At 38.0% G+C, this 72089-nt stretch overlaps 5 protein-coding genes and 3 pseudogenes across 5 annotated transcripts; 7 read left to right on the top strand and 1 right to left on the bottom strand.

The window, feature by feature from the left end:
• The first annotated feature begins 455 nt into the window (after positions 1-455).
• Positions 456-2294, top strand: LOC102415618 (annotated as a pseudogene).
• Positions 2295-12053: 9759 nt separating this feature from the next.
• Positions 12054-13004, top strand: LOC102394004 (olfactory receptor 5D18-like). The gene has a single exon (XM_025265880.3). It carries the CDS (start codon positions 12054-12056, stop codon positions 13002-13004), a length of 951 nt encoding a protein of 316 aa, XP_025121665.3.
• A 10673-nt stretch (positions 13005-23677) lies between these two features.
• On the top strand, positions 23678-24622 carry LOC102392449 (olfactory receptor 5D18-like). Its single transcript, XM_044928954.1, has one exon. It carries the CDS (start codon positions 23678-23680, stop codon positions 24620-24622), a length of 945 nt encoding a protein of 314 aa, XP_044784889.1.
• Positions 24623-42225: 17603 nt separating this feature from the next.
• Positions 42226-43182, top strand: LOC102394330 (olfactory receptor 5D13-like). Its single transcript, XM_006072808.3, has one exon. The coding sequence runs from the start codon at positions 42226-42228 to the stop codon at positions 43180-43182; it is 957 nt and encodes a 318-aa protein (XP_006072870.3).
• Positions 43183-45362: 2180 nt separating this feature from the next.
• Positions 45363-49773, top strand: LOC102394637 (olfactory receptor 5D13-like). The gene is made up of 3 exons (XM_006072809.4): positions 45363-45990; positions 49007-49037; positions 49762-49773. Exons 1-3 carry the CDS (start codon positions 45365-45367, stop codon positions 49771-49773), a joined length of 669 nt encoding a protein of 222 aa, XP_006072871.3. The 5' UTR covers positions 45363-45364.
• A 574-nt stretch (positions 49774-50347) lies between these two features.
• On the top strand, positions 50348-53963 carry LOC102394961 (annotated as a pseudogene).
• Positions 53964-54175: 212 nt separating this feature from the next.
• LOC102395268 lies at positions 54176-56996 on the top strand (annotated as a pseudogene).
• Positions 56997-65945: 8949 nt separating this feature from the next.
• Positions 65946-66890, bottom strand: LOC102395608 (olfactory receptor 5W2-like). The gene has a single exon (XM_006072811.2). It carries the CDS (start codon positions 66888-66890, stop codon positions 65946-65948), a length of 945 nt encoding a protein of 314 aa, XP_006072873.2.
• Between the last annotated feature and the right edge of the window lie 5199 nt (positions 66891-72089).

Below are 72089 nucleotides of genomic sequence, written 5' to 3'. Positions count from 1 at the left end.
CCACTCGAGAAGGTGCCTAAGTGGGGCACCTTCTGCTATTCGAGAGGGTGCCTGTGGCCTCTGTGGTCAGAGCTAACCTGATGTCACAGGTTATATTGATTTTCCGTGTAAACCAAGCTACTCAGCCTCTTTTCTCCACTGAATTTTCCTACTGAGCTATCCTCATTCTATTACTCTTTATATCTTTGATGAATATTTAAATAAAGCCAGTGAACTTGCCGAAGCCATCTCCCCTTCGAATTCCCTGGATCAGCCGGGGCTGGACCTCGGCAGATTATATCCTGGAATAATGCTCTAAGACACAAATTGAGGCTGAGATTTTATAATTTTATAGTTTCTCAAAGCCTGTTACAGGACTGAATACATAATGGGTCTGCAATGGGAAAATTATTCCAGGGTAATTGCACAGAAAATAAGATAGATACTATGCATAGCACCCGTGCTCACAGCTGAGCATGGCTGACACTTCCTGGGCTGCATGGGTGATTGGAAACATTGGCCCCAAGCCTGTTGACAAGTACAGAGTGTGGGAGGTGGAGTGAAAAGCTACATGTGTGGAGAAGGAGTGTGGGGAAGAAGGAACAAGTGTGCATCAGAAATTGTATTCATCTTTAGTGAAGATTTCCCTTTCAACCCTGGACTATTCAAACTTTGTTACCATAGACATAGGGAACACGTCCTGACTTTTGGAAAAAGTGTTTTTAGTTAGAGAATATGCACTCTATGATTTGTATGTTAAATTGAAACTTACTCTCAGGGAATCAGGAATTAATCACATATTTAGGAATGTAAAGGAATACCTGAAGAAAAAGAGTGGGGGAATATGTGAATGACATAGTTATACATGTACAGGAAATCTTGAAGTGTTATATGTGTTCTTGGAGTATAAATTATAAAACCTGAGTGAAAATAACAGAGTGTTTAATTTCAACTCCTAATGAGATATAGAATTTTTAGAGAATTCTATGTGGCATGAACTTCCCTTTATACTGAGTGCCATTTCAGGTTTAGGTAAGAAGTAGCTTTGAAAAGAATGAATTTTAATGTCAGAAAAAGACAGTAGAAGCATTTTGGAAGAAAAGAGGCTAATTAAAAAAAAAAAAAAAAATTCAATGCACTCGGTTTTCCCCGTAAGTACTCATTCTATACCTGGGTCAGGAAGATCCCCTGGAGGAGGGCATGACAACCCATCCAGTGTTCTTGCCCAGAGAATCTCATGAACGGAGGAACCTGGCAGGCTACAGTCCATGGAGTCACAAAAATGTCTGGCAAGACTGAGTGAATAACACTACATTTCGTTCAAATTTTGCTTCAGATTTCTCTGAATCAACTTTTATATTTTGTCCACAGGAATCAAGAAAACCAGAGTGCTGAAGTCACTTTCATTCTCTTGGGCTTCTCAGAATATCCTGAACTCCAGATACCCCTCTTCCTGTTACTCTTAACCATCTACTCTGTCACTGTGCTGAGGAACCTGGGCATGATCCTAATTATCACGATAAATCCCAAACTCCACACCCCTATGTATTACTTCCTCAGACATTTGTCCTTCCTTGATCTCTGTTACTCAACAGTAGTTACACCCCAACTACTAGAAAACTTGATTGTGTAAGACAGAACCATCTCCTTCACAGGATGCATCATGCAATTCTTTGCCTGCATACTTGTGGTGACAGAGACGTTCCGGTTGGCAGTGATGGCATATGACCGATTTGTGGCCGTTTGCAACCCTCTTCTCTACACCGCTGTGATGTCTCTGAAGCTTTGTTCCTTATTGGTGGGTGCATAATACACTTGGGGTACAGTCTGTTCCCTGACTCGTACCAACTTTTTATCCGAATTGTCCTTTAGAGGAAATAATATCATAAATAACTTTGTCTGTGAGCATACAGCCATAGTTGCTGTTTCCTGCTCTGACCCCTACATTAGCCAGGAGATCATTTTCATCTCTGCCGTGTTTAATGAAGCAAGCAGCCTGATGATTATTCTCACCTCCTATGTTTGCATTTTTATCACTGTCCTGAAGATGCCTTCAACTGGGGGGCACCACAAAGCCTTCTCCGCCTGTGCCTCCCACCTGACCACCATTACCATCTTCCATGGGACCATCCTTTTCCTTCACTGTGTTCTTGACTCCAGAAGTTCATGGCTCATGGTCAAGGTGGCCTCCATCTTTTACACAGTGGTCATCCCCATGCTGAACCCACTGATCTACAGCCTCAGGAACAAAGATGAGAGAGTCAGTGAAGAAATTAATGAATATTGAATTGTTCTGTGATAAAATGCAAAGCTAGAAAGATTTTTTGAGAGTAAGTTTCTCAATAGCAAATCAAATCATGAACCTATTTTAACCTTGCAATTGACAGGCCAATTTCTGTTCACTCTTTTATTTTATTAAAGTAACTTTAAAATTACAAATAAAAATAGGAATAAAAGACTACTTAAACTAAAATTTTTATACAAATATTTAATTTATATTGTTTCTGTGTATAATATATGACTTTGTATTTATTCTGGTTAAATTTTGGTTTAATTCAAGTCATGTGAACTTTAGGACTTTTAAAAGGATCTGAAGAGTTATAGCCTACAATAAGGAAGTTTATGTCTTAATATAAAAGTAGTACATTAAGAGCTGCTCAGTATAAAACTCTAAGTATATTAAAGCTTTATTAATTCCATAAGAAACACTTTGGCTTTGGAAGATTCCCAGGCAAATAAAGACAAATTTGAAATATATCTAACTTAAATAGTTCATAATATGGTATAGTTTAAATATAATTGATAATATAGCCAGATATAAAATATTTTCTATGTGTTAGTGCAAGAAAATAATACAAATGTTGGAGATATAATATATACCTATCACTTAAGTTTTTCCACTTACATCATTGTGGCTGTGCATTTTAAAATTTATTTATCTATTTTACTGGGAATTTTACTTAGGTAATTTTTGACTCATTTTAAGTTACAGTATCTTTAAACCAGTTCTCCCATGATAGTATAACAACCAACAAATTGATTAAGATTTAGTGTACAGATTTCAGTAAAGCATTAGCTATTTATTGATGAAAAAGAAACATTTATGAACTCCAGTAGGTTGCAACAACAGCTATCTTCGAAATAGTGAGTTTACTGAGGCAGCTCTGCTGATACGAGGCAGGTCACTTGAGCTTCAAGGCTGAGCTAATGGGACCAACTAACCTCCAGTCTACAGACCTGTATGTATGTCATGCTCCTTGGACCATTCTTATGTTGAAAGCAATCAAGTCCCTGTTTGGGTCTCATCTATTAACTTTTTACAGGTCAAAGTAAAAAAAAAAAAAAAATTGGCTAAACTCAAAGGCAAGGTCTGAAAATTTTTGCTTCTTGTAGAGCTGTTATGTTTTAGGTCAGGGGTAGAGGGTGGCATGAAGGAGTTGGCTCAATATTTGGGCATGTGTGATGCGTGCCTTCTCAGTCAGGTCTGACATTGTGATGCCATGGACTGTAACCCCCTGAGCTCCTCTATGCATGGAATTTTCCAGGCAAGAATACTGGAGTGGGTCACCATTTCCTCCTCCAGGGGAAATTCCCAGTGCAGGAATCAAATCCAGGCCTCTCAGGGATTGAACCAGAGTCTCTGGCATCTCCTTCATTGGCAGGCAGATTCTTTACCACTAGGGCCACCTGGAAAGCCCTGGCTCAATATTCACCAAAGATTAGTTAAAACATTTACCTATTCAACCTTGATAATTCCAGGTAATTCTATATAAAATAACAGATAATCCATGACTATGACTGGTTTTACCAAAGGTTTTATAATTGATAGGTCATTAGATTGTTTTAAGCAAAAGCAATTGAGACTAAGTATAAGAACTTGCCTTTCCTATTTGTGTCTTACTAATCATTATTAAGGTTTATAAGCAGAGAGCAGGGAGGGACCATGTGTTGTAGTTATAATTCAAAATATTAAATATTGTTTATTTTCTCCCAAGATTTAGAGTTTTCCATGAAAATTAAATATTTACCATAATGCTTTACACTAAATCATATATCTTTTATTGTTTAGGGATATACAGCAAAATTCCCAACCCTCTTTATGTATGGCGATAGTGATAAGAATTTAGCTTTTGCTTGTCATCCAAGGGTCATAACCAAATGTTCCTATCCAGTATAGGGAGCCCCGTCTGGTGTTCTGTGATGACCTGAAGAATGCAAGGACGAGAGGGGAGGAAGCCTAGGATGGGAGTGGGTAACTATTCTCGTCTCCAGGTGATCTTTTCCCATCCAGGAATCAAACCCACATCTCTGGAATTGTAGGTAGATTCTTTACCATCTGAGCCACCAAGGAAGCCCTTACATAAGGGAAATTCAGAATCAAAAATTGTAAAAAGTTTAAAATATAAAATCTACTAGATTTAGTAGGAAATTAGTAAAAGAGCTCTTGATTCAAGTTTATAAAAACAGTTTCCTGATCTGCGATACCTATCTACATTCTTCCATATTCTACTAACCATAGCATCCTCCACTCCTAAAGATGGTACATTTCCAATGTGATCATTACTGTGCAATATCATGATTTTTTCAATACTTAAAAAAAACTAATTTCCTAGTATAACCTTCTAGTGAGGTTTATGTTTTACCAAAGAAATTCAAGTGGTAATTTTGGGGAAGACTTTCAAAGATGAGTAATTGGACAATATCTTTAGCTTTAAACACAGAACAAGCATCATGTGAATAAAAAAAATGGATTCCAATAATCAATGGTCTGTAGATATATTATGGTTTAGAAATTACCCTTTGAGGATACTGTAATGTAATGTTCACTGAACAAAATGTCTTGAAAAATTGGGTGTCTGGTGAAGAATACTGTCATGAAAGTTGTGACCACAGGAAATGGGAAAAAATGAGGTATGGGTTCTTTTGATTGTCCCAGGGAACTTACAGTAGGAAACTACAAAATTCTGGGCATCAACACTTTGACAAAATTTACTTTGAAATAAGTTGAAATATCTTATGGTCAGCAATAGAGGAACCCTGAACTTCCAGATGTTCAAGCTGGTTTTAGAAAAGGCAGAGGAACCAGAGATCAAATTGCCAACATCTGCTGGATCATGGAAAAAGCAAGAGAGTTCCAGAAAAATATCTATTTTTGCTTTATTAACTATGCCAAAGCCTTTGACTGTGTGGATCACAAAAAACTGTGGAAAATTCTGAAAGAAATGGGAATACCAGACCACCTGACTTGCCTCTTGAGAAACCTATATACAGGTCAGGAAGCAACAGTTAGAACTTGACAAGAAACAACAGACTGGTTCCAAATAGGAAAAGAAGTACTTCAAGGCTGGTATTGTCACCCTGCTTATTGAACTTCTATGCAGAGTACATCATGAGAAACGCTGGGCTGGAATAAGCACAAGCTGGAATCAAGATTGCCGGCTGCTGCTGCTAAGTCGCTTCAGTCATGTCTGACTCTGTGCGGCCCCATGGACTGCAGCCTACCAGGCTCCTCCATCCATGGGTTTTGCCAGGCAAGAGTACTGGAGTGGGGTGCCATTGCCTTCTCTAATAAGATTGCCAGGAGAAATATCAATAACCTCAGATATGCAGATGACACCACCCTTATGGCAGAAAGTGAAGAGGAACTAAAGAGCCGCTTGATGAAAATGAAAGAGGAGAATGAAAAATTTGGCTTAAAGCCCAACATTCAGAAAACTAAGATCATAACATCTGGTCCCATCACTTCATGGGAAATAGATGGGGAAATAGTGGAAACAGTGTCAGACTTTTTTAGGGGGTGCTCCAAAATCACTGCAGATGGTGACTGCAGCCATGAAATTAAAAGACGTTTACTCCTTGGAAGGAAAGTTATGACCAACCTAGATAGTATATTCAAAAGCAGACATTACTTTGCCAACAAAGATCCGTCTAGTCAAGGCTATGGTTTTTCCAGTAGTCATGTATGGATGTGAGTTGGATTGTGAAGAAGGCTGAGTGCCAAAGAATTGATGCTTTTGAAGTATGGTGCTGGAGAAGACTCTTGACAGTCCCTTAGACTGCAAGGAGATCCAACCAGTCCATTCTAAAGGAGATCAGTCCTGGGTGTTCTTTGGCAGGAATGATGCTAAAGCTGAAACTCCACTTCTTTGGCCACTTCATGCAAAGAGTTGACTCATTGGAAATGACTCTGATGCTGGGAGGGATTGGGGGCAGGAGGAGAAGGGGACGACAGAGGATGAGATGGCTGTATGGCATCACTGACTTGATGGACGTGAGTTTAAGTGAACTCCAGGAGTTGGTGATGGACAGGGAGGCCTGGTGTGCAGCGGTTCATGCAGTCGCAAAGAGTTGGACGTGATTGAGCGACTGAACTGACTGAACTGAACTGAGCCCTAAAAGAATCTTCTTTTTTATTAAACTACTAGGAAAGTTCCCTAAAGTTCTAAGTGGGAAAACTCTGTGTTAGAGACTATATAGTCCTTCACATTATAACATAATTTTCTGTCTCACATGATCTGTGGCATTTTGCAATGTTGATGGCATTCCAGTATACTATGATATTTTCCCCCAGTTGCCTGTTTGTGTCTGTTAGGATACAGTCTGATTTTGTATTAGGCAGAAAAAAACAAACAAACAAAAAAACTTCTCCCTTTGAAAAATTTTCTTCAAAAATCTGTCTGGTTTCATTCACAATTTACTTTAATGTCTCTCTAGCCTAGACTCTCAGAGAAGGCAATGACAACCCACTCCAGTACTCTGGCCTGGAAAATCCCGTGGATGGAGGAGCCTGGTAGGTTGCAGTCCATGGGGTCGCTAGTAGTCGGACACGACTAAGTGACTTCACTTTCACTTTTCACTTTCATGCATTGGAGAAGGAAATGACAACCCAGTCCAGTGTTCTTGCCTGGAGAATTCCAGGGATGGGGGAGCCCAGTGGGCTGCTGTCTATGGGGTCACACAGAGTTGGACAGACTGAAGGGACTTAGCAGCAGCAGCAGCAGCAGCCTAGATGCTAGAAACTCAATATTTCTCCTGACAAATATTTTCCTGTAGTTTAACTTGCTTTTCTTTTAATTTTTCTTTTTCCCCCCTCACTGTACTTGTTGTAAAAAATAAGTTCTAAAACAAAACAAAACAAAACAAGTTCTGTAAGGAAAACCATTTAGTCATTTATTATTTAAATGAGCATTTGGCACTTCAGTTCAGTTCAGTTCAATCACTCAGTCATGTCCGACTCTTTGCGACCCCATGAACTGCAGCACGCCAGGCCTCCCTGTTCATCTCCAGCTCCCGGAGTCCACCCAAAGCCATGTCCATCGAGTCAATGATGTCATCCAACCATCTCATCCTCTGTCCTCTCCTTCTCCTCTTGCCCTCAATCTTTCCCAGCATCAGGGTCTTTTCAAATGAGTCAGCTCTTCGCATTAGGTGGCCAAAGTATTGGAGAGCTTCAACATCAGTCCTTCCAATGAACACCCAAGACTGATCTCCTTTAGGATGGGCTGGTTGGATCTTCTTGCAGTCCAAGGGACTCTCAAGAGTCTTCTCCAACACCACACTTCAAAAACATCAATTATTCTGCACTCAGGTTTATTTATAGGCCAACTCTCACATCCATACTTGACCAATGGAAAAACCATAGCCTTGACTAGACAGACCTTTGTTGGCAAAGTAATGTCTCTGCTTTTTAATATGCTGTCTAGGTTGGTCATAACTTTCCTTTCAAGGAGTAAATGTCTTTTAATTTCATGGCTGCAATCACCATCTGCAGTGATTTTGGAGGCCCCCAAAATAAAGTCTGACACTGTTTCCCCATCTATTGCCCATGAAGTGATGGGACCAGATGCCATGATCTTCGTTTTCTGAATGTTGAGCTTTAAGCCAAATTTTTCATTCTCCTCTTTCATTTTCATCAAGCGGCTCTTTAGTTCCTCTTCACTTTCTGCCATAAGGGTGGTGTCATCTGCATATCTGAGGTTATTGATATTTCTCCTAGCTATCTTGATTCCAGCTTGTGCTTCTTCCAGTGTTTCTTGTGATGTACTCTGCATATAAGTTAAATAAGCAGGGTGACAATATACAGCCTTGATGTACTCCTTTTCCTATTTGGAACCAGTCTTGTGTTCCATGTTCAGTTCTAACTGTCGCTTTACCTCTCCTACAAATCTTTTTATCTCAATTTGAAATAATTCTGTTTTTTAACACAAAAGATCCATATCACAAATAATTAAGATATTCATTTTTAGAAACATATTAATAATGCAATCCCCAACCTCTCTGTGGGAACATTCACAATTTGGGTTACTCTGTTTAGAAGCACAGTCAAAATATGGAATTAAGGCCTTAAAGCTTTAATTAAACCCCATATTGGAGGATAAAAGCACTGTTTCAATCCTTGGTCTGGGAAGATTTCAAATGTCATGGGCAACTAAGCCTGTGCACCATGAATACTGAGCCTGTGTTCTGGAGCCCATGAACCAAAAATAAATAAATAAATATTTTTTAAAGAAACAAGTTAGTGTCATATACACAGTGCTGGCTTTAACTACAACTAGCATTCAATTCTCGGAGAAGGCGACGGCACCCACTCCAGTACTCTTGCCTGGAAAATCCCATGGATGGAGGAGCCTGGTAGGCTGCAGTCCATGGGTTCGCTAAGAGTCGGACACAACTGAGCGACTTCACTTTCACTTTTCACTTTCATGCATTGGAGGAGGAAATGGCAACCCACTCCAGTGTTCTTGCCTGGAGAATCCCAGGGACAGGAGAGCCTGGTGGGCTGCCGTCTATGGGGTCGCACAGACTCGGACACAACTGAAGTGACTTAGCAGCAGCAGCAGAATTCAATTCTGAACAAAATTTGGAAGAAAGGAATTTAGAATCAGAGTAATACTTTATAGAACTAATAAAATTATAAGTAGAACTTGTTGCACTAATTATCTTTGGTCTACGTGGAATTCAGCTATTTTTATCATTTACATTTGACTTACTAATACAACAGAGAAAGTAATGGCACCCCACTCCAGTACTCTTGCCTGGAAAATTCCATAGATGGAGGAGCCTGGTGGGCTGCAGTCCATGGGGTCGCTAAGAGTTGGACACGACTGAGCGACTTCACTTTCAGTTTTCACAATCCTGCATTGGAGAAGGAAATGGCAACCCACTCCACTATTCTTGCCTGGAGAATCCCAGGGATGGTGGAGTCTGGTGGGCTGCTGTCTATGGGGTCGCACAGAGTTGGACACGACTGAAGTGGCTTAGCAGTACTAATACAAAGCATACCAAGAAATCTATAAAATAGCAAAAAAGTAAAAAACCAAAAACCTTCTATTTCAAGAGATTCTCTTTTAAAAGGCTCCTTTGCTTGGAATTACAAGTATATTTGGTGATTCAATCCCTGCCCTGACAAACCTTCAGTTGAAATATCAGGACAACTCCTTTGATGTGGCTGACAATAGATGCTCAAACAAGTAAGCAGACATTTTCTTTATTTCTTAGCCATCACATATTAAAAATAGCTTACACTTGTAAATGTGAACTTCAATTAGCTACTGAATTGTAGGTTACCTGCTTGGCTAAATCTTCCAAAATTAGCTGCACTAGAATTGTCAATCACTTTGAATAACTTGTGTAATCTTTTTTTCCAATGCCCCTACATATGTGTATATCAAGATTTCCTACACGGGAAACTGTGTGTGTATGTACGTGTGAAAGTGTGTGTATGTTCGGTTATGTCTGACATTTTGAGACCCTCTGGACTGTAGCCTGCCAGCCTCCACTGTCCATGGAATTTTCCAGGCAAGAATAATGGAGTGATTGCAATTTCCTCTTTCAAAGAAGCTATGTAGTAACATCTTATTGGGTCAATTACATGGCCTTCTTTCTTCTTGGTATGTGACATAAAGGAGTAGGTACAGGGATCACATGGATGAGTTTAAAATATTAGTGCTCTGACCTCTATGACTGTAGCACAAAAATATCGCTGAATCTATCACCAGGAACATCAGTCAGTCAGTTCAGTCACTCAGTCCTGTCCAACTCTCTGCGACCCCATGGACTGCAGCACACCAGGCCTCCCTGTCCATCACCAACTCCCGGAGTTTATCAAACTCATGACCATTGAGTCGGTGATGCTGCCCAACCATCTCACTCTCTGTGGTCACCTTCTCCTCCTGCCTTCAATCTTTCCCAGTACCAGGGTCTTTTCCAATGAGTCAGGTCTTTGCATCAGGTGGCCAAAATATTGGAGTTTCAGCTTCAGCATCAGTCCTTCCCATGAAAATTCAGGATTGATTTTCTTTAGGATTGACTGGTTGGGCCTCCTTGCAGTCTAAGCCAGTATCATGACACCTAATAAATCTCCACTCTACCAACCCTTAGCTGATGGCACTCATATTCAGGGCATGACAAATAATAAGCCCACCTGGCTAAATGCAAAAATATGTATAGTATAATGTTGTGCATTTTGTATAGCGTATTGTTAACTGTGTTTTCATATCAATATATGTAGAGAGATATAAGTCTAAAAAGCATATCTTACAAGCCATAATTTAGGTTAAGGTCATTGGAAAATATGTTAATATAATTTTTCATGATTTTAATAAGTATAGGCTCTGTATGGTCTTCCCAAGTGGCGCTAGTGGCAAAGAACTCTCCTGTCAATGCAGGTGACATAAGAGACATAAGTGAAGTGAAGTGAAAGTCACTCAGTTGTGTCTGACTTTTTGTGACCCCATGAATTATACAGTCCATGGAATTCTCCAGGCCAGAATACTGGAGTGGGTAGCCTTGAAGAGGGGTTTAATTCCTAGATCAGGAAGATCCCCTGGAAGAGGGCATGGCAACCCATTCCAGTATTATTGCCTGGAGAATCCCATGGCCAGAGGAGCTTGGCAGGCTACAGTCCATGGGGTTGCAAAGAGTCCAACACAACTGAAGCAATTTAGCATGCATGAACACAGCCTCTGTATAGAGGTGAATCATTTTAAGAACATCAGCAATAGGTCAATGACAAAAGCAATCATACTGTAAATTACAGAAGAGGAAGTTTCCTTTAGTTATTCTGTTTGTAGCTCATGACAATAAGCTCCGTAAGAATTCTTCAGGGCTTGAGTCCCCAGGGTTAGGTGGTTAGATATAAAACAAATTAAAATACCATCATGAAGTATAATTTCTAGGTCTATCTATTACTCAAGGGTGTGTTCATTCTCCTTCTGCAATTTCATGACTGTTGCAAAAAGGACAGATGATATTTCTTGCTATCTTTATTAACTATATTTAGCAGGAATCATCAGCTTTCTGATGAAAGGACTGGAAACATTTAAACCAAAATTTCAATTTTGATACTCAACGTGTATGCAGCATATTAGTGTTAGCAAGGAATCCATCATAAATATACACCAAGGATATTTGGCGTTGGTGAGTTGATTCAACCTAGGATCATCCTTTCACCCTGATCTGAGGGATATGGAATCCAGACGGTTTATGTCAGAGGAAATATATGTGAGCTGAAAACAGCAATATACAGGCTAAATTCTACTTTTATTAGTCCCAGGACTATCGTGCAAGTGCAGAAATTTACTATTATATATTTCTTTATGTATTAAAAGTGTTTAATCTTTCCCAGATTAATTCTGCTGTTATCAGGTGACTGCCGTTATCCAACCAATGATTTGTTTAGTTCTTTTTATTTCTTTTTCTTTTTTTCTTATTTCCTTCTATGTAGCCTGTGTTTTCATAGAATAATATTCTATCTTGGGAATATTTAATGCTCTAAGCATCACATTCATTTAAGAATCATTTATGTATAATACTACTATTGATAAATACTATTCTTTCTTATTTTCCAGGTAAAGAAACTAAAGTTCTAAAGGATAAAGCTAATTTCCCATAATCAGATTCACTTAAGTTGTAAAGACTTCAACCTGACACTTCTAAACATTTCTGGGTATACACTGATCACACTGCCCTCACTAGCTTAGGTTGAGCTATCTTCAGTTTCTTTCACTCCACCTTCTCATGTTCCACTGCTCAATTTTAATTCTTCTTTATTTTTATTTTTTAAATCAAGAGCCATGGTACTGAATGAAGGAAATCAGAGCTCTGTGAACATGTTCATCCTCTTGGGCTTCTCAGAATACCCCCGACTCCAGGCATCCCTTTTCTTGGTGTTCTTGACCATTTACACAATCACTCTGGTGGGGAACCTTGGCATAATTGTCGTCATAAGGACCAGTCCCAAACTCCACACACCCATGTATTTTTTTCTCAGCCATCTATCCGTTTTGGATATTTGCTATTCCAGTGTATTTACGCCCAAACTCCTAGGTATCTTGGTTGTGGAAGATAGAGTTATCTCTTTCAGAGGGTGCATGGCACAGTTTTTCTTTGGCTGTGCATTTGTGATTACGGAGATGTCCATGCTAGCAGTGATGGCCTATGACCGGTTTGTGGCTGTTTGTAACCCCCTGCTCTACACAGTTGCTGTGTCTCCTAAGCTCTGCAGCCTCCTGGTCGCTGGGACTTACACGTGGGGTGGAATGTGTTCCTTGACAATCACATGTTCTCTTTTGGAGCTGTCCTTCTGTGAATCTAATGTCATACATCACTTTGGCTGTGAGTATTCTGCCATCATCTCTGCTTCCTGTTCTGACACCCATTTCAGTCAACTGACGTGTTTCATCATTTCTACACTCAATGAGGTGTGTAGCCTCCTGATTATCCTCACCTCCTATGCTTCCATAGTTGTCACAATCATCAAGATCCCTTCAGCTGGTGGACTCCGAAAAGCCTTCTCCACCTGTGCCTCCCACCTGACCGCCATCACCATTTTCCATGGGACTGTCCTGTTCCTTTACTGTGTACCCAACTCCAAAAGCTCGTGGCTCCTCGTCAAAGTAGCCACTGTGTTTTTTACCATCATGATTCCTATGCTGAACCCTCTTATCTATAGCCTTAGGAATAAAGATGTGAAAGAGACAGTCAGGAGATTGATAACTATGAAACTGCTTTGTCCCTCAATATAATTCAGAAGTCCAATGGGAGTGAAAAAACACTTGAATTAAAGACAAGCTGTTTATTAGCCAAATAAATATGCTTGTGTTCATATTATGCCTAATAATTTTCATATATATATTTCTGATGCTAGTTTATCTTTATTATAAGTAAATATGTGATTATGTTTCAAATAAATTGTATGTTGTATTTTACATTTTTTTTTTGATGGTCAGATGAACTACAATTACTTCTCAGTTAATAGAGAAATAATACATTATGGAAGTCAGAGTGATGAAAAGGGATATCTAGTTAGAGACTCATTTCTTATGATACAGTTTATGTTGTGATTTGTAACAATGCTGCAAACACAGATGATAACTGTGTTTAGTGTCAGGGTTAAGGTTAGTGTTAGTGTTAGGGTTAGGGTTAAATTTGCACTTAGGTTCTCATAACTAACTCTTCTGATTCAGTTTTATAAAATGCAACTTTTAGCTCTTCTCAAAACTTTATTTTACACCAAGTAAAATGAGTTTTGAGTTAGCCTTATAAAAATATAACCTGATTTTAAGCAAGAAGATCCTGAAAATAATAGCTAGTCTCTGTAGGCATTACTCATTTTTTGGATACTAGTATAATATGGTTCAATCAAAGGTGTTTAATTGAATACTGAGAAAAAGTTAAATGTATTTCTAGGGAGATATGATGATTACTCAGTGATAAAGCCCAAGTTAAGAACTGCTCTATTTTCTCTTCTTGTGACAAATACTCATTCATGTCTCAGGTTTGCACTCCTAATCCAAAGGAAAAGAAATGCTGTTCATCAATAATGAAGTAAGAAAAACTATAATGACATTAACAGAGATGCTTCTGAATAACTGGACCTAATCATGAATCTACCTCATTCAGTTTAATAAGTCTTTCTTATATTCCTTTGAAGGACCTGCCATTACCACATATTCTTAGTTATGGTAACTTTGAGGTGAATCTCACTATCCATTAGAGCAACTTCTGACATCTTTTCTTCTGTGTGAGTGGATCCTGTATATCCTTGACCATTTTATTTTCATACAAACTTCAGTATTTATTGTGTTCATTCTTTTAAAGCCTGAGACTCTTAGGGGCTCTAAAATTTACGTCACTCATTCTTTAGCTCTGCACGTTCAAGCACTCTTGGCTGTAGCCATGCCCTCTCTGCTTCATTCATCTATGCTCCTTCATAATCATTACACATTTCTGAAATTATGATGAGATCATATTAGCTGGGTTTTATTTTACCATTGTTTTAATTTATTCATTTTTATTTTTGGCTGTGCTGCGCAGCATGTGAGATCCTAGTTTCTCAACCAGGGATCAAGTCCATGCTCCCGGCAGTGGAAGCAAAGAATCTTAACCCCTGGACCCCAGGGAAATCCCACCGTTGTTTTTACTAATCTGGCTTTGCTATTTTATTTATTTCTCATTATCATTACTATGATTGATTTGGTTTCTGAGGGAAGAGAGAGACAATAAAGGCATTTTATATATTGAGTTTCACATATTGAGTTAAAAATAATTCAAATTCTATCTCTTTCTTTTCTGATTAGTGGAAAAATTGGCATTGATAAAATTCTACAGGAATGGCAAATAGTAAGATATTGTGAAGGATCTATATTAAGAAATTACAAATCTTAGTGAAATAAACACATTCCTTGAAAAAACAGCATTAAATCTTATACAATAAAATAGAAAATATAAGTAAAGTCTTATCTATTGTAATGGATGTCTGTGTGTGCTCAGTCGTGTCTGACTCTCTGTGACCCCATGGACCTTAGCCTGCCAGGCTTCTCTTTCCATGGGATTTTCCTGGCAAGAATACTGGATTGGGTGGCCATGCCCTTCTCTGGGAAATCTCCCCGATCCGTGATCAAACTCCCGTGTCCTGCATCTTCTGTATTGCAGGTGGATTCTTTACCACTGAGTCACTGGGGAAGCCTAAAGTAATGGAATTTGTTTTCAAAAACTTCCTCACAAAGAAATCCTATGCCCTGTTTATTATGTTGGTGAATTTCTCCAAACATTTAAGAAATATGTCGATCATGCACAAATCTTTCTAGTGAATAGATTAAGAGAGGATACTTAATAGTGCATTATACTCAGTCAGATTTTAGCAATCAGTTCAAAGAAAGCTATTATGAGAAATAAATTTATAGATCAGTCTTTTTTTTTTTTGCTATTTACATGAGATGCTTTTTATTTTATTTTATTTATTTATTTATTTATTTTTTGCTGATCTATATAGCAATTTTATTCACTACAAGCTCTGGGTAATTTTTTTTTTTTCCTAGTCTTTCTTTTTTTTTTAAATTTTATTTTATTTTTAAACTTTACATAATTGTATTAGTTTTGCCAAATATCAAAATGAATCTGCCACAGGTATACATGTGTTCTCCATCCTGAACCCTCCTCCCTCCTCCCTCCCCATTCCATCCCTCTGGGTCATCCCAGTGCACCAGCCCCAAGCATCCAGTATCATGCATCGAACCTGGACTGGCAACTCGTTTCATACATGATATTTTACATGTTTCAATGCCATTCTCCCAAATCTTCCCACCCTCTCCCTCTCTCACAGAGTCCATAAGACTGTTCTATACATCAGTGTCTCTTTTGCTGTCTCGTACACAGGGTTATTGTTACCATCTTTCTAAATTCCATATATATGTGTAAGTATACTGTATTGGTGTTTTTCTTTCTGGCTTACTTCACTCTGTATAATAGGCTCCAGTTTCATCCACCTCATTAGAACTGATTCAAATGTATTCTTTTTAATGGCTGAGTTCTCATGAGGTTAGTGAATGAATATTCAAGACATAATATTAGCACATAGGATATTATTCCAGAAACTGAAAAGTGGTTGAATAGTCATGAATTAATAACCATAAATCAACATATTAAAATAAAAGGGAACATACGTAATTCATGCAAATTACAGTTCTAGAAAAATAAGTTGGTTAAATACAAAACTTATTCTACTCTGAATGGTTGATTTTTCTCAACTCACATATAATAAAATTGTTATTAGCTACAGGCAACTGTAATCCTCATATTAGCTATTGAAACTACTGTGATTAATTTTAAAATTTTTTGGCTGTAATACTATGTATATATCTAAATTAATATATCTCAAGAATGTACAAATCCAAAGGCGGTTCCCTAGAGTTTTAATTGAAAAGTTAATACTTCTTAGATGGCTGTGACAAATATTTCTTGCATCCATGTCTTGAACAGAAATTAACCTCTTCCTGATAGTATGGATTTCTCTGGTGACTCAGATGGTAAACAGTCTACCTGCAATGCAGGAAACCAGGGTTCTATCCATAGGTTGGAAAGATCCCCCGGAGAAGGGAATGGTCAGCTATTCCAGTAGTTTTGCATGGAGAATTCCATGGACAAAGGAGCCTGGTGGAATACAGTCCATGGGGTCTCAAAGAGTCAAACGACTGAGTGACTAACATTTTCACTTTCTTGTTAGAGTACAGAATGCCAAAAATAGGTTATCATTGTGAAAAATATGACCTGTTGACCAGGATGATGAATACCAGAAATGGCTTTCTTTTGGTGTAATGAAGGTATTCAGGGGTTACAACTTAACTATCAATAGTTTCTTGATAATCCTTATGCTTGCAGGAGACCTGTGTTCAGTCCCTGGGTCAGGAAGATCCCCTGGAGAAGGAAATGGTAACCCACTTCAGTATTCTTGCCTGGAAAACTGCATGGACAGAGGACCCTGGCAGGCTACAGCCATGGGGTTGCAAAGAGTCGGACACCACTGAGACACAGCACACACACACATATATGTTTGCATGAATAAGTCTTGAAAATTACACTTTTAAATAGTTATTTATATTTGGTCACCATTAGAATACAATGATGCAACTGACATTTTTATATATAGTCATTTATGCAGCACTACTTCATTCTGTTATTATTTTCTCATATTTTCATTGTAGATTCCTTAGGACTTTCTGTATACAGAATCTAGCTGGCAAATAAAGAGAGTTTTACTTTCTACTTTTCAATAATTATAATTTTCTTTCCTTATTCAACAAAAATCTAAAATAAGATGTTAATTAAAAGTGGTTAAGGACATAATTTTCTTGGCTGTTATACACAGAGTTAGGAGAAAATCAAGTTATTTTACTTTATGTAGGATTTTTTTCTATTTTCTGTTTCTACACTAGACATAATATTAGCTAGAGGTATTTTTGTAGATGATCTTATCAGGTTGAAGGAATTTTCTTATATATCTTGTTTACTGCTATGCAGATAATCACTTTTTTTCCCTTTCCTTCTGAGTCATTGTTTATTTTCCTATCATATACTGTGATATTTTATTTTCTAATATTTCATTCAGTATATCTATGATGAAGTACATTAGTTTTCTTGATCTATGTTTTCTGTTTGTTTGTTTACAACATCTTTGTCTGGTGTTGGTGTTGATGGTTGTTGACTAGTTACTAAGTCGTATCTGACTCTTTTGCAACCCCATGGACAGTAGCCTGCCAAGCTCCTCTTTCCATGGGATTCTCCAGGCAAGAATACTGGAATGGATTGCCATTTCCTTCTCTAGGGAATCTTCCTGATATAGGGATAGAACACATGTCCTCTGCCTGCAGATAGATTCTTTACCTCTGAACCACCAGGGAAACCCAGGAACACTAGAGATGTCCAAAAACTCAGAAAATGATCCAAAATATTGGAGGTGGCCCCTCCTCACTGTCAGAGATACCCACACGCTTTCTTTCCTGGCATGCCTCTCTGCCTTGCTTCCATCTTAACTAACAGATTCTCTGTGTGCTCTCCCACTTGTTGTACTATGTCTCTAAAAATAAACTTCCTACCTTCATTTACAATTTTGCCTCCTTGAGAAATGCATTTTTTACTGGGGGACAAATATATATATATATATATATATATATATATGTATGTATATGTATACTTATGTCTGCCAGTAACCCGCATCTCAGCTATCAGTTTTTAAACTATGGAGTTCACACATTCTAAACTAATTAATCATTTTCAGTTTTTGCACATTGCTGATTGAGTTGTCTTTGCCTCTTCAATCAAATCCTGAGCTCCTGAAGGTCAGGAAGCAGGCCTTAGAATTCTATCATTGTGCTTGCACAACGCTGGGTTCTAGATATTTGTAGCTGAAAATCAAATTCAGAAATCTGTGGTTTCTATCATAGAGGTTTCTTAGAACCTCTGTCAGAAGCACCTGGGAAATCAGTTGAACTCACGGATATTTGGCAGAGAAACCCAGGAATGTTCATTTTAAACAAACCTCTTGGAATATTCTTATGTACATGGATGTTTGGGAATTAGAGAGCTGTCACATACAAATAAACACAATCCTAAGTACATGTTTCACACAAGGTATAGGCAAGATAGTAACAGCATCAAGTTTAAATAACATTTCCAGTTTTATTTCTTCCTGTAGCCCCTCCTCCTCTTCCTGTCTGAATCATCCTTCTGGAGCAAAATTCTAATCAAGTCCTTCCTTCAACTGACACCTTCCCAGGTGTGAGAATATAAAACCCATGATCATAAACTTATCCTTTAAGAATCTTAATGACCCAGATGCAAAATGACATAACATTTTAACTAAGAGCACAAACTCTGGGGCCAGACTGACTGAATTCAAATCCCAATGCCTCCAGTTTGAGTATGAGATATATTAATGAGATGAAGAAAAAATGTTGCTTATATCTCTTATTGCTCTGTTTATTCAAATAAACATGCACATGATTTTGTGCTACTTATTAGTTAAATGCTTGACAGAGTTTATGATTAAATAGTATGGGCCTGTGGATAAGGCAATGGCACCCCACTCCATTACTCTTGCCTGGAAAATCCCGTGGATGGAGGAACATGGAAGGCTGCAGTCCATGGGGTCGCTGAGGGTTGGACACGACTGAGCGACTTCACTTTCACTTTTCACTTTCATTCATTGGAGAAGGAAATGGCAACCTACTCCAGTGTTCTTGCCTGGAGAATCCCAGGGATGGGGGAGCCTGGTGGGCTGCCGTCTATGTGGTTGCAAAGAGTCGGACACGACTGAGGTGACTTAGCAGTAGCAGCATCAGTATGGGACTGAGGTTCTTCTTGTATGAAGATTTTGAACTGAAAATGCAATTTCATAGGAAGATAGAGGCTATTCATATTTTGCTTTTCATCTTTGGTAAGTTTATTTGTATGGTTCAAATGATTTTTCTACATCAACTAAGTAGTCAAATATTTCAGAAGAAAATTATACATAATACTCCTTAATTATTTTTTTGTACATTGACTGCATCTGTAATGAAGCCCCATTTTTTTCTTGAGTAGCAATTGCATTATGATCTGTTATTTGTAATCAATTTATCTAACAGATGATTGATTTTATGTATCATTTTAAACATCAGAATTTTAGTTTTGCTCAATCCCTTATTTCAATTTCATTGTCCATTTTCTATTTTGTTGATCACCATTCTCATCTTTTCCTCCTTCTATTTATTGTGAGATTAAAAACTGTTTGCTTTTTTATCTTCTTAAAATGGAATCACAGATCATCAAATTTCTTCTCTTAAGTAAAACATTCAAGCAAGTAGGTGCTATTTTAAATAGAATGAGGTATTAATAGAGACAGTACAAAAATGTTGACCTCATGAGTGACAAATAGAAGTCTAAACTAGTCCTTAAGATTCCCCACCATTTGGTGTACACATATCTTCAACTAGCCATTCAATTACACATTAATCTGGGAGCTGCTGGGAAATAATTTTAAATTATAACTAGTTTTAAATCAGTTGATCATAAGAAAAGATGACTATCCTGATTGATGGGTCTCATATAATCTGATGACTTGTTAAAAATGCTTTAATCCCTCTTTAAGGAGATGTATGAATTATAAGAGGGTGTTGAAGGAGAGATTTGAAGTGTGAGAGTGACTTGAGCAGAGAAAACAAAGCAGATGCCTAGGAGTGGATTCTAGGAACTGTGAATAACCCCAAACAGATGTCAAGGAAACAATACCCTATTCTTACAACTTCAAGGAACTGAATTATTCCAACAACATGAATGAGCTTGCAAGAGAACCAATTTCTAGATGAGAAACTTGATGACACTTTGATTTCAGCCTTGCGATAACTTGAATACAGGGACCAGGTGTATTGTGCCTAACTTCAGGCATACAAAATTGTGAATTAATAAATGAGTGTTTTTCAAGCCACTAATTCTGCAGCAGTTTATTATGATGAAATAGATCATTCATATACCACATAATTGATAGGTTTTATCAATCGCATTATCGAAAAATGTATATTCAACAAGTTTTAATAAAACAGGGAAACACTGGGATACAATAATAACTCCAAATGGTATAATATCATATTTGTATTCAGTGTGATATTGAATGTGTTTTTTTACAAAAATGTAGATGTCCAAATAAGAAAACCTAGAGGAAAGACTGAAATAAACATAACACAGAAACAACACTATGCTTGGTCTATTGAACAGTAATTGTGATTTTCTCTTTCTGAATTTTGGAATTCACGTCTCCCATGATAAATATAAATGTAAACAGGTTGATTGATAGCGTTATTTTTCTAAGATGAGAAGATAAACATGCTCAGGCTTCCTATATGATTTAATGATTTAAAATAAATTATACTCTAAATGAGAAGTAAGGAATTTTCTTTAAATTGTCTTTTCTGTAGCTCATGGAAAACACCCCAATCAAAATTGTCTGGGGTGTGAATCCCCAAAGTCACTCAGGTAGACTTAAATATACAGAATGATCCCTAGGTTTAGACACAAGTGTGGGACACCCTCGGGAGTGCCTCTATTTTTTTAATGAGAACAAAGTATAATTTTCTTGATGATTTTACCAAAATATACTTTGGAAGAGGTTACAATACTCTTATTACAAGCTACAACACTTTTAATTAAATTTAAGTATTTTTGTTAAACACTTTTCAAGCTTCTTATTTAAAGAAGTCTTCAGGAAATCAATTTATAAAGACTACATGGCTTCTGGTGAGTTGTTTAAATTAAGTGATTTACTTTAATTCTGATGTGGGAAACTCTGAAATTAACAATATTTTTGGCAGAGTAAGAACTATGCAACACTAGTAGCAATGAAATGGTATTAATTTAATTCATTTCAGGGGAAGAATACAAGATATTGAAATTATTTCTTATATCTTTAAGATTCATGGGATGCATTTGGTTTTGAACTTTGCTTATATAGCTGAATGATGTCTTTGGTGGACATTCAAGTAGTAGTATTAGTTTTTAATTAAAAATAAAAAAAATTAGAGAAATGTTAAAAAGAAATCTATAAAATGTAGAGAAATAAGCTAGACTTTGCATTAAATTTTTTGAGTTTAAAATCATGCAGGTGAAAGCAAGTTGGAGCAGTACAGCAAACTTGAGTTCTGAATTAAACCCCAAAGTAGTTGAAACATGTAGCCTGGTATTTGATATTAAAAGGTAATAATGCTTTTATATACCAAGAAGTGTGTATTTTGTGCACAAAAATCAAAATTGCTGCAGTGAGTAAAACAAAAGAAGTAGCTATCAAGCAGTCTAGATAATGCAGTGATACTGTGCATGCTAAGTCGCTTCAGTCCTTTCTGAATCTTTATAAACAACCCTATGGACTGTAGCCCACCAGGCTCCTCTGTCCATGGGATTCTCCAAGCAAGAATACCAGAATGGGTTGCCATACACTCCTCCAGGGGATTTTCCCAATGCAGGGCTAGAACCCGTGTCTCTTATGTCTGCTTCATTGGTAGTTTAGTTCTTTTAGTGATCACAGAAATCCAGAGAGCAGAGTTCAGATTATAGGTAATTTGTATGGAGATGATTTTGAATATGGGTAAGCATTTGAGCATGATTTTAAACTAAGATTGAATGAAAATTAGTCCTGAAGAATGGCTGTAGGTAGGGTAAATAAAGACAGCTGCTGAATAGATGTGTGGTAGGTAGCAATAAAGATGGGAGTGTATTTTAAAGAATATGTTCATTTTTCCCTGATTACATTTTTCACAGCCTTAAACTTGGATGGAAAGGAAATCATAGAGTTACAGACCAGGACAGGGAAAAATGGACAAAACAAAGCTTATGCCTTGATGGCTTGAGACATTAATGGAAATGTGCAGCAAAGAAGGAAACATTAGAAAAGAATTAAGTAAGAAAACGATTTCCTCTGTGTATGCATTTTTTCTACTTCTTAGTTTTGCACCATTTCAGACTTCATAAAATTGTAGGTGGTGCTACATTGTAGAATATTTTGAGGTTATATATTTCAAATTCAAAGTAAACATGAAAAACAGAATTAGAAATACAAGAGAAGAAACTAAATTTGGTGTGGGCCATTTATTATATGTGAAATTAAAGTCTTAAATATTTTAGAAAATAATTAAAGTTGGACTTCCCTGATAGCTCAGCTGCTAAAGAATCTGCCTGCAATGCATGGGACCCCAGTTTGATTCCTGGGTTGGGAAGATCTGCTGGAAAAGGGACAGGCTACCATCGCCAGTATTTCTGGTCTTCCCTTGTGACTCAGCTGGTAAAGAATCTACCTGTAATGTGGGAGATTTGGGTTCAATCCCTGCGTTGGGAAGATCCCCTAGGGAAGGGAATTGCTACCTACTCCAGTATTCTAAACTAAATTTGGTGGGGGCGATTATTACATGTGAAATTAAAGTCTTAAATGTTTTAGAAAATAATTCACTAATTGAAGTTATATTTTATACATAATTGTGTAGTAAAAACAAATTCTTAGAATTATATTCTAAAGGTAAGGTTTCAGAGAGCTTAACTTGTCAGAGACATATTAATAAGTGACTGAGGTTAAATTTGAAGGCAAGTTGACCTGATTAAAGAGTCTAGATTGTTAACAAGACATCATTCATATTCTCTAGGAGATACAATATAGGACCTTTTACCAAGGGTTGGCCAGTTGTTGAAATCATTAGGGAAGATAAACCTGAGGCTTCTCTGAAGAGGTGGGTGCTGAATCTCTCAGTTGTGTAACTTGTGACTCCATGAACTGTAGCCCACCAGGCTCCTCCGTCCATCAGATTTCACCAGCAAGGATACTGGAGTGGGTTGCCAGTTCTTTCCGCTGCGGATATTCCTGACCCAGGGATTGAACTATTGTCCCTTGCATCTCCTGCACTATCAGCAGGATTCTTCACCACTGCACTACCTGGGAAGCCTCTCTCTGATCAGAGAGCACTAAGGAAAAGTGAGAGAATAACAGAGGACATCCTGAGCAGTTAGAATGGCCTGAGCAAACATAAGAATTTGCAAGTGCAATCAACAAGTTTAATTAAATGAAGCTAAAGAAAGGAATTATCCATGTGGAGAGAAGGGAGACAGAGCTGAGGTAGAGAAAATTCAAACAAGGACATTTTCTGAGTCAATGTGACACTCAGTTCTTCCCAGTCCATCCTCTCCTTGCCCCTCCATCAGAAGCTGACTTGCACGCTCCACACCTGTAGACACACGGTATACCGTTTGGGCTCCAAACATGTCTTATTCGCATTCCTGGGAAATCCCAGACTTCACCACTGCAGACCAGTCCCCTATCCAGGCTGGGAAAAAAATACCCTCTATTTCTGTCATGTCTCGTTGCTTAGGGTGAACTCTCTGGTTTTCCCTGGCAGGAACCATAATAATGGATATGAGAAATCAGAGTGCTGGAATCACCTTCATCCTCTCGGGTTTCTCAGAATACCCACAGCTCCAGGTGCCTCTCTTCTTGGTTTTCTTGGCTGTCTATACTGTCTCTGTGGTGGGGAATCTGGGTATGATTGTGATCATCAGAATCAATCCCAAATTTCACACCCCCATGTACTTCTTTCTCAGACATCTCTCCTTTGTGGATTTTTGTTACTCTTCTGTAACCACACCCAAACTCTTAGAGATCTTGGTTGTGGACACAAGGACTATCTCCTACCTGGGTTGCATGATGCAATTCTTCCTTGGTTGCACACTTGTGATTACGGAGACGTTCATGTTAGCAGTGATGGCCTATGACCGGTTTGTGGCTGTTTGTAACCCCCTGCTCTACACAGTTGCTATGTCTCCTAAGCTCTGCAGCCTCCTGGTCGCTGGAACCTACACATGCTGTGGTCTGTGTTCCTTGACAATCACACGTTCTCTTTTGGAGCTGTCCTTCTGCGGTTCTAACATCATACATCACTTTGGCTGTGAGTTTTCTGCCATTGTCTCTGCCTCTTGCTCTGACTCTTACTTCAGTCAGATGACATGTTTTATCATTTCTACTTTCAATGAGGTCTGTAGCCTCCTGATTATCCTCGCCTCCTATATTTTCATAATTGTCAGAATCATCAAGATGCCTTCAGCTGGTGGACTCCGAAAAGCCTTCTCCACCTGTGCCTCCCACCTGACCACCATCACCATTTTTTATGGGATAATCCTTCTTCTCTACTGTGTACCCAACTCCAGAAGCTCACGGCTCTTCATCAAAGTAGCAACTGTGCTTTACACAGTAGTGATCCCCATGCTAAACCCCCTTATCTACAGCCTCAGAAATAATGATGTGAAGGAGACCATCAGAAAATTAGTCAACACCAAAATGTTTTCTCACCCAATGTAACTTTGAGTGAGAAGAGAGATAGAGGAAAGTACTTTCTTAAATGTGCTTTATACAGTGTGTTGATGGTTATTACATTTTCCTTCAAATGTGTGCTTATCTGCTGATTAGTGTCCTACTCTTTGCAACCCCTTCTCTGTCCATGGGGAATCTGCAGGCAAGAATACTGGAGTGGGTTCCCGTGCCCTCCTCCAGGGGATCTTCCCAAGCCAGGGATGGAACTCATGTCTCCCAAAGTGCATTTTGATTTTTTGTGACTGAGACACAATGGGATACAATGTTTTGAGAAAATTATATATATATATATATATATATATAGCATATGAATATAATGTGATTTTTAAAGTGCACTGTGATTTTAAAATATCATGTTCAGTTTAAAAGAAAAGAAAAGAAATAAAATTATGTTTATGTTTCACTTTCAGAGTGTTTTAGGCAAAATAAATAATGATTGTCTAATGCTGTCCATGGGCTTCTCTGTGGCTTAGATGGTAAAGAATCTGCCTGTAATATGGGAGACCTGGGTTCTTTCCCTGGGTTGGGAAGATCCCCAAGAAAAGGGCATGACAACCCACTCCAGTATTCTTGCCTGGAAAATCCCCACGGGCAGAGAAGCCTGGTGGACTACAGTCCTTGGGGTCATAAAGAGTTGGATAAGACTGAACAACTAAGCACAGCACAGCAAAAGGCTGTCCACATCCTAAAATCCTCAGAATTTGCAAATGATTTCTGTTGCATGTCTTCTTTCTTTCTTTTTTTTCTCTTCCTTTCCTTTATCTTTTTATTACTCTCAAATGATGAAATGAGATAAAAAGGTAGACAAGTAATTTTGTATAATCTTCCTGTATGTTACTTTCTTCAAGAAATTAAAGACATTATCGGCTCTTCACAGCATTTCTGTAAGCATTTTTCTAGTCACTGTGCCTCTCTGATGCCTCTGGAAGCAAACTCCATTGAGGTGTTCAAAGATTTTTCTTCTAAACAGAGAATAGGCTATGAGAGTTAAAACTTAACTTTATCACTTTTGAAATTTGTATTATTAAAACTTTAGAGTATAGTCCCTTATGTCTGGCTTATTTGGCTCAGCATTTGTTTCAAAAGAATTTTTATGTGATTGACTGTAACAGTAGATCCATTTTTGGTGCTGAGGAATTTCCACTAAATAAATACATTGATATGATAATATGTTTATTCATACTACTACCAGAAATGGAATTTGGTTATTTCCTCTTATTTATTGAAGTATTATTTGTTTATAGTGTTATAATAATTTTAGATGGACAACATAGTGATTCATTATGTTTCTAGATTATACACTATTAAAACTTAGTGGCTCAGTGGGTAAGAAACTGCCTGCAATGCAGGCAATGCCAGAGATATGGGTTTGATTCCCAGGTGGGGAAGATCCCCTGGAGGAGGGCACGGCAACCCAATCCCATGGGCAGAGGAGCCTGGTGGGCTAGAGTCCATAGGGTTGCAAAGAGTTGGACACAACTGAAGTGACTGAGCACAGCACAGCACACAAAGGATAATAGCTAGAACTTATGGCGATAGGCAGAGGTATCCTTGTCGCTTATCTATTTTATACAGAGTATTTTGTAGACTTTATATTCCTAAATTACCCCTCCTCCTTTCCTTAAAAGTCTGCAAATAACAATTGTTGAAGAGAATTAGAGTAAAGGGAAACGTTTTGCATTGTAGGTGAGAATGTAAATTGGTATAGCCAATTGCATACTGTATGGAAAACAGTATGGAGTTTTGCACACACACGCACTCACACACACACAAGCTATAAATAGAACTACCATATAAGCCACCAATTTCACCCCTGGTTATTTCACTTTTTTGTCTCTAATGGAAATGCTGCATGAACATTCTTACACAAGTATGTGCTGCATTGCATGTGAGCACTCACTGTGGGAGGTATGCCCTGTCTCTGAATGTTCTGGATCAAAGGGCACTTGTTTCTGATCTTTGCTAGGTGCCATCAAACAATTTTCCAAAATGAATGGATTCGTTTAAATTCCAACTATATTGTATGTGGGTTCTAATTATTGTCCATTCTTTCCAACATTTAATACTGTCATAGAAGACATTTTAATATTTTCAGGTTGGTGGGTGCGTAGGGGTACTTCATTTTGGTGATGAATTTAGTTCCACTTTACTATTGTGGTTGAATTCCTGTAATTTAGTTATTAGTCATTTGACTTATCTTACTTCTTTGTGAAGGGTCTATTCAGGTTTTTTTTTAACCTATTTTTCTATTAGGTTATTAATATTTTATTATGAAGTATGTATTTCATTATGCATTGTAAATAAAAGTCCTTTGATGTGTGTATCATGAATATTTTCTCCTAGATTGTGGCTTGTCTATTTATTTGGTTGGTGATGTATTTAGGGGCACACATTTCCTTATGTTTAATGAATTAATGAATCAATGTTTAATAAACCATTTCTTTACACAGTGAAGTGTTTCTAATGTCTTATTTAGGATCCACTTCTTACCTCCAAAACAATAAAGATATCCATGTTTTATGTGCTAAATTATCACAAATTTCATACAGTATTATATTTTATATTCTACTTCCTCTATTTTCAATTTGGGGTTTTATTCTCTCTTTTTACCTTGATTTTTAAATTTATTTCAAACTGAGAGTAAATTTTGATGGGGTGTGACTATAAGGTAATTTTATATTTTGACTTATTGGTATATATTTACCCCAGAAATACTTATTGAAAAATTCACTCATTTTAACACTGCTTTGTGGTGTCAGAATATTCATAAAGTAAACGTCAGTATATCTATAGTTCTGCTTCTAGGCTTTCTGAATGCTTCTAGGTGTTTTATAATCAGAACTACCCTTAACTCATAGGCTTTGACATCATGCTGAGCAACTCTTAAAAAGTTACTCTTAATCTTGCAGAGTTTTTAAGATATTCTTTATCTTTACCTTTTAAAACAACCTTTAGAATTATTCTTGTTTAGATTTAGTGTAGAAATACAGTCAAATTGTAGATCAATTTGCAGAGAATGATGTTTGCATCCTCAAGTCTTCCAAATCATAATAATGCTATATTAACATGTTTATTTAGATCTACAATATAAGACATATCATATTTTTATAAAGTTCTTACATATTTTTAAAATTAATCTGGAATTGTGATTATTTTTCATACTATTGTAAATGTCATTTGTAAAATGTGTATTGTTTTTCAACTAGAATTCAATGCATTTTGGCAACTCTAAAAATATCTCTTAATAATTTTATAATTTATTTGTAGATTATTTTGAATTTTCAACATGCGTATCATACAATCTCTAATCAAACATTTTCTGGATATGTTGTTTCCAATGTTATTCTCTTTATTTTTTTCTTGTGTTTGGTTAACTAGCTGAAAACATTAGTACAATTTTGAATAAATAGTAAATGTGGGTATCCTTGACTTCCTCATCTAACAAGGAAAGTATCAATACTTAACATTTCATGCTTAAAATGTTAAGGAAAGTTATCTCATGTATTTTTTTGGTATGTGTCTGTTTGTTATATTTTGTTTTTTAGTGAGTGAATGTTGAATTTATCAACCTAATTTTCCTCATTTTAGCTCCTTTAATACACCAATACAGTATACTAATGCATATATATGGAATTTAGAAAGATGTTAACGATAACCCTGTATGCGAGACAGCGAAAGAGACACAGATGTATAGAACAGTCTTTTGGACTCTGTGGGAGAGGGAGGGATGGGGGATGATTTGGGAGAATGGCATTGAAACATGTATAATATCATATAAGAAGCGAATTGCCAGTCCAGGTTCGATGCAGGATACAGGATGCTTGGGGCTGGTGCACTGCGGTGACCCAGAGGGATGGTATGGGGAAGGAGGTGGGAGGGCGGTTCAGGATTAGGAACACGTGTACACCCATGGTGGATTCATGTTGATGTATGGCAAAGCCAATACAATATTGTAAAGTAATTAGCCTCTAATTAAAATAAATAAATTTCAATAAAAATTAAAAATATTTTGTTATGGCAAATTATATTTTTTAAAAATTTCCAATCCAAATATGTGTTTTTTCCTGAGAAAATTACTTTAAGTATTATAAATTTACCTTTTTCTTAGTTGATTGGTTTAATGTGTCAATATTTAATGTATAATTTAAAATTCTATTATCATTAGTAAGATAGTTCTGTAATTTTCTTTTATTGTCTTTTACTTGTTAGTTTTTGCCATCAAAATTATATTTGTCTCTCTTTTTTTTTTTCTTTAAATGCCATTCTGTTTGAGGTGGTTTATTTCAGGAATAATAGCTAAAAGAGTAATTATATACGTCATCTATGAATAGTGCTGTAGCAGGTGTTGGTGGGATTTAGAAATGTATAAAATTTTGCCCTTTGTTGCTGTTCTTGTTCAGTCACTAAGTCGAGTCCAGCTATTTGTGACCCCGTGGACTGCAGCACTCCAGACTTCCCTGTCCTTCACTATCTCCTGGAGTTTGCTCAGATTCATGTCCATTGAATCAGTGATGCTGTCCAACCATATCATCTTCTGTTGCCCTCTTCTGCCCTCAATCTTTCCAGCATCAGGGTCTTTTCCAGTGAGTAGGCTCTTCACATCAGGTGGCCAAAGTATTGGAGCTTCAACTTCAGCATCAGTCCTTCCAATGAATACTCAGCGTTGATTTCATTTAGGATTGATTGGTTTGATCTCCTTGCTGTCAAAGTGACTCTTTTTTTTTTTTAATATTTATTTGGAGGCTAATTACTTTGCAGTATTGTATTGGTTTTACTGTACATCAACATGAATCTGCCACGGGTGTACACGTGTTCCCAATCTTGAACCTCCTCCCAATCTTGAACCCCCCTCCCCATACCATCCCTCTGGGTCATCCCAGTGCACCAGCCCGAAGCATCCTGTATCCTGCATCGAACCTGGACTGGTGATTCATTTTTGATATGATATTACACATGTTTCAATGTCATTCTCCCAAATCATCCCACCCTCTCCCTCTCCCACAGAGTCCAAAAGACTGTTCTGTACATTGATGACTGTGGCTTTGTAGTAGAGCCTGAAGTCAGGCAGGTTGATTCCTCCAGTTCCATTCTTCTTTCTCTAGATTGCTTTGGCTATTCAAGGTTTTTTGTATTTCCATACAAATTGTGAAATTATTTGTTCTAGCTCTGTGACAAATACTGTTGGTAGCTTAATAGGGATTGCATTGAATCTATAGGTTGCTTTGGGTAGTATACTCATTTTCTCTATATTGATTCTTCCAATCCATGAACATGGTATATTTCACATCTATTACTGTCCTCTTTGATTTCTGTCACCAGTGTTTTATAGTTTTCTGTATATAGGTCTTTAGTTTCTTTAGGTAGATATATTCCTAAGTATTTTATTCTTTCCGTTGCAATGGTGAATGGAATTGTTTCCTTAATTTCTCTTTCTGTTTTCTCATTATTAGTGTATAGGAATGCAAGGGATTTCTGTGTGTTGATTTTATATCCTGCAACTTTATTATATTCATGGATTAGCTCTAGCCGTTTTCTGGTGGAGTCTTTAGGGTTTTCTATGTCGAGGATCATGTCATCTGCAAACAATGAGAGTTTTACTTCTTCTTTTCCAATTTGGAATCCTTTTATTTCTTTTTCTGCTCTGATTGCTGTGGCCAAAACTTTCAAAACTATGTTGAATAATAGTGGTGAGAGTGGGCACCCTTGTCTTGTTCCTGACTTTAGGGGAAATGCTTTCAATTTTTCACCATTGAGGATAATGTTTGCTGTGGGTTTGTCATATATAGCTTTTATTATGTTGAGGTATGTTCCTTCTATTCTTGCATTCTGGAGAGTTTTTTATCATAAACGGATGTTGAATTATGTCAAAGGCTTTATCTGCATCTATTGAGATAATCATATGACTTTTATTTTTCAATTTGTTAATGTGGTGTATTACATTGATTGATTTGTGGATATTGAAGAATCCTTGCATCCCTGGGATAAAGCCCTCTTGGTCATGGTGTATGATCTTTTTAATGTGTTGTTGGATTCTGATTGCTAGAATTTTGTTATGGATTTTTGCATCTATGTTCATCAGTGATATTGGCCTGTAGTTTTCTTTTTTTGTGGCATCTTTGTCAGGTTTTGGTATTAGAGTGATGGTGGCCTCATAGAATGAGTTTGGAAGTTTGCCTTCCTCTGCAATTTTCTGGAAGAGTTTGAGCAGGATAGGTGTTAGCTCTTCTCTACATTTTTGGTAGAATTCAGCTGTGAAGCCGTCTGGACCAGGGCTTTTGTTTGCTGGAAGATTTTTGATTACAGTTTCAATTTCCGTGCTTGTGATGGGTCTGTTAAGATTTTCTATTTCTTCCTGGTCCAGTTTTGTAAAGTTGTATTTTTCTATGAATTTGTCCATTTCTTCCACAATGTCCACTTTATTGGCATATAATTGCTGATAGTAGTCTCTTATGATCCTTTGTATTTCTGTGTTGTCTGTTGTAATCTCTCCATTTTCATTTCTAATTTTATTGATTTGGTTTCTCCCCCTTTGTTTCTTGATGAGTCTGGCTAATGGTTTGTCAATTTTATTTATCCTTTCAAAGAACCAGCTTTTGGCTTTGTTGAATTTTTTAATGGTCTCTTTTGTTTCATTTGCATTTATTTCTGCCCTAATTTTAAGATTTCTTTCCTTCTACTAACCCTGGAGTTCTTAATTTCTTCCTTTTCTAGTTGCTTTAGGTGTAGAGTTAGGTTATTTATTTGACTTTTTTCTTGTTTCTTGAGGTATGCCTGTATTGCTATGAACTTTTCCCTTAGCACTGCTTTTACAGTGTCCCACACGTTTTGGGTGGTTGTGTTTTCATTTTCATTCATTTCTATGCATATTTTTATTTCTTTTTTGATTTCTTCTGTGATTTGTTGGTTATTCAGAAGTGTGTTCAGCCTCCATATGTTGGAATTTTTAATAGCTTTTCTCCTGTAATTGAGATCTAATCTTACTTCATTATGGTCAGAAAAGATGCTTGGAATGATTTCAATTTTTTTGAATTTACCAAGGCTAGATTTATGGCGCAGGATGTGATCTATCCTGGAGAAGGTTCCGTGTGCACTTGAAAAAAAGGTGAAATTCATTGTTTTGGGGTGAAATGTCGTATAAATATCAATTAGGCCTAACTGGTCTATTGTATCACTTAAAGTTTGTGTTTCCTTGTTAATTTTCTGTTTAGCTGATCTATCCATAGGTGTGAGTGGCGTATTAAAGTCTCCCACTATTATTGTGTTATTGTTAATTTCTCCTTTCATACTTGTTAGCATTTGTCTTACATATTGCGGTGCTCCTATGTTGGGTGCATATATAATTGCTATATCTTCTTCTTGGATTGATCCTTTGATCATTATGTAGCGTCCTTCTTTGTCTCTTTTCACAGACTTTGTTTTAAAGTCTATTTTACCTGATATGAGTATTGTTACTCCTGCTTTCTTTTCGTCTCTATTTGCATGGAAAATCTTTTTCCAACCCTTCACTTTCAGTCTGTATGTGTCCCTTGTTTTGAGGTGGGTTTCTTGAAGACAACATATATAGGGGTCTTATTTTATATCCATTCAGCCAGTCTTTGTCTTTTGGTTGGGGCATTCAACCTATTTATGTTTAAGGTAATTATTGATAAGTATGATCCCATTGCATTTACTTTATTATTTTGAGTTCGAGTTTATGCACCCTTTTTGTGTTTCCTGTCTAGAGAATCACCTTTAGCATTTGTTGGAAAGCTGGTTTGGTGGTGCTGAATTCTCTCAGCTTTTGCTTGTCTGTAAAGCTTTTGATTTCTCCTTCATATTTGAATGAGATCCTTGCTGGGTACAGTAATCTTGGCTGTAGATTATTTTCTTTCATCACTTTAAGTATGTCTTGCCATTCCCTCTTGGCCTGTGGAGTTTCTATTGAAGGATCAGTTGTTATCCTTATGGGAATCCCCTTGCATGTTATTTGTTGTTTTTCCCTTGCTGCTTTTAATATTTGTTCTTTGTGTTTGACCTTTGTTACTTTGATTAATATGTGTCTTGGGGTGTTTCACCTTGGGTTTATCCTGTTTGGGACTCCTTGGGTTTCTTGGACTTGGGTGATTATTTCCTTCCCCATTTTAGGGAAGTTTTCAACTATTATCTCCTCAAGTATTTTGTCATGATCTTTCTTTTTGTCTTCTTCTTCTGGGACTCCTATGATTCAAATGTTGGAGCATTTAATATTGTTCTGGAGGTTTCTGAGATTGTCCTCATTTCTTTTTTCCTCTATGATTCATTTATTTCTACCATTCTATCTTCTACTTCATAATCCTATCTTCTGCCTCCGTTATTCCACTATTTCTTGCCTCCAGAGTGTTTTTGATCTCATATATTGCATTATTCATTATATATTGACTCTTATTTATTTCTTCTAGGTCCTTGTTAAACTTTTCTTGCATCTTCTCAATCCTTGTCTCCAGGCTATTTATCTGTGATTCCATTTTGATTTCAAGACACAGTCCTGGCCGTGTCTTAGGCTTTTCGCATGGTAGCTATCCTACAGTCTGGTTTGCTAGCCCAAGTTAGTTCTCTCAGATTGCCCTCGGGTCATTCAGGCCCTGTCCTTACTCTAAGCGATGCAGCCCACGCCTCCCTGCCCAGCCGCCGCTTGCTAGTGGCGGATGCAGGCATCTGCGCTGCTTCTCTGCTGGGGGAGTTACCATTGGTCTCGTAGTCTGTGGGTTTTAATTATTTATTTATTTTTCCTCCCTGTTATGTTTCCCTCTGTGCTTCCAAGGCTCACCACAGACTTGGCAGTGTGAGTGTTTCCTGCTGTTTGGAAACTTCTCTCTTTTTTAAAACTCCCTTCCAGGGACGGAGCTCGATCCCTACCTCTTTTGTCTCTATTTTTTTGTCTTTTATATTTTTTCCTACCTTTTTTCAAAGACAATGGCCTGCTTTTCTGGGTGCCTGACTGCAGCCATGAAATTAAAAGACGCTTACTCCTTGGAAGAAAAGTTATGACCAACCTAGATAGTATACTGAAAAGCAGAGACATTACTTTGCCAACAAAGGTTCTAGTCAAGGCTATGGTTTTTCCAGTGGTCATATATGGATGTGAGAGTTGGACTGTGAAGAAGGCTGAGCACTGAAGAATTGATGCTTTTGAACTGTGGTGTTGGAGAAGACTCTTGAGAGTCCCTTGGACTGCAAGGAGATCCAACCAGTCCATTCTGAAGGAGATCAGTCCTGGGTGTTCTTTGGAAGGAATGATGCTAAGGCTGAAACTCTAGTACTTTGGCCACCTCATGTGAGGAGTTGACTCCTTGGAAAAGACTCTGATGCTGGGAGGGATTGGGGGCAGGAGGAGAAGGGGACGACAGAGGATGAGATGGCTAGATGGCATCACGTACTCGATGGATGTGAATCTAGTGAACTCCGGGAGTTGGTAATGGACAGGGAGGTCTGGCGTGCTGCAATTCATGGGGTCGCAAAGAGTTGGACACAACTGAACGACTGAAGTGAACTGAACTGAACTGATATCCTCTGCCAGCATTCAGAAGTTGTTTTGAGGAATTTACTCAGCGTTTATATGTTCTTTTGATGAATGTGTGGGGGAGAAAGTGGTCTCCCCGTCCTATTCCCCCGCCATCCTAGGACCGCCTCTATATTTGTCTCTTAAAACAAAAATGGTAAGAGAGTCTTCTTATTCAATTCAGTGAATATTATGTAGAAGTGAAAAATAGGGTGTGATAGGGAGATGCAAAAGGACAGTATTCATATCAAAAACACCTATAAATTAATTGCTATTCAGTTCAGTTCAGTCCCTCAGTTGTGTTCGACGTTGTGACCTGATGGACTGCAGCACGCCAGGCCTCCCTGTCCATCACCAACTCCTCGAGCCTACTCAAACTCATGTCCATCGCATCAGTGATGCCATCCAACCATCCCATCCTCTGTCGTCCCCTTCTCCTCCCATCCTCAATCTCTCCCAGGATCAGGGTCTATTCCAATGAATCAGCTCGTCGCATCAGGTGGCCCAAGTATTGGAGTTTCAGCTTCAACACCAGTCCTTCCAAGGAGTATTCAGAACTGGTTTCCTTTAGGATGGACTGGTTGGGTCTCCTTGCACTCCAAGGGACTCACAAGAGACTTCTCCAGCTCCACAGTTCAAAAGCATCAATTCTTCAGCGCTCAGCTTTCTTTATAGTCCAACTCTCACATCTATACATGACTACTGGAAAAACTATAGCCTTTACTAAACGGAACTTTGTCTAGGTTGGTCATAACTTTCCTTCAAAGGAGTAAGCGTCTTTTAATCATGGTGGCAATCAACATCTGCAGTGATTTTGGAGCACAGAAAAATAAAGTCTGACACTGTTTTCACTGTTTCCCCATCTATTTTCCATGAAGTGATGGGACCGGATGCCATGATATTAGTTTTCTGAATGTTGAGCTTTAAGCCAACTTTTTATTTCTTCTTTCAATTTCATCAAGAGGCTCTTTAGTTCTTCTTTACTTTCTGGCATAAGGGTAGTGTCATCTGCATATCTGAGGTTATTGACATTTCTCCTGGCAACCTTGACTCCGGCTTGTGCTTCTTCCAGTCCAGCATTTCTCATGATGTACTTTGCATATAAGCCAAAAAAGCAGGGTGACAGTATACAGCCTTGACGTCAACCTTTTCCTATTTGGAACCAGTCTGTTATTCCATGTCCAGTTCTAACTGTTGCTTTCTGACCTGCATACAGATTTCTCAAAAGGCAGGTCAGGTGTACTGGTATTCCCATCTCTTCCAGAATTTTCCACAGTTCATTGTGATCCACAGAGTCAAAGGCTTTGGCATAATCAATAAAGCAGAAATAGATGTTGTACCATTACTTCTGTGGTGCTGGAGAAGACTCTTGAGAGTCCCTTGGACTGCAAGGAGATCCAACCAGTCCATCCTAAGGGAGATCAGTCCTGTGTATTCATTGGATGGACTGATGTTGAAGATGAAATTCCAATACTTTGGCCACCTGATGCGAAGAGCTGACTCATTGGAAAAGACCCTGATACTGGGAAAGATTGAGGGCATGAGGAGAAGGGAATAACAGAGGATGAGATGGTTGGATGGCATCACTGACTCAATGGACATGGGTTTGGGTGGACTCTTGGAGTTGTTGAAGGACAGGGAAGCCTGGAGTGCTGCAGTTCATGTGGTCGCAAAGAGTTGGACACAACTGAGCAACTGAACTTAATTGAACTGATGATGACTAAATTTTAAATTTTATTTGGATTCCATCCGGTTTGGGTTTTTTTCCCCACTAATACAGTCTTTTCTTTCTGAGATGTAGTCCGGGGTACCATATTGGATTAGTATTCACATCTCCTCAGCATTCTCTGGTCTGAAACAGTGTTTCACTCTTTTCTTGTGTTTTTTTTTTTTTTTTTTTTTTTTTTTTTTTTTTCCTTGACCTTGATAATTCTAAGGAATATTGGTGAGGTACCCTGAGGAATATTCTGGATATGGGTTTACTTAATGATTCTTTCACATTAAACTGGGATTGTAGATTTTTGGTATAGTTTTATCACAGAGGTGAAGCTTTTCTCATGACATCATCAGATCAGATCAGATCAGTCACTCAGTCGTGTCCGACTCTTTGCGATCCCATGAATCGCAGCATGCCAGGCCTCCCTGTCCATCACCAACTCCCGGAGTTCACTCAGACTCACAGTGCATCGAGTCAGTGATGCCATCCAGCCATCTCTTGCTCTGTCGTCCCCTTCTCCTCCTGCGCCCAATCCCTCCCAGCATCAGAGTCTTTTCCAATGAGTCAACTCTTCGCATGAGGTGGCCAAAGTACTGGAGTTTCAGCAAAGAAATTCCAGGGCTGATCTCCTTCAGAATGGACTGGTTGGATCTCCTTGCAGTCCAAGGGACTCTCTAGAGTCTTCTCCAACACCACACTTCAAAAGCATGAATTCTTCGGCACTCAGTCTTCTTCACAGTCCAACTCTCACATCCATACATGACCACAGGAAAAACCATAGCCTTGACTAGATGAACCTTTGTTGGCAAAGTAATGTCTCTGCTTTTGAATATGCTATCTAGGTTGGTCATAACTTTCCTTCCAAGGAGTAAGCGTCTTTTAATTTCATGGCTGCAGTCACCATCTGTAGTGATTTTGGAGCCCAGAAAAATAAAGTCTGACAGTGTTTCCACTGTTTCCCCATCTATTTCCCATGAAGTGGTGGGACTGGATGCCATGATCTTCGTTTTCTGAACATTGTGCTTTAAGCCAACTTTTTCACTCTCCACTTTCACTTTCATTAAGAGGCTTTTGAGTTCCTCTTCACTTTTGCCAAAAGGGTGGTGTCATCTGCATATCTGAGATTATTGATATTTCTCCCGGCAATCTTGATTCCAGTTTGTGTTTCTTCCAGTCCAGCGTTTCTCATGATGTACTCTTCATATAAGTTAAAGAAACAGGGTGGCAATATACAGCCTTGAGGAACTCCTTTTCCTATTTGGCACCAGTCTGTTGTTCCACAGCCTTGTCTAACTCAATAAAACTAAGCCATGCCTGTGGGGCAACCCAAGAAGGGCGGGTCATGGTGGAGAGATTTGACAGAATGTGGTCCACTGGAAAAGGGAATGGCAAGTCACTTCAGTACTCTTGCCTTGAGAACCCCATGAACAGTATGAAAAGGCAAAATGATAAGATACTGAAAGAGAAACTCCCCAGGTCAGTAGGTGCCCAATATGCTACTGGAGATCAGTGGAGAAATAACTCCAGAAAGAATGAAGGGATGGAGCCAAAGCAAAAACAATACCCAGCTGTCGATGTGACTGGTGATAGCAGCAAGGTCTGATGCTGTAAAGAGCAATATTGCATAGGAACCTGGAATGTCAGGTCCATGAATCAAGGCAAATTGGAAGTGGTCAAACAAGAGATGGCAAGAGTGAATGTCGACATTCTAGGAATCAGCGAACTGAAATGGACTGGAATGGGTGAATTTAATTCAGATGACCATTATATCTACTACTGTGGGCAGGAATCCCTCAGAAGAAATGGAGTGGCCATCATGGTCAACAAAAGAGTCTGAAATGCAGTACTTGGATGCAATCTCAAAAATGACAGAATGATCTCTGTTCATTTCCAAGGCAAACCATTCAATATCACAGTAATCCAAGTCTATGCCCCAACCAGTAACGCTGAAGAAGCTGAAGTTGAACAGTTCTATGAAGACCTACAAGACCTTTAAAACTAACACCCAAAAAAGATGTCCTTTTCATTATAGGGGATAGGAATGCAAAAGTAGGAAGTCAAGAAACACCTGAAGTAACAGGCAAATTTGGCCTTGGAATACAGAATGAAGCAGGGCAAAGACTAATAGCGTTTTGCAAAGAAAATGCACTGGTCATCACAAACACCCTCTTTCAACAAAACAAGAGAAGACTCGACACATGGACATCACCAGATGGTCAACACCAAAATCAGATTGATTATATTCTTTGCAGCCAAAGATGGAGAAGCTCTATACAGTCAGCAAAACAAGACCAGGAGCTGACTGTGGCTCAGACCATGAACTCCTTATTGCCAAATTCAGACTGAAATTGAAGAAAGTAGGGAAAACTACTAAACCATTCAGGTATGACCTAAACCAAATCCCTTATGATTATACACTGGAAGTGAGAAATAGATTTAAGGGCCTAGATCTAATAGATAGAGTGCCTGATGAACTATGAAATGAGGTTCCTGACGTTGTACAGGAGACAGGGATCAAGACCATCCCCATAGAAAAGAAATGCAAAAAAGCAAAATGGCTGTCTGCAGAGGCTTTACAAATAGCTGTGAAAAGAAGAGAAGCGAAAAGCAAAGGAGAAAAGGAAAGATATAAACATCTGAATGCAGAGTCCCAAAGAATAGCAAGAAGAGATAAGAAAGCCTTCTTCAGGATCAATGCAAAGAAATAGAGGAAAACAGCAGAATGGGAAAGACTAGGGATCTCTTCAAGAAAATCAGAGATACCGAAGGAACATTTCCTGCAAAGATGAGCTCCATAAAGGACAGGAATGGTATGGACCTAACAGAAGCAGAAGATATTAAGAAAAGATGGCAAGAATACACAGAAGAACCGTACAAAAAAGATCTTCATGACCCAGATAATCACGATGGCATAATCACTGACCTAGAGCCAGACATCCTGGAATGTGAAGTCAAGTGGGCCTTAGAAAGAATCACTACGTACAAAGCTAGTGGAGGTGATGGAATTCCAGTTGAGCTATTCCAAATCCTGAAAGATAATGCTGTGAAAGTGCTGCACTCAGTATACCAGCAAATTTGGAAAACTCAGGAGTGGCCACAGGACTGGAAAAGGTCAGTTTTCACTCCAATCCCAAAGAAAGGCAATGCCAAAGAATGCTCAAACTACCATACAATTGCACTCATCTCACATGCTAGTAAAGTAATGCTCAAAATTCTCCAAGCCAGGCTTCAGCAATATGTGAACTGTGAACTTCCTGATGTTCAAGCTGGTTTTAGAGAAGGCAGAGGAACCAGAGATCAAATTGCCAACATCTGCTGGATCATAGAAAAAGCAAGAGAGTTCCAGAAAAGCATCTATTTCTCCTTTATTGCCTATGCCAAAGCCTTTGACTGTGTGAAAAATTCTGAAGGAGATGGGAATACCAGACCACCTGATCTGCCTCTTGAGAAATTTGTATGCAGGTCAGGAAGCAACAGTTAGAACTGGACATGATATCATAGCAAGGGTGAATGATATACACATTACATCACTGGAGAAGACCACGTTTTTCTTTTATGTAAGGCAGAGCTGGCCAAGTTTCTCTACTCTAAACTTTGGATTTCAAATGCAGTTAATAATAATTATTTCTACTTTTTTTCCATATTTCAAAGTCTACATTTCATGTTTATTCAATGAATACCCATTATTTCAAAAGTCAGTGTCCAAAAAGTAATTAATGGGATAAATATGGTGGAGTAATTATCTTTAATGATTTAGAAGAAAATGCATCCACTAAAATGACACAAGAGACAGTGTTTCACCTAATTAAATGGTTTGAGGTCCACTGAGTAATGCTCCAATTATAATTCTGTGTACTTCATATACTCATGGTCATGGGGGGAAATATGAGACCCAGGGTTTGGCAGAATTTAGACTGTGAATTCAGCTTTTAAATTTTTACTTTTTGATATCTCTAATGCCCCTAAAAATAAAATGCCATTTTCCTGGCATGCTCATTGAAATATACTACCATTTTTGCCAAGCCTAAATTCTTTTAATATCTTAAAGAATGTTTGAATGCTGAGAAGAAATATACCTGAGATTCATTAATCCTAAAAAGAAAGTCTCAGTAAATTAATCAAGAACATCTGGTTTCAGGTCAGTTCATGTTTCTTTATGTATCTTTCAAATTAAGTGGAAAAGATGGAGCTCCAGCTCATATAGATTACTCCACAAACTATAGATGATCGCTTTCTGTGATCAGAAACATTTTAATCAGCACTAATATGACATGAAGTGGTTTTGACAATTAAGATTTGCATTACTGAAACTTGGAGCAATGAGCAATAGGGAAATTGCAAAAATACATAGAATTATGTAATTCCATAAACTTAGTTCTAATTTGAGTACCACCCTACCATTAATCCACTGATTTTCTCCAAACTCATTTGAAATTGGTAAGGTTGAACATGAAATCCAATTTTCAGTCTCTTTTGTTATTGATGTGAGTATTCCATCAGTAAACTAAAACAGTGGTTCCAGTCTTCCTGATATACCAGGGTGTGGTAATATTTTCAAATGTTGAAGGAAAGCCATTTATTAAAATAGTCTGAATAATAATGGATATTTACAATGCATCTGCCCAGTCCCTCTTGCTATTGGAAAAAATATTCTGATGACATATTATTTATGTCTAGGGTTGTTTGTAGTGGATATCAAGTAGGCCTTCATGGAGCTGAGTTTGTAGCCTGACACTTGATCTGGACAAAACTAAGATGAAGCAGATCATCCATCTAGTTTTACTGAAATTTTATGTCTGTATCTCGGGGCCATTCTTATTAAGGCATGGCAGGTCTTGCTTCCCCAACTTCTCCAAGTTTGCTTCATCATAACGAGGTTTACTCATTGGTAGAGAATATTTGTAATTTTCACTGTATCTTGAATGCATTTTGTATATAATTATTGTTGGTAAATACAGTAATTAATTATATATAATTTATAAATATAAATTATATCCTTTTGTTTCTCATAACATTATATATACTTTATATTATATATATATATTTATATATTTATATATTGGTGGCTGAGACAGTAAAGAATCTGTCTGCAGTAGACCTGGGTTTGATCTCTGAGTTGGGAAGATCCCCTGGAGAAGGGAATGGCAATCCACTCCAGGATTCTTACCTGGAGAATTACGTGGACAGAGAAAGCCAGTGGGCTACAGTCTATGGTTTTTCAGTCAGACACAAGAAAGTAACTAACACTCACTTATAATTTTATATATATATCAAAAAGGTTTCGCTGCTAAGTCATACTGGAGTGGGTTGCCATCTCCTCCAGGGGATCTTCCCGACCTAGGGACTGAACTCAGGTCTCCTGCATTGCAGATGGTCTCCTGCATTGCAGGTGGATTATTTACTGACTCAGGCATCAGGGAGGCCCACAGCAAAACTGGGGTGGGTTGCCATTTCCTTCTCCAGGGAATCTTCCCCACCCAGGAATCGAACCTGTTTCTCCTACATTAAAAGTGGATTCTTTACCATTAATCCACTGTGGAAGCCTTAAACATTAAAATAAATTATCTAAAATCACATATACAAAAAATTAATATAAGTTAATTAGATTCAATTAATGAACGAATCAATGTTAAGCAAAATGTCAATATAAAAACCCAAAAATTATCCCAGGAGGCTGTATAACCTTAATGGAGGTTTTGATGGAAGGTACAAGATTATTTCTAAATAAGACTCTATAATTAATTTAAGCACAAGATGGAAGGCATAAACTAGTTAGAACTTAAGATTTATGCCAATTCACAAATTGTATGGGTGCTTAATTCTTTAATATGACTAGAATATAAAAGAAGTCATACTAAGATTTATATGGCACCTTTTCATATCAGGTGATCTCCTTGATCCTTCGTGTAACTGTTACAACCATAACACAGTACTCTGCTTCCTTTTGGCATCTCAAAATTTTGTGATTTACACTTTCTCTTGTGTTCCAAATTTATATTTTAGTTGTATTTATATTAAAAATACTAAGGGCTAAATTTTAAACAATAGGATGAATAGTCTGTATTTTAGTGGTTCTCATAATTTATCGTGCATCAGAAATCACGTGGAGGGCTGGATAAATCATAAATTGTGGGCTCCATTCCAGAGTTTTTGATTCAGGACGTTGGAGACAGGGCTTGAGAATTTTCATCCCTAACATATTGTTAGGTGTCCCTGCGGCTGGTGGTTTGAGGACCATACCTGGAGAATATATACCAACTCCGCAGACACATATGAAGCTTCTGCCTTCTCTGTTTCTCTTTTCTATTCATTTGTATTTTTCAGGAAAAATGTTTGGTCCTTTGTTCAACAGGAATCATGCTGCGATCAGAAGGAAACCAGAGTATCATACCCACATTTATTCTCCTGGGTTTTTCAGAATATCCAGAACTCCAGGTCCCACTTTTCCTTGTTTTCTTGTCTATTTACACAATCACTGTGGTGGGGAATTTAGGCATGATCATAATCATCAAGGTCAATTCAAAACTCCACACGATCATGTACTTTTTCCTTAGTCACTTGTCCTTTGTCGATTTCTGTTTTTCTACTGTAGTTACACCCAAACTGTTGGAGAGTTTGATTCTGGAGGACAGAACCATCTCTTTCTCTGGTTGCATTGCACAGTTTTGTTTTGCTTGCCTGTTTGGTGTAGCAGAAACGTTCATGTTAGCAGCAATGGCCTATGACCGCTTTGTGGCAGTCTGCAACCCCTTGCTCTATACCACTGCGATGTCTCCGAAGCGTTGTGCTCTCTTGGTGGCTGGCTCTTACTCATGGGGTGTAGTGTGCTCCGTGACACTCACATATTTTCTTCTTGCATTATCCTATTGCAAGTCTAGCACCATAAATAATTTTATCTGTGACCACTCTGTAATTGTTTCTGTCTCCTGCTCAGATCCCTATATCACTCAGATGTTATGTTCTATTATTGTCATATTCAATGAGGCAAGCAGCCTGGTGATTATTCTGATGTCCTATATATTCATTTTTATCACTGTTATGGGGATGCCTTCTGCAAGTGGGCGCTGGAAAACCTTCTCCACCTGTGCTTCCCACCTGACGGCCATCAGCATCTTCCATGGAACCGTCCTTTTCCTTTTCTGCATTCCTAACCCCAAAACTTCTTGGCTCACAGTCAAAGTGACTTCTGTGTTTTACACAGTAATGATTCCTATGCTGAACCCCTTGATCTACAGCTTGAGGAATAAAGAAGTAAAAAATACACTCACAAGATTAGTTTTCACAAAACCGCTTTGTCACTATGCATATTTTTAAATTCATTATTTTATTTCTGAAAAAATAAATGATATCCTATGGTACAGATTGTTCAGTTCTTGTGGTGCAATTGATGATTCAAATCTTTTGATAAATGTGCTTTAGGTTAATATATCTAAATACTAAGTATAGCTAGTCATCAATGACATTCTTATTAAAATAAAAACTTAAACCGCAAGGAGAAACTACTGTACTCCATTTAGAATAGCTAAAATGAATAAGAGTTTCAAATAGTGGTGAAAATGTGGAGCAAATTAAGTGCTTATGCATTTCAGATAAGAGTGCAGTGTTAAAGAACTTTGAAAATAGTTTAGCAGTATCTTATGAAGTTACAGGAGCACTTCCCAGGCTATTATGCTACAGAAACTGTGATAGCAGTTTAAGCCTCAAAGTTGGTGGCAATTTGTTGTGCAGCATGGAAAACTAATAACCAACAAGGCTGCTAGCTCTGGGTGACTAGGGTGTAGATACTGGCTCCAAAGCTAGTCCAGGGTACAGAGGTGTCAGCAATGGGGGGAAGATGTATTGTGGAACTCAAGCCTATCTCAGTGAGAGAATAACCATGCAGACTTGTGGGATTTTGGATCAAGACCATACTATGTACAATAATTCTATGCCTGGTGGGAAACAGCCTCTGGTGTTATGCCTTCCTGGTAGAGTCTGGCAAGTGTTAGTCAGGAGCCTATGGAAAACATTTTTTGCTGCTGTTTATTTGCTAAATTGTGTTCAAATCTTTTGTGTATCTATGGACTGCAGCCCCCCAGGCTTCTCTGTCCAGAAGACTTCCCAGGCAAGAATACTGAGTGGGTGGCCATTTTCTTTACTAAGAGTTATTCCTGACTCCAAGCAGCGATAGAACCTACACCTCCTGCTCTTCAGGTGATTTTTTTTTTTTTTTTTTACCACTGAGCCACCAGGCAAGATCTTTGGGTCTATTTGTATGATATTTCAGTATAGTAGAACCATTGGATTGATTGACACTCAGAGGTTTTAGAGATTTAAACGTGTTTCCAAAAAGCATTTTCCATTTTTAAGAGACTATATTATTTAACTGTATTAATATAAGCTTGAAAGTATGGATTGCTTATATGTAGAAGAAAACACAATTTAGTTTCAGTAAAGAACATCACTGTTTCTGAAGACAATAATATTTGTTTAAGTTAAACAATAAAATCAGAGACCAAATTATATTGCTTATTCATCTCAAAACACATGCACTTCATACACAGAATGGGAAAGAAAAATCACACAGTAAATATATATAATAGCAGTTAATATCTCTGAACATTTTATCTTATTTATCTTTCGTTTTGGGTTTTACTGTAGTCACCAAGTTTTTTTATTCAGTTCATGTATTTTTTAATAATTATTTAAAAAAAATTATGAAATGGGCTATTTGAGGTGCCATCTCCAGTGATTCAGAAGGAACTACCTTCTTGCAAATTGCCACATGAAAAAAGCATTCAAGCTAACCTATTGATGTGTGATATAAAAACAAATAGCTCAAGAAATACTCTAGGGTCTAAACAAACTGCAAACATTGGAAAACTTGAAGATAGAGCTTTATTTTCTTCAATGTCCATTTATGCTTTCCAAAATGTGAAAATTCTTGTGGTGACTCATGACCTCTGCCTTTTCGATGATCTTCAGTTTGAACATAATGATAAAAGTACTACAGCCTCTAAATACATTACTCCTCCTGCTTTTTAAAACAAATTTGAGTGCTATGTTTTCATTTATTGTTCTGTTACTCCCACTAAACAGCACAGACCTTCAGAATGGTGGAACTGTGAAAAACATTTTTTCTACAACACTATAGAAAATATTTCTCTCTAACTCTAAACTAAATTCAATTTCTGTCACTCATGATCAACTTCAAACCTAACTCATCACTAGCAGGCTGTGTTAATTCAAACAACTGTCTTAACTCATATATGCTTCCATTTCCCTTTGTAAAATATGAGATTGCATGTTTTGACATTCAAAATCTTTTTTTTTTTTCCAAGTCTTATTTAGTGGTCAAAACTAAGGGACCAATATTGTAACACAATGTCTGCTGCGTGATAAATGAGATATCCATGCAATGTCATCATTATCATTGTTATCATTTTACGATCATTGTCCCAGATTTTCTCCAATAACAATTATGTGGTTTGCTGAAGGAAATCAGAGTGCCGGAGCCATGGTCACCCTCTTGGGCTTCTCAGAATATCCTGACCTCCAGGTTCCCTTGTTCCTGGTTTTCCTCACCGTCTATGCAGTCAGCGTGGTGGGGAACCTGGGCATGATCACCATCATCAGGATCAGTCCCAAACTCCACACTCCCATGTACTTTCTTCTCAGTCACTTGTCCTTTGTTGATTTCTGCTATTCCACCACAGTTACAGCCAAACTCTTGGAGAATTTGGTTGTGGAAGACAGAACCATCTCGTTCACGGGATGCATCATGCAATTCTCCTTGGCTTGTATGTTTGCAGTGGCAGAGACATTCATGTTGGCAGTGATGGCCTATGACCAATTTGTGGCCGTTTGTAAGCCTCTACTCTACACAGCAGTCATGTCCCCAAAGCTCTGTGCATCGTTAGTGGCCTGTCCCTACACGTGGGAGACACTCACCTGTTCTCTCCTGGAATTATCCTTCTGTGGGTCTAACATCATAAATAATTTTCTCTGTGAGCACTCTGTCATTGTCTCCGTCTCCTGCTCTGATCCCTTCATCAGCCAAGTGCTCTCTTTTGCCATTGCAGTATTCAGTAAGGTGAGCAGCCTGGCAATTAACCTCACTACTTATATTTCCATATTTGGCACTAAGGACATTATTTTCTTGGCTGTTACATACAGAGTTAGGAGAAAATCAAGTTATTTTACTTTATGTAGGATTTTTTTCTATTTTCTGTTTCTATACGAGACATAATATTGCTGCTAAGTGGCTTCAGTCATGTCCGACACTGCGTGACCCCATAGATGGAAGCCCACCAGGCTCCTCCGTCCCTGGGATTCTCCAGGCAAGAACACTGGAGTGGGTTGCCATTTCCTTCTCCAGTGAATGAAAGTGAAAAGTGAAAGGGAAGTCGCTCAGTGGTGTCCGACTCTTAGCGATCCCATGGACTACAGTCTGCAGGCCCCTCCCTCCATGGGATTTTCCAGGCAAGAGTACTGGAGTGGTGTGCCATTGCCTTTTCTGAGACATAATATTAGCTAGAGGTATTTTTGTTGATGATCTTTATCAGGTTGAAGGAATTTTCTTATATATCTTATTTACTGCTATGCAGGTAATCATTTTATTTTTTCTTTCCATCTGAGGCTTTGTTTATTTTCCTATCATATATTGTGATATTGTATTTTCTAATATTTCATTCAATATTTATATGATGAAGTACATCAGTTTTCTTGATCTATGTTTTCTGTTTGTTTGTTTGTTTACAACATCTTTGTCTGGTGTTGGTGTTGATGGTTGTTGACTAGTTACTAAGTCATATCTGACTCTTTTGCAACCCCATGGACAGTAGCCTACCAAGCTCCTCTATCCATGGGATTCTCCAGGCAAGAATACTGGAGTGGATTGCCATTTCATTTCCAGGGGATCTTCCTGATACAGGGATAGAACATGTGTCCTCTGCCTGCAGATAGATTCTTTACCTCTGAACCACCAGAGAAACCCATGAAACACCAGAGATGGACAAAAACTCAGAAAATGATCTGAAATATTGGTGGTGGCCCCTCCTCACTGTCAGAGATACCCACACGCTTTCTTTCCTGGCGTGCCTCTCTGCCTTGCTGCCATCTTAACTAAACAGTTTCTTTGTGTGCTCTCCCACTTGTTTTGCTATGTCTCTAAAAATAAACTTCATACCTTCATTTACAATTTTTGCCTCCTTGAGAAATGCAGTTTTTACTCAGGGACTATATATATATATATATATATATATATATATATACATACTTATGCCTGCCAGTAACCTGCATCTCAGCTATCAGTTTTAAACTATGGAGTTCACATATTCTGAACTAATTAATCATTTTCAGGTTTTGCACATTGCTGATTGAGTTGTCTTTGCCTCTTCAACCATATCCTGAGCTCCTGAAGGTCAGGAAGCAGGCCAAAGAATTCTATCATTGTGCTTGCACAACGCTGGGTTCTAGATATTTGTAGCTGAAAATCAAATCCAGAAATCTTTGGTTTCTATCATAGAGGTTTCTTAGAACCTCTGTCAGAAGCACCTGGGAAATCAGTTGAACTCACGGATATTTGGCAGAGAAACTCAGGAATGTTCATTTTAAACAAACCTCTTGGAATATTCTTATGTACATGGATGTTTGGGAATTAGAGAGCTGTCATATACAAATTGGCAACCCACTCCAGTGTTCTTGTCTGGAAAATCCCATGGACGGAGGATCCTGGTGGGCTGCAGTCCATGGGGTCGCTAAGAGTCGGACATGACTGAACAACTTCACTTTCACTTTTCACTCTCATGCATTGGAGAAGGACATGGCAACCCAATCCAGTGTTCTTGCCTGGAGAATCCCAGAAACAGGGGAGCCTGTTGGGCTGCCGTCTATGGGGTCGCACAGAGTCGGACACGACTGAAGCGACTCAGCAGCAGCAGCAGCATGTACAAATAAACACAATCCTAAGTACATGTTTCACACAAGATATAGGCAAGATAGTAATAGCATCAAGTTAAAATTACATTTCCAGTCTTATTTCCTCCTCTAGCCCCTCCTCCCCTTCCTGTCTGAATCATCCTTCTGGACCAAAATTCTAATCAGGTCCTTCCTTCAACTGACACCTCCCAGTTGTGAGACTATAAAATCCATGATCATAAACTTATCCTTTAAGAATCTTTATGGCCCAGTTGCAATCAAATGACATAACTTTTTAAGAGCACAAACTCTGGGGCCAGACTGACTGAATTCAAATCCTAATGCCTCCAGTTTGAATATGAGCTATATTAATGGGATGAAGAAATAGAGTTGCATATACCTCTTATTGCTCTGTTTATTCAAATATCCATGCACGTGTTTTTGTGCTATTTATTACTTAAATGCTTGACAGAATTTACAATTTAACAGTATTGGAATGAGGTTCTCCTTGTAGGAAGATTTTTAACTTAAAATTCAGTTTCATAAGAAGATAGAAGCTATTCATAATTTGTATTTCACCTTTGGTAAGTTTATTTGTATGGTTCAAATGATTTTTCTACATCAACTAGGTAGTTAAATTTTTTGGAGGAAAATTATACATAATACTCCCTGATTATTTTTCTATATTGACAGCATATGTAATGAAGTCCCTTTATTTTCTTGAGTAGTGTTGCATTATGATCTGTTATTTGTAATCAATTTATCTAACAGATGATTGATTTTATGTATTATTTTAAACATCAGAATTTTAGTTTTCCTCAATCTCTTATTTCTAATTCACTGTCCATTTTGTATTTTGTTGATCACCATTCTCATCTTTCCTCCTATTTAGTGTGAGATTAAAAACTATGTTTGCTTTTTTATCTTCTTAAGATGGAATCACAGATCATCAAATTTCTCTCTTAAGTAAAATATTCAAGCAAGTAGGTGCTATTTTAAATAGAATGAAGTATTAATAGAGAGAGTACAAAAATGTTGACCTCATGAGTGACAAGTAAAACTCTAAACTAGTCCTTAAGATTCCCCACCATTTGGTGTACATATATCTTCAACTAGCCATTCAATTACACATTAATCTGGGAGCTGCTGGCAAATAATTTTAAATTATATCTAGTTTTAAATCAGTTGATCATAAGAAAAGAAGACTATCTTGATTGGTGAGTCTCATATAATCTGATGATTTGTTAAAAATGCCTGCTGCTGCTGCTGCTGCTAAGTCGCTTCAGTCGTGTCCGACTCTGTGGGATTCCATAGAAGGCATCCCCCCGGGCTCCGCCATCCCTGGGATTCTCCGGGCAAGAACACTGGAGTGGGTTGCCATTTCCTTCTCCAATGCATGAAAGTGAAAAGTGAACGAGAAGTCGCTCAGTCATTCTTGAATCCCTCTTTAAAGTGATCTATGAATTATAAGAGGGTGTTGAAAGAGAGATTTGAAGTGTGAGAGTGACTTGAGCAGAGAAAACAAAGTGGATGCCTAGGAGTGGATTCTAGGAACCTTGAATAACCCCAAAACAGATGTCAAGGAAACAATACCCTATTCCTACAACTCCAAGGAACTGATTTATTCCAAAAACATGAATGAGCTTGGAAGAGAACCAATTTCTAGATGAAAAACTTGATGACACTTTGATTTCAGCCTTGCGATAACTTGAATACAGGGACCAGGTGTATTGTGCCTAACTTCGGGCATACAAAATTGTGAATTAATAAATGAGTGTTTTTCAAGCCACTGAATCTGCACCAGTTTATTATGATGAAATAGACCATTAATATACCACATAACTGATAGGTTTTATCAACTGCATTATCAAAAAATGTATATTCAACAAGTTTTAATAAAACAGGGAAACACTGGGAAACAATAATAACACCAAATGGCATAATATCATATTTCTATTCAGTGTGATATTGAATGTGTTTTTTACAAAAATGTAGGTGTCCAAATAAGAAAACTTAGAGGAAAGACTGAAATAAACATAACACAGAAACAACACTATGCTTGGTCTTTTGAACTGTAATTGTGATTTTCTTTCTGAATTTTGGAATTCACATCTTCCATGATACATATAAATATAAACAGGCTGGTTGCTAGTGTTATTTTTCTAAGATGAGAAGATAAACATGCTCAGGCTTCCTATATGATTTAATGATTTAAAATAAATTATACTCTAAATGAGGAGTATGGGATTTTCTTTAAATTGTCTTGTTTGTAGCTCATGGAAAACACCCCAATCAGGATTGTCTGGGGTGTGAATCCCCAAAGTCACTCAGGTAGACGTAAATATACAGCATGATCCCTAAGTTTAGTCACAAGTGTGGCTCACCCTCGGGAGTGCCTCTATTTTTTAATGAGAACAAAATGTAATTTTCTTGATGACTTTACTGAAATATACTTTGGAAGAGGTTACAATACTCTTATTACAAGCTACAACAATTTTCATTAAATGTAAGTATTTTTGTTAAACACTTTTCAAGATTCTTATTTAAAGAAGTCTTCAGTAAATCAATCTATAAAGACTACATGGCTTCTGGTGAGTTGTTTAAATTAAGTGATTTACTTTAATTCTGATGTGGGAAACTCTGAAATTAACAATGTTTTTGGCAGAGAAAAACCTATGCAACCTTAGTAGCAATGAAATGGTATTCATTTAATTCATTGCAGGGGAAGAATATAAGATATTGAACTTATTTCTTATATCTTTAAGATTCATGGGATGCATTTAGTTTTGAACTTTGCTTATATAGCTGAATGATGTCCTTGGTGGACATTCAGGTAGTAGTATTTGTTTTCAATTAAAAATAAAAAAAATTAGGGAAATATTAAAAAAGAAATCTATAAACCTGTAGAGAAATATGCCAGACTTTGCATTAAATTTTTTGAGTTTAAAATCATACAGGTAAAAGCAAGTTGGAACAGTACAGCAAACTTGAGTTCTGAATTAAACCCCAAAGTAGTCTGAAATATGTTGCCTGGCATTTGGTATTAAAAGGTAATAATGCTTTTATATACCAAAAAGTGTGTATTTTGTGCACAAAAATCAAAATTGCTGCAGTGAGTAAAACAAAAGAAGTAGTAATCTGGCAGTCTAGATAATGCAGTGATACTGTGCATGCTAAGTCACTTCAGTCCTTTTTGACTCTTTATAAACAAACTTATGGATTGTAGCCTGCCAGGCTCCTCTGTCCATGGACTTCTCCAAGCAAGAATACCAGAGCGGGTTGCCATACACTCCTCCAGGGGATTTTCCCACCCAAGGGATAGAACCCGTGTCTCTTATGTCTGCTGCATTAGTACTTTAGTTCTTTTAGAGATCACAGAAATCCAGACAGAAGAGTTCAGATTATAGGTAATTTGTATGGAGATGATTTTGAATATGGGTAAGCATTTGAGCATGATTTTAAACTAAGATTGAATGAAGATTAGTCCTGAAGGATGGCTGTAAATAGGCTAAACAAAGATAGCTGATGAATAGAGGTGTGATATGTAGCAAAAAAGATGGGAGTGTATTTTGAAGAATATGTTCATTTTGCCCTGATTACATTTTTCATAGCCTTAACCTTGGATGGAAAGGAAATCATAGAGATATAGACAAGGACAGGGAAAAATGGACAAAACAAAGCTTATGCCTTGATGGCTTGAGACATTAATGGGAATGTGCAGCTAAGAAGGAAACATTAGAAAAGAATTAAGTAAGAAAAAGATTTCTTCTGTGTATGCATTTTTTCTACTTCTTACTCACTATTTGCCCCATTTCAGACTTTGTAAAATTATAGGTGGTGCTACATTGTAGAATATTTTGAGGTTATATATATCAAATTCAAAGTAAACATGAAAAATAGCATTAGAAATACAAGAAAAGAAGCTAAATTTGGTGGGGGCCATTTATTACATGTGAAATTAAAGTCTTAAATGCTTTAGAAAATACTTAAAGTCTGACTTCCCTGATAGCTCAGCTGGTAAAGAATCTGCCTGCAATGCATGGGACCCCAGTTTGATTCCTGGGTCAGGAAGATCTGCTGGAGAAGGGATAGGCTACCAACTCCAGTATTTCTGGTCTTCCCTTGTGACTCAGCTGGTAAAGAATCTACCTGTAATGTGGGAGATTTGGGTTCAATCCCTGGGTTGGGAAGATCCCCTGGAGAAGGGAATGGCTATCCACTCCAGTATTCTAAACTAAATTTGGTGGAGGGCAACTATTACATCTGAAATTAAAGTCTTAAACATTTTAGAAAATAATTCACTAATTTATGTTATATTTAATACATAATTGTGTAGTAAAACCAAATTCTTATAATAGAATTATATTCTAAAGGTAAGGTTTCCAAGAGTTTAAGTTGTCAGAGACATAAAAATAAGTGAGGTTAAATTTGAAGGCACTTTGACTTGATTAAAGAGTCTAGATTGTTAACAAGACATCATTCATATTCTCTAGGAGATACAATATGGGACCTTTTACCAAGGGTTGGCCAGTTGGTGAAATCATTAGGGAAGTTAGACCTGAGGCTTCTCTGATGAGGTGGGTGCTGAATCTCTCAGTTGTGTGACTTGCGACTCCATGGACTGTAGCCCGCCAGGCTCCTCTATCTATCAGATTTCACCAGCAAGGATACTGGAGAGGGTTGCCAGTTCTTTCCCCTGGAGATATTCCTGACCCAGGGATTGAACTCATGTCCCTTGCATCTCCTGCTCTATCAGGAGGATTCTTCACAACCGCACTACCTAGGAAGGCTCTCTCTGATTGGAGAGCACTAAGGAAAAGTGAGAGAATAACAGAAGACATCCTGAGCAGTTAGAATGGCCTGAGCAAACATAAGAATTTGCAAGTGCAATCAACAAGTTCAATTAAATGAAGATAAAGAAAGGAATTATCCATGTGGAGAGAAGGGACGTAGAGCTGAGAAGGTTGAGAAAATTCAAACAAGGACATTTTCTGAGTCACTGTGACACTCAGTTCTTCCCAGTCCATCCTCTCCTTGCCCCTCCATCAGAAGCTGACTTGCACTCTCCACACCTGTAGACACACAGTATATTTGGGCTCCAACTGTGTATTATTTGCATTCATGGGAAATCCCAGACTTCACCACTGCAGACCAGTCCCCTGTCTAGGCTTGTAAAAAAATACCCTCTATTTCTGTCATGTCTGGTTGTTTAGGGTGAACTCTCTGGTTTTCTCTGGCAGGAACCATAGTGATGGATGAGAGAAATCAGAGTGCTGGAATAACTTTCGTCCTCTCAGGTTTCTCAGAATACCCGCAGCTCCAGGTGCCCCTCTTCTTGGTATTCTTGGCTGTCTATACTGTCTCTGTGTTGGGGAACCTGGGTATGATTGTGATCATCAGAATCAATCCCAAACTTCACACCCCCATGTACTTCTTTCTCAGACATCTCTCCATTCTTGATTTTTGTTACTCTTCTATAACCACACCCAAACTCTTAGAGATCTTGGTTGTGGACACAAGGACTATCTCCTACGTGGGTTGCATGATGCAATTCTTCCTTGGTTGCACACTTGTGATTACGGAGATGTTCATGTTAGCAGTGATGGCCTATGACCGGTTTGTGGCTGTTTTGTAACCCCCTGCTCTACACAGTTGCTATGTCTCCTAAGCTCTGCAGCCTCCTGGTCGCTGGAACCTACACATGGGGTGGAATGTGTTCCTTGACAATCACACGTTCTCTTTTGGAGCTGTCCTTCTGCGGTTCTAACGTCATACATCACTTTGGCTGTGAGTTTTCTGCCATTGTCTCTGCCTCTTGCTCTGACTCTTACTTCAGTCAGATGACATGTTTTATCATTTTTACTTTCAATGAGGTGTGTAGCCTCCTGATTATACTTGCCTCTTATATTTTCATAATTGTCAGAATCATCAAGTTGCCTTCAGCTGGTGGACTCCAAAAAGCCTTCTCTACCTGTGCCTCCCATCTGACCACCATCATCATTTTCTATGGGATGATCCTTCTTCTCTACTGTGTACCCAACTCCAGAAGCTCACGGCTCTTCATCAAAGTAGCCACTGTGCTTTACACAGTAGTGATCCCCATGCTAAACCCCCTTATCTACAGCCTCAGAAATAATGATGTGAAGGAGGCCATCAGAAAATTAGTCAACACCAAAATATTTTCTCACCCAATGTAATTTTGAGTGAGAAGAGAGATAGAGGAAAGCACTTTCTTAAATGTGCTTTATACAGTGTGTTGATGGTTATTACATTTTCCTTCAAATGTGTGCTTATCTGCTGCTTAGTGTCCTACTCTTTGTGACCCCTTCTCTGTCGATGGGGAATCTCCAGGCAAGAATACTGGAGTGGGTTGCCCTGCCCTCCTCCAGGGGATCTTCCCAAGCCAGGAATGGAACTCACATCTCCCAAAGTGCAAGTTGATTCTGTAGTGACTGAGACACAATGGGGGTAAAATCTCTTGAGAAAATTATATATATATATATATATATATATATATATATATATACACACATACATAATCCAAGTCTATGCCCCAACCAGTAATGCTGAAGAAGCTGAAGTTGAATGGTTCTATGAAGACCTACAAGACCTTTTAGAAATAACACCCAAAAAGAGATGCCTTTTTTATTATAGGGGACTGGAATGAAAAAGTAGGAAGTCAAGAAACACCTGAAGTAACAGGCAAATTTGGCCTTGGAATACGGAATTTCATGAAAGATAGGCTCAATAAGGGACAGAAATGGTATGGACCTAACAGCAGCAGAAGATATTAAGAAGAGGTGGAAAGAATACACAGAAGAACTGTACAAAAAAGATCTTCACAACCAAGATAATCATGATGGTGTGATCATTCATCTAGAGCCAGACATCTTGGAATGTGAAGTCAAGTGGGCCTTAGAAAGCATCACTACAAACAAAGCTAGTGGAGGTGATAGAATTCCAGTTGAGCTATTCCAAATCCTGAAAGATGATGCTGTGAAAGTGCTGCACTCAATATGTCAGAAAATTTGGAAAACTCAGCAGTGGCCACAGGACTGGAAAAGGTCAGTTTTCATTCCAATCCCAAAGAAAGGCAATGCCAAAGAATGCTCAAACTACCACACAATTGCACTCATCTCACACGCTAGTAAAGTAATGCTCAAAATTCTCCAAGCCAGGCTTCAGCAATATGTGAACTGTGAAGAAAACACAATTTAGTTTCAGTAAAGAACATCACTGTTTCTGAAGACAATAATATTTATTTAGGTTAAGCAATAAAATCAGAGACCAAATTATATTGCTTATTCATCTCAAAACACATGCACTTCATACACAGAATGGGAAAGAAAAATCACACAGTAAATATATATAATAGCAGTTAATATCCCTGAACTTTTAAATTTTATCTTATTTATCTTTTGTTTTGGGTTTTATTGTAGTCACCAAGTTTTCTTATTCAGTTCATGTATTTTTTTACAATTATTTTTATAGAAATTAATGAAATGGGCTATTTGAGGTGCCATTTCCAGTGATTTAGAAGGAACTACCTTCTTGCAAATTGCCACATGAAAAAGCATTCACGCTATCTTATTGATGTGTGATATAAAAATAAATAGTTCAAGAATTACTCTCTCGGGTCTAAACCAAACTGCAATGATTGGAAAACTTGAAGATAGAGCTTTATTTTCTTCAATGTCCATTTATGTTTTCCAAAATGTGAAAATTCTTGTGGTGACTCATGACCTCTGCCTTTTCGATGATCTTCAGTTTGAACATAACCATAGAAGTACTACAGCTTCTAAAAGTATTACTCGTCCTGCTTTTAAAAATAAATTTGAGTGCTATGTTTTCATTTATTGTTCTGTTACTCCCACTAAACAGCACAGACCTTTAGAATGGTGGAACTGTGAAAAACATGTTTTTCTACAACACTATAGAAAATATTTCTCTCTGACTCTAAACTAAATTCAATTTCTGTCACTCATGATCAACTTCAAACCTAACTCATCACTAGCAGGCCGTGTTAATTCAAACAAGTGTCTTACCTCACATATGCTTCCATTTCCCTTTGTAAAATATGAGAGTGCTTGTTTTGAAATTCAAAGTCTTTTTTTCCAAGTCTTATTTAGTGGTCAAAACTAAGGGACCAATATTGTAACACAATGTCTGCTGCGCGATAAATGAGAAATCCATGCACTGTCATCATTATCATTGTTACCATTTTATGATCACTGCCTCAGATTTTCTCCAATAACAATTCTGTGGTTTGTTGAAGGAAATCAGAGTGCTGAAGCCATGTTCACCCTCTTGGGCTTCTCAGAATACCCTGACCTCCAGGTTTCCTTGTTCCTGGTTTTCCTCACCATCTATGCAGTCACCGTGGTGGGAAAACTGGGCATGATCACCATCATCAGGATCAGTCCCAAACTCTACACTCCCATGTACTTTCTTCTCAGTCACTTGTCCTTTGTTGATTTCTGCTATTCCACCACAGTTACACCCAAACTCTTAGAGAATTTGGTTGTGGAGGACAGAACCATCTCGTTCATGGGATGCATCATGCAATTCTCCTTGGCTTGTATGTTTGAAGTGGCAGAGACGTTCATGTTGGCAGTGATGGCCTATTACTGATTTGTGGCCGTTTGTAAGCCTCTATTCTACACAGCAGTTACATCCCCAAAGCTCTGTGCATCGTTAGTGACCTGTGCCTACACTTGGGGTGTAGTCTCCTCCCTGATATTCACCTGTTTTCTCCTGGAATTATCCTTCTGTGGGTCTAACATCATAAATAATTTTCTCTGTGAGCAGTCTGCTATTGTCTCTGTCTCCTGCTCTGATCCCTTCATCATCCAAGTGCTCTCTTTTGCCATCGCCATACTCAATGAGGTGAGCAGCCTGGCAATTATCCTCACTACTTGTATTTCCATTTTTGTCACTATCATAAAAATGTCCTCTGCTGGGGGCTCCAAACAGCCTTCTCTACTTGTGCCTCCCATCTGACTGCCATCACCATGTTCCATGGGACAATCCTGTTCCTTTACTTTGTACCCAGCTCCCAAAACTCATGGTTTATGGTTAAACTAGGTTCTGTAGTCTATACAGTGGTGAGTCCCATGCTGAACCCTCTGATCTATAGCCTCAGGAACAAAGATGTGAAAGAGAGTGTCAGGAAATTAATGAATCACTTAATACAATTTGCTCAAAGGTCTATATTTCCAAAAGAAATTTGATCTATTACATAGTGTTGATTAAATCTTCTCGTAGAGATGAAGACTCAAATTATATAGTCAACTCACTAGATCATAAATTTAGAGTCATAAATTGGCTATTTGATCTCTTAGCTTCTGTTCAGTTCAGTGTCAAGTAAAATAGCTGTATATCAAGTGTAAAATGATGTTTGTTGTGAGTGTATGAAAAGTGAAACTGTGAGTTGTTCAGTCATGTCTGACTCTTTGCCACCCCACAGACTATATAGTCTGCCAGGTTCTTCCATCCATGGACTTCTCCAGCAAAGAATAGTGGAGTGGGTAGCCATTGCCTTCTGCATGGGATCTTCCTGATGCAGGGACTGAACCTGGGTTTCCTGCATTTCAGGGAGATTCTTCAACTTCTGAGCCAACATGCAAGTGCTGTGGGTGAATAGTGTCTCCCAAATATTCACGTCACCCGGAACTCAGAATGTCACCTTATTTGGAAGTAAGAGCTTTGCAGATGTAATTAAAGTAAGAATCAAGATGAGCTTAAAGGGAACCCAAAATCCAATTACAGTGTCCTTATAAGAGACAGAGAAAGATACACAGAGACACAGGGAAGGAGGGTGTGTGACCTCCTCTTCTCTCTCTTTCCTCCTAAACCACACACAATTCTTAAAAAACAACAACAACAACAGCAACTAATTTTTAGTATTGTTGGCACATAACTGCTTCCTAGCTGTTTGTAAGCCTGTGCTTTACACAGTTGTTGTGCCCCAGAAGCTGTGTTCCATCCTTCTGGCTGGTGCTACAGATGAGCATAGACTGTTTCTTACACTCATCCTTTGAGTTGTATTACCTACTGTGAGTCTGTCAGAGTAAACATATTTTGTATGAGTATTCTGCTACCCTTTTGGATCTTATTTTACTTTAGCCAATTCAATGAACTAAGAAAGTTCACAGTCATCATTTCCTAGCTTTCCCTTCTGTCACTATTTTAAAGATAGTTTCTACCTGTGGGCATCACAGAGTCCTGTCTACCTGTGCCTGCCACACATCATCATCCTTTCTCTCTATAGCACGTGTGTTCTGTGTGCTAAGTCATTTCACTCGTGTCTGACTCTTTGAGACCCTGGACTGTAGCCCACCAGGCTCCTCTGCCTATGGGATTCTCCAGGCAAGAATACTGGAGTTGGTTGCCATGCCTTCCTTCAGGGGATCTCCCAGACGCAGGGACTGAGCCAGAATCACTTGTCTCCTGCAGATACCTTATCACTAGTGCCACCTGGGAAGCCCTCTATAGTATGCTCAGTTCCAAATTCTCATAAGTGATTGTTCAAGTAGAGTCTGTTTTATACCATGCCAATCCTCACACTGAACTCAGTGACGTACACTATCCATACTGACATACTCACTGACATAATAGATTGAAATATAAAAACATGAAACACCTTGTAAGGAAGTTAATAGGGTCCAAATATTGTAGTGCTCAATCCACTGTTAATAAATATATTTCTATTAAATCATGTATGTGCCTATTCAGATGCCACCTTCCAAGAAAATTCTTTTTTGAAAATCTAATGTAAAGAGATAATCACTCTTTATCCCATTAATGTTAATTTTTTTCCTTAGAAACAGATGGTATGTTAAATACATGCAATAATTTATTTGTCTCATCCCCTTCTCCCTCTATACACTCCAAGAGAGTAGAAATTTCTGGTATTATTCTTGTATATCTCTAGTGCCTAGAAATTTACCTAGAAAACACATTTAGCCTTCAATGAATACTTGCTGGATGAATAAAAATGAAAATTGCTGACTAAATTCATCATATTTAGTACTGTGCTCACCTAGGTAAGGGAGCTTCCTTGGTGGCTCAGATGTCATAGAATCCCCCTGCAATGCAGGAGACTCAGGTTCAATCCCTGGGTCAGGAAGATGCCCTGGAGAAAAATGGCAACCAACTCCAGTATTCTTGTCTGGAGAATCCCATGGACAGAGTAGCCTGGGTACAGTCCATGGGGTCACAAAGAGATGGACACGACTAGGTGACTAAGTCTTCATCTGGGGAAGACTTTAGACGATGTCTCCTTAATGAACATAGTTGTCACATGAGATTTAAAAGCTAAAATAACATTAATAATACACTCATCGACTTATATGAGTGCTTCTATTGCTGAGTACTGTAACTTGGAATATATTTCTTTGTCTAAGTTTAAGTCTTTAGCTGTAGCTACATACTCTATAAACATTTGACTCTCTTGCAGTTTTCAGAACCACAAAATGACACTTCCATTATCATAAGGGTCTCTCACAAATAGTTCTTGAATGTAGTTTATTAACACTTGCTGTTGTTGCTGTTGCTGTGTCGCTCAGTCATGTCCGACTCTGTGCGACCTCATGGACTGCAGCCTACCAGGCTTCCATCCATAGGATTCTCCAGGCAAGAACACTGGAGTGGGTTGCCATTTCCTTCTCCAATGCATGAAAGTGGAAAGTGGAAAGTGGAAAGTGAAAGTGAAGTCGCTCAGTTGTGTCTGACTCTTAGCGGCCCCATGGACTGCAGCCTACCAGGCTCCTCCATCCATGGGATTTTCCAGGCAACAATACTGGAGTGGGGTGCCATTGCCTTCTCCCTTATTAACACTGGTCATGTTCAATTTAGAGATCTTGCCCTTTCTAAGCTAATACAGATTTCAGAAATTCTGAAGAGTTTATTCAAAATTCTCCAAGTCAGGCTTCAACAATATGTGAACCGTGAACTTCCAGATGTTCAAGCTGGTTTTAGAAAAGGCAGAGGAACCAGAGATCAAATTGCCAACATCCGCTGGATCATGGAAAAAGCAAGAGAGTTCCAGAAAAACATCTATTTCTGCTTTATTGACTATGCCAAAGCCTTTGACTGTGTGGATCACAACAAACTGTGGAAAATTCTGAAGGAGATGGGAATGCAGACCACCGGACCTGCCTCTTGATAAATCTGTATGCAGGTCAGGAAGCAACAATTAGAACTGGACATGGAACAACAGACTGGTTCCAAATAGGAAAAGGAGTACGTCAAGGCTGTATATTGTCACCCTGTTTATTTAACTTACATGCAGAGTACACCATGAGAAATGCTGGGCTGGAGGAAGCACAAGCTGAAATCAAGATTTCTGGGAGAAATATCAATAACCTCAGATATGCAGATGACACCACCCTTATGACAGAAAATGAAGAAGAACTAAAGAGTCTCTTGATGAAAGTGAAAGAGGAGAGTGAAAAAGTTGGCTTAAAGCTCACCATTCAGAAAACGAAGATCATGGCATCTGGTCCCATCACTTAATGGAATTAGATACAGAAACAGTGGAAACAGTGGCTGACTTAAATTTTTTGGGCTCCAAAATCACTGCAGATGGTGATTGCAGCCATGAAATTAAAAGACGCTTACTCCTTGGAAGGAAAGTTATGGCCAACTTAGACAGCATATTAAAAAACAGAGACATTGCTTTGCCAACAAAGGTCTGTCTAGTCAAGGCTATGGTTTTTCCCGTAGTCATGTATCAATGTGAGAGTTGGACTATAAAGAAAGCTGAGCACCAAAGAATTGATGCTTTTGAACTGTGGTTCTGCAGAAGACTCTTGAGAGTCTCTTGGTCTTCAAGGAGATCCAACCAGTCCATCCTAAAGGAGATCAGTCCTGGGCAGTCATTGGAAGGACTGATGTTGAAGCTGAAACTCCAATCCTTTGGCCATCTGATGTGAAGAGCTGACTCATTTGAAAAGACTCTGATGCTGGGAAAGATTGAGGGCAGGAGGAGAAGGGAACAACAGAGGATGAGATGGTTGGATGGCATCACCAACTCAATGGACATTGGCTTGGGTAAACTCTGGGAGTTGGTGATGGACAGGGAGCCCTGGTGTGCTGTGGTTCATGGGGTCGAAAAGAATTGGACACAACTGAGTGACTGAACTGAAGTGAAACTGAGGGTGTTTGTGTCACTCAAGAGTTTTACTACTGTTATCTACTTCTCTAGTCACATATTTGAACGTTGGAGTTTGTCCTTGCTTACTTCATTATGATTCTTTTCCAAAATCACTTTTTCCATCAGGCACTTCTCTGTTTCCAGGGATATCAGATCTCTTAGGGTTTCACTCTGTTGAGAAGCACTTAAATTCTTGTCTTGTTCCTTATCTTTGAGGGAAAGATTTTACCTTTTCACTATTTAATGTGATGTAAGAGGAGTTTGTCACATATGTCCTTTATTTATGTTGAGATAGGTTCCCTCTCTAGCTGGTTTGCTGAGAATTTAACCATGAAAGAATTTGAATTTTGTCATTTGTTTTCTGCATTTATTGATATGATTATATTACTTATACTTGTGTTTGTTAATGTGGTATATCATATTATTCAATTCACACATTTTGAACTGTCTTTGCATGCTTGGAATAAATAACATTTGATCATAGTGTATATCTTTTCAATGCAGTTTTGAATTTGGTTTTCTGATATTTATGTTCATCAGGAATATTGACCCTTTATTTTCATTCCTTGTTGTGTTTTGTCTGGTATTGAGATCAAGGTAATGCTGGATTCATAAAGTGAGTTTGGAAGTACTGCCTATGCTTCTATTTTTTTTTTTTTTTGAAAAAGTTTAAAAACTATTAATTCTTCAAATGTTAAAATTCACCAGTGAAGCCGTGTGGTTCTGGACTTATCTTTTTTGGGGAGCTTTGGATAACTGATTCAATCTCCTTATTAGTAATTTGTCTATTTGGATTTTCTATTTTTTCATTGTTCAGTCTTTGTAGGGTGTTATGCTCTAGGAATTGAACAATTTCTTCTAAGTCATTTGATTTTTTTTTTTTTGGGGGGGAGGGATGTATATTGCTCATAGTAGTTTCTTATGATCCTTGGTTTTTGTGTAGTATCAAGGGTCATATCCCTTCTGCCATTTATAGTACTATTTATTTGAGACTTCTCCTTTATTTTTGATAAATTTAGCTATTTTTCCCTCCATTTTGCTTACCTTTTCAAAAGTACAGCCTTTATGTTGATTGACTTTTTCTATTTAATTTGTTTTAACTCTGATCTTTATTATTTCCTTTCTTTTACTAACTTTTGACTTAGCATGTTCTGCTTTTCTAGTTCCTTGGGGTATAAAAGGTCTAGCTTTTTTTTTTCTTCTTCTTAATGTAAGCATTTTTTCACTGCAAATTTTTCTCTTAAAGCTGTGTTTTTTGTAATTTGTTATTGTACTCTAATTTTTGGCATTATATTTTTCTATTTCCATTTGTCTCAGGATATTTTTAAATTCTTTTTTGATTTCTTCTCTGAACTACTGGTTGTTCAGAGATATGTTTAATCTCCATACATTTGCAAAATTTTTAAACTTATTTCTCTAACTGATTTCTAGTTTTATACTGTCGTGGTTGGGAAAGTGTTTGATATGGTTTAAATTTTCTGTGGCATTCTTGAATGAAGGTCTTACTGTCAGAGTCAAATGATCTGGAGACATGTCAACCCTTAAAGTGTTAGTCACTCAGTCATGTCAGACTCTTTGTGACTTCATGGACTGTAACCCACCAGGCACCTATGTCCACGGAATTCTCCAGGCAAGAATACTGAAGTGGGTAGCCATTCCCTTCTCCAAGGGATCTTCCTGACCCAAGGATCAAAGCCAGGTCTCCCATATTCCAGGCAGATTGTTTACCATATCCCTAGGATAGTCATAAAAGCTGAGGTATATCTATGTGTACAAGTTCCTTCCAGGGAGATACTGGTTAATTGAGGTGGGAGGTCCTCAGACAATTGAATAAGTCAATTTTAATTTTATAATTCCATTTATAGGACTTAAAATATTCTTGCCTTTAGTTCACATCCACTAGATCTCATAACAGTCAGTTTGTATATCAAATGAATCTTTAGATGCCCTGACTTTATTTTTTTGGGCCCCCAAATCACTGCAGATGGTGTCTGCAGCCATGAAATTAAAAAACACTTACTCCTTGGAAAGAAAGTTATGTCCAACCTAGATAGCATATTCAAAAGCAGAAACATTACTTTGCCAACAAAGTTCCGTCTAGTCAAGGCTATGGTTTTTCCTATGGTCATGTATGGATGTGAGAGTTGGACTGTGAAGAAGGCTGAGCACCAAAGAACTGATGCTTTTGAACTGTGGTGTTAGAGAAGATTCTTGAGAGTCCCTTGGACTGCAAGGAGATCCAACCAGTCCATTCTGAAGGAGATCAGCCCTGGGATTTCTTTGGAAGGAATGATGCTAAAGCTGAAACTCCAGTACTTTGGCCATCTCATGGGAAGGGTTGACTCATTTGAAAAGACCATGATGCTGGGAAAGATTGAGGGAAGGAGGAGAAGGGGAGGACAGAGGATGAGATGGCTGGATGGCATCACTGACTCGATGAATGTGTCTGAGTGAACTCCGGGAGTTGGTGTTGGACAGTGAGGCCTGGCGTGCTGCGATTCATGGGGTCTCAAAATCAGACATGACTGAGCGACTGAACTGAACTGAACTGATACAGGGTAGTCAAATAGAGAGAAATTAACTAACCAGTTTACACATTTATATTCTCTAAATTAGCAACAATCCAGGAACACTCCATTTTTCTTGGACAATATATCTCAAAAAATGATTTCTACCATGTTTCTGCTGATAAATAATAGTTTTAAAATATTGTGTGTAAATTGAGAGAATATAGCACAGGTGAAAACCCCTGAAGTCTTTTATTTAAAAAACAAAAATAAAAAAACCTCTTCATAAGTTCTTTCCAGTATGATTCTGTGTAAGAGGTCAATTTCTCACAAATGCCCCCTGTGGTAGCCAGAGAACCTTCTTGGGCTTTAATTTCATTCCAAAATGTTTTTGCACAAAGACACTCTACAATGATAGCTAGAAGATCTAAGAAACAGTGTTTTTTTAACTTTTGCAATTGTAATAAATAAGTAGATGAATTTTACATGCTTCTTCAAATATATCTATTGTTTAGACATGTTGATTCAGTGCTTTAGCAGAAACCAACAAAATAGATACATATTAAGAATGTATCCAGATGAATGCTCTTTATTTCTAGTGTGATATGTATCTTCTTTATAAATAAGTACCCTGGTATTCACAACCATTTTATATTCTTTCTTAAAATTTATTATATATATGTATTCAAGCCACATACCATATCTTCAGTTAATTTTTATTTTGTTAATTATTGATGTCTAATAAACACCCACAAATGTTATCTACTCTTTTTATTCCTTCCTTTTTCTTTACTTAATTCTCTCTCTCTCCTTCTCCATTTGTGTCCCAAACATTAGGTAAGTCCTTTGGATAATGCAGACAGAATGCAGAATCCTTGAGCAAAGATTGTTCACAATCTCATATTGTGGGCCATAATTTCACAAACAGGACAATATTAAACAGAATGATTAAAGAAAATGGTTGTTTGTGAACTATAAAAAGGAACATTTAATCAGAGCTAAGAAGGGGAGGAGTTGATAGCTAATTATTAAAGAAATGTATGCAATTTACCAAGGCACTGTAAATTGCTTTCAGTTTTGGATTTCTTAATTCTAAAAAGGTGTGTGTATGTATGTGTCTGTGTGTTCAGTTGCATCCAACTCTTTGTGACCCAAGGGACCACAGCCTGCCAGCCTCCTCAGTACATGGAACTTTCCAAGCAAGAATATTGGATCAAGTTGCCATTTCCTATTCCAGAGGATCTACCTGACCCAAGGATTAAATCCGAGTCTCCTGCGTCTCTTGCATTGGCAGGCAGATTGTTTAGCACTGAGCCACTGGGAATCCCCTGAAAAGTTATTGTTGTTGTTGTTCAGTCACTCAGTCGTGTCCGACTCTTTGTGACCCCATGGACTGCAGCACACCAGGCTTCCTTGTACTTCACCATCTCTTGGAGTTTGCTCAAACTCATGCCCATTGAGTTGGTGATGCCATCCAACCATCTCATCCTCTGTCGTCCCCTTCTCCTCCTGCCCTCAATCTTTCCCAGCATTAGGATCTTTTCTAATGAGTCATCTCTGTGCATCAGGTGGCCAAAGTACTAGAAATTCAGCTTCAGTTTCAGCATCAGTCCTTCCAGTGAATTTTCAGGATTGATTTCCTTTAGGATTGACTGGTTTGATCTCCTTGCTGTCCAAGGGACTCTCAAACATCTTCTCCAACACCACAGTTCAAAAGCATCAGTTCTTTGGTGCTCAGCCTTCTTTATGGTCCGACTCTCATATCCATACAGTTCAGTTCAGTCGCTCAGTCGTGTCCGACTCTTTGCGACCCCATGAATCGCAGCACGCCAGGCCTTCCTGTCCATCACCAACTCCTGGAGTTTACTCAAACTCATGTCCATCGAGTCAGTGATGCCATCCAGCCATCTCATCCAACTCAAGACCTCTATAAGTGTCAAATTATCTTCCTAGAATCATTTCCTTCCAAATTTTTGAATCTGATAATTAATATCTCCATTCAAGAAAAACTTTCTTCTGCACACTATGTTTTGACATTTGTTCCTAGATTTTTAACCCTACTTTTTTTTTTTTTTAATTAATGAAAGTCTTAAACTTTACTATGAATTGTATGTGTGGTTAGTTAGTAAATGTTTCTTTATTCATCTAGATTATAAGGTCCATTTTTATACAAACTAATGGGTTTTTAAAGAAATGTAAAGCACTTAGAGGCAGACAAAGAAGAATTAAATAGTTGCTAAATATTAATACACTTAAAATAATAATGTTTGAATGAATGGATACACAGATAAAGTATGATAGAATTTGAAGAGTCAGGAGGTTTTACACAGAGTTTCATAGATAAGGTCAAGACTTATAATGAAGCATGACAAGTTTTGAAAACTGCAACAATTTCCTATGGCTGAGCTTTAGTATAGATACTCATTTATTAAATAATTTGATAAAATTATATTTCTCATGTATCATACTATATAATTTTGCAAAAATAATAACTACTGTATGTGTGTGTATATGTATTATATAAATCTTTGAAACCATCTTTTGTTTTTTAATTTTCCTAGGGCAGTTTTCACATCCTTGTTACGTAGGCTATAAATCAGGGGATTTAACATGGGAATCATAAGGGTGTAAAACAATGAGGTCATTTTGTCTTGATCTAAAGAGTAGATTGAACTTGGCCTAAAGTACATAAAAAGCATAGTTCCCTGGAAAATTGCCACAGCAGTTAGGTGGGAGGCGCAGGTGGAGAAAGCTTTGAACCTCCCCTCTGCAGAATGGATTTTTGAGACTGCAAGGATGATATAACAGTAAGAGATAAGAACTCCTGAAATTGAGCTCAATTCAATAACACCAAAAACAATAAATACTGTCAATTCATTGACTTGTGTATCAGAGCAGGAAAGAAGGTAGAGTGGAGGTAAGTCACAGAAGAAGTGGTTAATCTCATTTGACCCACAAAAGCATAAGTGGAATGCTAATGTAGTGTGGATCAAAGCATCTGACATTCCCACAAGGTAAACCCCAGCCACAAGCAGGGAGCACACCCCGCTGGACATGCTGACCGCATAGAGCAAGGGGCTGCTGATGGCCCTGTATCGATCATAGGCCATCACTGCCAGCAGGAGACACTCAGAATCTGCAAAGGTACAGGCAATCAAGAACTGGAGGGCACAGCCATAGAAGGGGATTGGTTTGTTCTTGGCCAAAAGGTCAACCAGCATCTTGGGCCCAATTGCTGTGGAATAGCAGAGGTCACAGAAAGAGAGGTGGCTGAGGAAAAAGTACATTGGCGTTTGCAGCTGGGGATCCATTCTAATCAAAATGATCATTCCAAGATTTCCCAGAAGATTAATGAGATAAACAACTAGCAACATGGCAAATAAGGTCACTTTCACTTCCAAATCACTGGTAATCTCCAGGAAAATGAATTCAGTCACAGAGGAGCAATTTTCTTTCTCCATTCTTTAATTTTTCTTATCTAAATTTTTGACAAAATGATCAGGAAAAGTATAGGTAAATGTATGGACGTCTGCAAAATATCTGTAAAGGAGAGCACAGTCTCTTTGTGTAAATGTCATTTTATACTCAGAAAATTACCCAATAATGTACTTACTTTTTGAAGGAACATTGTTACCTACCTGGAAAAATAAAAACAAACAAACAAACAAACAAAAAAACACTATATTACACATTGAAAAAGTTTTATCTAAGTCTGCATGTCATTATGATGTATATAAAACTCTATGAGTTTGTCATTTTCCTAGGTTTTTGCCTTCTTATCTCTGGAGGTATAATTGGAAGAATTAATGTCTTATTTTATGTTCAAAATACAATAGAAGAGACACCAGTGTTTGAGACCTGGCTGTCAGTTATAGGATTAAGCATTTTCCATCTCTGGAAATAGTCACTTGGGCACAAAAATTTGTTACCATTGTTATGTTTCCCAAAATACAGCTCAGATAATGTTGGTTTGAAATGATTTTCTATACATTCTAGAGCATATCAGCAACTATTCATAATGAAAATTATTATGTTACCGTCCTGGTCTAAGTTACCTTCGGCATTTGGTAGACATAAAATAAGCATTATTGGCCTTTACTATAGAAACATGTTGCTCCTTTGTCACAATTCTCATTACTGATCTCTGCTTCGCCCTGGTGCCAGAGGATCAGAGGATGGATCCCTTGACCAGCCAAAGAAAAACGATACAAAGAAGTGAAAACAACAGAATTTAACACACACATTTGTGTCTCTTTGATTTTAATTGACTTTTATATTAAAAAGAAAATGAGAAGAGGTATAATAAACACTTCTGATATATAGAGTGCCCTCCTTGTGTGTATGCATTTGCATGTGTCATGTCTGCATGTATGCACGTCTCTGTTGATATAAGAATTAGCATATTGGTGACAGATTTTCTTTAAGTATATATTGGCATATGATTTACATGGAGTTAAGTTTGCAAATATTGCTATTTATAGTGTTCTGACTATATTATTTTTTAAATAAAATTAAAAAAAGTATGTATATGCTTCCCCAGTGACAAAGAGTAAAGGCTTTCCTGTGAATATAAATTAAAAGTAACTAATTAAACAATCATTTTATAGATGCTAGAGACAGATTCTTCCAGTTCTGAGAAGATAGTATTTTCTGACTTTTAAACTCATGAGTTTATTATATTGAATTGGTAGGCATAAGTAATTAATTGCTAAATCTCTCATTTTTAAATGCTGTTTTTCTCCTATATTCTTACATCTGGAGACTCAAGAACATACCTGGAATGAGCAGGTCTTTCTGTCCTTGCTACTGATGTCTAAAAAATAAACAGCTAACCTTTTACTTTGCCAGGTAGCATTTGGGGACTTAAGTCTCTGAAGCATCCATCCTCTGGCTCAGTGTTTGCTAACATTCGGTTAATTATATTTTCTGCTCTGTATTTTCCCCGTGAAAACAGTAACAACCTTTGCAAAAATTAAGCTTTATTTCTTCACTATTGTCAACGTATTGATCTGACAGTATGAAAAATACAGATTATGTTTATTTTAAGCTGCACAGTTACACTGAATCTAAACTCTCCTTACCTAGTCAAAGCAGAGATCTGATGAATTACAAGATTTCCCAACTTAGTAATTTACATCTTCCTATTATTCTTTTTGTTTCTTCCTTTTTGAAATATTCACCTTCCTCATGTCATTTAGGAATATTTCCAGTAATAAAAGTATATGAAGAAATGCCAAAGCAATGCATGAAAAGCCAACAGATTTAAATAATCAGTACCTAAAATCAATTCTTTTTGATGAATGCAATGATTTGATGTAATTTGTGGGAATACTTGGATTTCACTAACGAACGTTATAAATGAAAAGTGGGGGAAATGTACTTGTTTTATACCTGCACTATATCTTTTTAGAACAAAGATTGACTCAGGTGTTAAAGCTTTTTTGACTCATAATTTCCTCTCTTATTAGAGAGGCAAAAACAAGATATCTGCACTAAAGAGAATTGATGATGCATTTAAGTCCTCTTAGGCTTCAAAATCACTGCAGATGGTGACTACAGCCATGAAATTAAAAGATACTTGTGCCTTGGAAGAAAAGGTATGACTAACCTTGGAAGGAAAGTTATGACCAACCTAGATAGCATATTGTAAAGCAGAGACATTACTTTGCCAACAAAGGTCCATCTAGTCAAGGCTATGGTTTTTCCAGGGGTCATGTATGGATGTGAGAGTTGGACTATGAAGAAAGCTGAGCACCGAAGAACTGATGCTTTTGAACTGTGGTGTTGGAGAAGACTCTTGAGAGTCCCTTGCACTGCAAGGAGATCCAACCAGTCCATCCCAAAGGAGATCAGTCCGGGATGTTCATTGGAAGGACTGATGCTAAAGCTGAAACTCCAATACTTTGGCCACCTCATGCGAAGAGTTGACTCATTGGAAAAGACTCTGATGCTGGGAGGGATTGGGGGCAGAAGGAGAAGGGGATGACAGAGGATGAGATGGCAGGATGGCATCACCGACTCCGTGGATGTGAGCTTGAGTGAACTCCGGGTGTTGGTGATGGACAGGGAGGCCTGGTGTGCTGCAGTTCATGTGTTCACAGAGTCGGACATGACTGAGCAACATAACAGCAGCGGCAGCAGCAGCAGGCATAAAATATTTTACTTACAAATTTATTTTCCCAAAACAGCAGCTATTTGTTCTAGAGTCTTGAAATCATTACCTGGAAACCTTACCTGAGATGAGCAGGTCTTGGGTAGCTGAATAAGCAGATACGCTTTTATTTTACCAGGCACACTGGGACTTAAATCCCTTTGCTAGTGTGTCTAGGTTTTGACAATATGCAAATACATCATTAAATTTATTTCTGCTTCTGTGTATCCCCCTGTGAATTCAGAAACAACTTGGCAAAGTCTGAACTTTTATGCTTCAGTATTGTCACCAAATTAATCTATGGTACGAAGAAGACTGCAAAAAGTATGTAAGGTGTTCCCCACAGTTACGCTCTATCTGCTCAAAAAGATGCAAAACTTGGGAGTTGTGAGTTAAATTTTATTGGGGGAAAAATGAGGACTGCAGCCTGGGAGACAGCATCTCAGGTAGCTCTGAGAGATTTCTCCAAAGAGGCACTGGGAGAAGGTCAATATATGAAATTTTGATGAAGGGAGAGTTCTATGCAATCAAATGCTTATTTTACAAAAGGTTTTCTGCTGGTTACAAATAATGTCTCGTGAAGGGATTTAGTGATTTTTCTAAATATTAAGGGATGCAAGGATTAGGATCATAAAATCAGTTTCTGAAAATCAGTTCGGTTCAGTTCAGTCACTCAGTCGTGTCTGACTCTTTGAGATCCCATGAATCACAGCATGCCAGGCCTCCCTGTCCATCACCAACTCCCAGAGTTCACTCAAACTCACGTCCACAGAGTCGGTGATGCCATCCAGCCATCTCATCCTCTGTTGTCCCCTTCTCCTCCTGCCCCCAATCCCTCCCAGCATCAGAGTCTTTTCCAATGAGTCAACTCTTCGCATGAGGTAGCCAAAGTATTGGAGTTTCAGCTTTAGCATCAGTCCTTCCAAAGAACAGCCAGGGCGGATCTCCTTCAGAATGGACTGGTTGGATCTCCTTGCAGTCCAAGGGACTCTCAAGAGTCTTCTCCAACACCACAGTTCAAAAGTATCAATTCTTCGGTGCTCAGCTTTCTTCACAGTCCAACTCTCACATCCATACATGACCACAGGAAAAACCATAGCCTTGACTAGAAGGAACTTTGTTGGCAAAGTAATGTCTCTTCTTTTCAATATGCTATCTAGGTTGGTCATAACTTTTCTTCCAAGGAGTAAACGTCTTTTAATTTCATGGCTGCAGTCACCATCTGCAGTGATTTTGGAGCCCAAAAAAAGAAAATATCTAACATCTAAAGACCAAGTCCCACCAGTTTCCCTAGGGCACAGAGTGCCTCCCTCTCCACCCTGAATTCCCCTTGTGGGTGTCGCAGGCCGGCAGCAGCTGCAGCACAGGGTTCAGTCTCCACACAGGCAGATGGCAAACACCCTTGTTGTTGTTCAGTTGTTGGCAAAGATTTTTGTCAAGTGCTAATTAGTAGTTGACACCTCCATAAATATTCTCCTTCTTTAGTCAGAAATAAAATAGATCCTTCTTTTACAAATTCTTTGGATTGTTCATTGTTTTTGAAGCATTCTCTGCAACTACCTCATGTGGAGATATTACTACCCTTTGATCATATTTATTTTTATTTAAATGTTACATATATATAAATATATATATGCATTTTCATATAACTAGTTCTTTGGGTTTAAATATATTTTCAAGGTTGCTCACCCATCACCATTATCTCCTTATGGAACATTTGCATCAATGAGACACTCATGCTAGTGTCTGCCACTACCTCTTCTTCCCTCCCCCAAGCTCTGGCAACCACTAGTCTGCTTTCTGAGTCTAAGTAATTGCATATTCTGGCCATCTCACGTAAAAAGATTCATGAAATAATGTGTGTCTATGTGTGTGTTTCTCCTGTCAGGTTTCTTTTCTTCAGTTAAATGTCTAAGGTTAAATCATGTTGCTGAATGCATTGGAATTTCGTTTCATTAAATGGCACTACAATATTGCATATTATAGATACAACACATTTTATTGATCCATTCTTCAGACATATGGATGTTGGCTTGTCTCTACTCTTAATCTATTATGAATAATGATGTTTTAACATTTATGTCAACGTTGCCTTTCAAGGCAGCCTTCAAAACCAAACATCAGCTTATTCCCATCCTTCAGTCTCATACTGATAGCTTACAGTGAACAATTTCGGAGTTGTGATCTCCAAAGAAGATTTAGCTTCAGGACCAGGGACCAGGCTTGATCACGCAGAGCTTTCGTGTGGCAGAAGTTTTATTACAGTGAAAAAAGACAGAGAAAGCTTCTGACATAGGCATCAGAAGGGGGTGGAGAGTGTCCCACTCACTAGTTTTAACAATCCCTTATATACTTTTACCAAACCCATTCCCCCAACATACATCTTAAGTTAACAAAAAACATGTATAATATCATATAAGAAACGAATTGCCAGTCCAGGTTCAAAGCAGTATACAGGAAGCTTGGGGCTGGTGCACTGGGATGACCCAGAGGGATGCTATGGGGAGGG

This window comes from Bubalus bubalis, chromosome 16 (assembly GCF_019923935.1).
Source record: "Bubalus bubalis isolate 160015118507 breed Murrah chromosome 16, NDDB_SH_1, whole genome shotgun sequence".
NCBI classification, from domain to species: Eukaryota; Metazoa; Chordata; class Mammalia; order Artiodactyla; family Bovidae; genus Bubalus; species Bubalus bubalis.
This window is presented reverse-complemented; position numbering and strand designations above follow the sequence as displayed.

Bases quoted from the DNA above. Each gene is read 5' to 3' on its own strand.
- LOC102394004 (XM_025265880.3), top strand. From the start codon at position 12,054: ATGGTACTGAATGAAGGAAATCAGAGCTCTGTGAACATGTTCATCCTC.
- LOC102392449 (XM_044928954.1), top strand. From the start codon at position 23,678: ATGGATATGAGAAATCAGAGTGCTGGAATCACCTTCATCCTCTCGGGT.
- LOC102394330 (XM_006072808.3), top strand. From the start codon at position 42,226: ATGCTGCGATCAGAAGGAAACCAGAGTATCATACCCACATTTATTCTC.
- LOC102394637 (XM_006072809.4), top strand. From the start codon at position 45,365: ATGGTCACCCTCTTGGGCTTCTCAGAATATCCTGACCTCCAGGTTCCC. The intron at 45,991-49,006 runs TAAGGACATTAT...ATAATCTGATGA, and splicing joins TATATTTCCATATTTGGCAC to TTTGTTAAAAATGCCTGCTG.
- LOC102395608 (XM_006072811.2), bottom strand. From the start codon at position 66,890: ATGGAGAAAGAAAATTGCTCCTCTGTGACTGAATTCATTTTCCTGGAG.